The sequence below is a fragment of the Podarcis bocagei genome (assembly GCF_964188305.1).
Source record: "Podarcis bocagei genome assembly, chromosome: 6".
Lineage (NCBI taxonomy): Eukaryota > Metazoa > Chordata > Lepidosauria > Squamata > Lacertidae > Podarcis > Podarcis bocagei.
In genome coordinates, this window is record NC_138130.1 from 91596552 (window position 1) to 91668399 (window position 71848).

The 71848-nt window shown below is 46.7% G+C and overlaps 1 protein-coding gene across 5 annotated transcripts; it reads left to right on the top strand.

The window, feature by feature from the left end:
• Window positions 1-7941: 7941 nt before the first annotated feature.
• SMCO4 (single-pass membrane protein with coiled-coil domains 4) lies at window positions 7942-59338 on the top strand. Of its 5 annotated transcripts, none has more exons than XM_081197505.1 (2): window positions 7942-8050; window positions 58448-59338. In XM_081197505.1, exon 2 carries the CDS (start codon window positions 58592-58594, stop codon window positions 58769-58771), a length of 180 nt encoding a protein of 59 aa, XP_081053631.1. In that variant the 5' UTR covers window positions 7942-8050; window positions 58448-58591; the 3' UTR covers window positions 58772-59338. The 5 variants fall into 5 exon arrangements, 4 of the variants coding, with proteins under 4 accessions (XP_081053631.1, XP_081053633.1, XP_081053630.1 ...); XM_081197507.1 differs by lacking the exon at window positions 7942-8050 and adding an exon at window positions 8057-8208; XR_014008898.1 differs by lacking the exon at window positions 7942-8050 and adding an exon at window positions 35329-35979 and having other exon boundaries at window positions 58448-58584.
• Window positions 59339-71848: the final 12510 nt, after the last annotated feature.

Consider the following 71848-nt stretch of genomic DNA (forward strand, 5'->3'; position numbering starts at 1 on the left):
GTGCTGTTTGACTTCACCTCCAGAGGAGCACTCTCAAGGCAGATGGATGGCAACAACAATACTGTACAGACATACACCAACCTACAGAATACTTCCCTTTAGAAAATGTGCTGTTGAAGCCTTTTTCTCCCCGTGTCTGGTATCAGGGAGATAAAGGATGCAGTACAGTCATTTTTAAGGCTGTTGGTTTATTACAATTAATGAACGCACTCGCCCTTGATGAACTACTCATTGAAAGACAGTGAACTCAGTGGGACTTGCTTTGGAGCACACCAGTTTAGGATCAGGTGGTTCACAGTGTGTCTATTCAGAGGGAAGACCCATTGTCTCCAATGGGGATTGTTCCCAGACAATTGGGTGCAGGACTGTGGCAGCCAAGAAAGATCAATCTCTTCCATGGGGGAGAAAAGGCAACAGTCACCTTCAGTGCTGAAGACCCAAAACAGAGAAAAGAGGATGAGAGATGTCCTGTGATTTAATCCTCAGCATAAAGTGAGTCCAAACAGAGCCTCTGTGTTTTACAAATACAGGTTGGTTACCCTTCAACCCCCCCTTCTTTTTTCCATTTTTATTGACAGTACAATTATATCTGTATAGCTCATTCAAGTTTTCCATGACAACAGCCTGCACTTCTCCATATCTAGCCAGTGGTGTTCCAGAAAACAAAAAGTATAAGAATACAAAGAAACTCTCATAGCAACAGCACAACAGTAAGAATTTTAAGGAGGCAAAATTAGGTAACACACAGAGCTGTTCACGTAGGTAATTGTATTAGCATCAACCGAGCGCAACAATAATATCTCCTCCGTAAACACAAATCCCTTGCATGGCTGGTCCCCCCCCCCCCCCGGCAGGTTAAATGCCTTGAATTTTGCCGTTCCTGCTGTTGGGTTTCTGAAGAGGCAACACCTACATGAATATATGCAGAAAACATAGAGAGATGCCTTACACAGAGTCAGGCAATGGTCCATCTAGCTCCATACTGTCTGCACTGACTGGCAGAAACTCTCCAGGGTTTCAGACGGGGGGGGGGGGGAGGGATAGAATCACAGAACTGTAGAGTCAGAAGGCGCCCCCAAGATTCATTCTAGTCCAACCCCCTGCAATGCAGGAATCACAGCTAAAGGCAGCTGGCCATCCAAGCTCTGTTTAAAAAACCTCTAATGAAGGGGCATAGGGACGCGGGTGGCGCTGTGGGTTAAACCACAGAGCCTAGGGCTTGCCGATCAGAAGGTCAGTGGTTCGAATCCCTGCGACGGGGTGAGCTTCCGTTGCTCGGTCCCTGCTCCTGCCAACCTAGCAGTTCAAAAGCATGCCAGTGCATGTAGATAAATAGGTACCGCTCTGGCGGGAAGGTAAACGGCGTTTCTGTGCACTGCTCTGGTTCACCAGAAGCGGCTTAGTCATGCTGGCCACATGACCCGGAAGCTGTACGCCAGCTCCCTCAGGCAATAAAGCGAGATGAGCCCCAGAGTCAGCCATGACTGGACCTAATGGTCAGGGGTCCCTTTACCTTTAATGAAGGGGCAAGTCTCAATGGTTTTAAGTTGCATGATACTGCTTTAAATGTATATTACAGTCATACCTCATGTTATGTCCGCTTCATGTTACGTTCTTTCAGGTTGCGCCCCGCGGTGACCTGGAAGTACTGGAAAGGGTTACTTCCGGATTTCGCTGCTCGCGCAAGCGCAGAAGAGCAAAATGACATCACGCGCATGCGCGGAAGCGGCGAATTGCAAGATGCACAGACGCGCCGCTGCAGGTTGCACTCTTTTCATGTTGCGAATGGGCCTCCGGAATGGATCCTGTTCGCAACCAGAGGTACCACTGTAGTATTATTATTATTATTATTATTATTATTATTATTATTATTATTATTATTATTTGAATTTATATACCGCCCTATACCTGGAGGTCTCAGGGCAGTTCACAGAACAAAAGTGCAGATGGGACTCAAAGTGGGCATTGCAAAACAAAATGCACATTTTTAAGAGAGATGGTAGGCTTCTGATGGCAGTGCGCCTTCGGGGGTCAAGTCGAACCACTGCGCTAGCAGCACCAAAGTGACCTCCCCAGGGTGCAAGCCAGGGCAGCGTTCATGGAGGTCCTGGGCTGCCCAGACAACGAGACGCCCCTCTCGAGCTCGCTGGCGTGGTCCAAAGCAGAGCTATGCATTTGGCATGAGTAGCCGGAAGGAGGCATACAAGACGCCATCCCACTGTCTTAGGGACTCCACTGTGGATTTCTTTACCCCTTAGTCTTTTCTTTTCCCGAAGGTATCCACAAGGGAGAAAAGGTATGGCTCAGAGTTTTCCTTCTCCTAGATGGGCTACCTTCCCAGGTTGATGAACCCCATCTGCCCCTCATTTCCCTCTACAGCGTTTGCAGAAATAATCATAATAATCATAATAATAATTTATTATTTGTATCCCGCCCCTCTGGCTGGGTTTCTCACATTATGTCACACATTAAAAACTTCCCTGAACATAGTTGTTTATTTCCTTGACATCTGATGGGTGGGCGTTCCACAGGGCAGGTGCCACTACCGAGAAGGCCCTCTACCTGGTTCCCTGTAGCTTTGCTTCTCACAGTGCGGGAACCGCCAGAAGGCCCTCGGAGCTGGACCTCAGTGTCCACAGTAAACGATGGGGGTGGAGACACAGCCCTGGTTCCTCCAAAGCATTCTGGGAGTCGTAGTTTGTGAAGGGTTCTGAGAGTTGAGAGGAGGCCAGCTCTCTTCTTTGGCCAAGTAAGATTGTCTTCCATGAACATGGTCTTAACGGTGTGTCCGTAAGTGACTGTGGAGGCTAATTCTGGATCTGCATGTCCTTCCACAGTGGGGACATTGGTTTCCGGGCAGAGATCTACAAAGACCTCAGTTCCCTGAGAAGAGGGATGACTGTTAATCCACTCTGAACATTGTCTGAAACAGACAAAGCAGCAAAGTGAGGAAGGGAGTGCACAAACCCACATCTTGTTCCTGAACCTTGTTGCCAGGTTCTTCTAAGGACACCAGACTGAACTGCATTCTTGTGCTTTACCCAGGAAGGTCTTCAGTGGCGACACAGCACTCTTAGAGATGCAGCTGCAAAGAAAGTGGAGAAAATCCATCAGGCACTGTCTGGAGAAGCATTACTTGCGGACCTCGTGGGATAACTCTGTGGCCCCCTGAGGGGTCCGTGGCTCGCAGGCTGGGAGTCAATACTCCACAACACCAAATAATGCAAACAACTCAGCAGGCATCCCAGAGAAGCCAGGAGAATTAAGTCTTTAATAGTCTATTTATTGCATCTAGGCAGAGACGGGGAAAATCTAAGTTGACCCCGTGGAGAATGTTCGCTTATTAAAGGCCAGACACGGCTCTGTTTATGTTTCATAATTGAAGATTGCCCTAGTGTCGCACAGACGTGTTGACACAAAATCTATGCAATCTTCACCTGAATGTTCCATCTGCCACGATAAGAGCGAAAAGTCGTCATAACAGCCCAAGTAAGAGATCTTTTTTCTCTCTCTCTTTCCTGGGCGGCTTCAGCTGCAGTTAAAAGAACTGCCACCCATTTTAAGAACACGGGAAGCTATCTCATACAGAGTCAGAGCACTGGTCAGTCTAACTCAGTCCTGTTGCGTTGTCACATGCATAAAAACATTGGCCATTTTCTCCAGAATGACCACCCCTAATCTCACTATGAGAAGAAAGAACTAGCAGCTTTCAAAAAGAAACCAGCCTGTAAATTGTAGGCCTGCTTCCTTGAGAGAGAGGCACAATAAATGTGATAGGACTTGATTTTGAATAGAGATATATATAAGGGACGCGGGTGGCGCTGTGGGCTAAACCACAGAGCCTAGGGCTGCCGATCAGAAGGTTGGTGGTTCGAATCCCCGCGACAGGGTGAGCTCCCGTTGCTCAGTCCCTGCTCCTGCCAACCTAGCAGCTGAAAGCACGTCAAAGTGCAAGTAGATAAATAGGTACCACTCCGGCGGGAAGGTAAACGGCGTTTCCATGCGCTGCTCTGGTTCGCCAAAAGCGGCTTAGTCATGCTGGCCACATGACCCAGAAGCTGTACGCTGGCTTCCTCGGCCAGTAAAGCGAGATGAGCCCCGCAATCCCAGAGTCGGTCACGACTGGACCTAATGGTCAGGGGTCCCTTTACCTTTTATACCAGTATATAGGTCTGCCGTGTTAACCCCTAGAAACAAGGACTACCTGCTATGTTCTCTTTGGATTTTGATGTAAAAGGAAGGGTTGTGTTAGTTAGTTAGATAGATAGATAGATAGATAGATAGATAGATAGATAGATAGATAGATAGATGGATGGATGATAGAAGATAGATAGAATAAAAACCTACCTGGCCAACTAAATGATGGAGGGGGATGGTTAGGATCCTGAGATAAAGATGTTGGCTGCACAGCCTATTCTTATCACTTGGGCTGTTTTTCCCAAGCTTCTGATGGAATACAACAAGGAACTGCTATGCACCACTGTCACGCATGTGAACCTTTAAATTTTTTTTTGACATTTCATTGAAAATTTTCAGTGAGAAATAAGAAGAAAAAGAAAACAGATACATTACAAAATATGGGTATATAAAATAAAAAATTCCTTCCAGTAGCACCTTAAAGACCAACTAAGTTAGTTCTTGGTATGAGCTTTCGTGTGCATGCACACTTCTTCAGACTTCTTCACACTTCTTTCTTTCTTTCTTTCTTTCTTTCTTTCTTCACACTTCTTTCATTCATGCACACGAAAGCTCATACCAAGAACTAACTTAGTTGGTCTTTAAGGTGCTACTGGAAGGAATTTTTTATTTTGACTATGGCAGACCAACACGGCTACCTATCTGTAACTGGAACTATGGGTATATAAGTAATACTGTTATTCCAACTAATAAAAATCAGTAAAACGTTTTAAATTTTATAAATGCATTCCAAATATCATTGTATTTATCAACAAACAATCTGTGCCGAAAAGCAATCTGTCCATATGTTGCGAGAGCTGTCATATCCTATGCAGTGCTTAAAGGGGGGGGGCATAGTATTATCTTTCCAATGAATCATAGAATCATAGAGCTGGAAGGTATACCCAAGGGTCATCTAGTCCAACCCCTTCAACACATCTTTTGCCCAACGCGGGGCTCAAATCCATGACCCTGAGCCACTGTCAAACCCCATGTAGTTGGTATGGGGTTTAAGATAACATTATCAATTGAAAATTTCAATCCCCTCCCCTGGCAAGTAGTATTTTTTATTTTATTTTATTTTTTTAGAAAATCTTTATTAATTTTCACATAGACAAATATACATAACATATAATACAAAAGACTATACAAATGAATAAAAACAATAAAGTCAGAAAAGTCAGAAAAACAAACATAAACAAATACAATATATTACACTTACATAACAAATTAAAATATGTAACTTCCAATAATTCTCATTATACTACTTATGTTATCTGTATTCCTTGCATGGATTCATATTATTTTATTTTGTATATAGATATATAATCCACTATTACATTTTGAATAATTCTTGGTTATCAGTATCACTTTATTTCTGCAAGTATCTTATTGTTCATACAGTACATTTTCAAGTATTCTTTATATATTTCCCATTCCCTAAATACCTTTTGGTTTGACATTCCTCTAAGTTTTCCAGTCAATTTTGCTAGTTGCAGGTATTCTGTCATAAGAATTTGCCACTCTGTGATCGTCAGTAAGGTTTCATTTTTCCAATCTCTTGCCACTATTATCCTGGCTGCCGTAACTGTGTACATAAACAATGGTCTTATATAATTTGTTTATTTCCATTGATAGTATTCCTAATAGAAAATTTTCTGGTGTTTTTTTTTAGAAATGTAGATTTGAATATTTTTTAAAATCCACTATAAATGTTGTTCCAAGTAGTATTAATACACCCAAAACCTTCCCCCAAAATTTCGTAAGTGTCAGACATACAGCAAACTCCGGATAGCTCAGTTGGTAGAGCACAAGACTCTTGATCTCGGGGTTGTGGGTTCAAGTCCTGCATTGGGCAATAGATTCCTACATTGCAGGGAGTTGGCCCAGATTGGCCTTGTGGTCCCTTCCAACTCTATAATTCTATGATTGTGTAAACATATGCTTCAATGAGGCATTATTTGTGATAATGCCTTAAGAAGGGGCACCAGAGGCCTGCCCTTAATGGGCACTCAGTTATGTGATGTGAGCCAGTGTTGTGTGTTAGGAGTGTGTGACTAGGGCCTGAGAAACCCAGGTTCACATCTGGCCCTAACTTGGGTGACCTTAGACCACTCGCAGTCTCCCAGGGTGGCCTACCTCACAGGACTGCTGTGAGGATAAAATGGGGAGGAGTACAGTGAAAAGCAGAGACATCACCTTGCCAACAAAGGTCCGTATAGTTAAAGCTATGCTTTTCCCAGTAGTGATGTATGGAAGTGAGAGCTGGACCATAAAGAAGGTTGATCGCCGAAGAATTGATGCTTTTGAATTATGGTGCTGGAGGAGACTCTTGAGAGTCCCATGGACTGCAAGAAGATCAAACCGATCCATTCTGAAGGAAATCAGTCCTGAGTGCTCACTGGAAGGACAGATCGTGAAGCTGAGGCTCCAATACTTTGGCCACCTCATGAGAAGAGAAGACTCCCTGGAAAAGACCCTGATGTTGGGAAAGATGGAGGGCACAAGGAGAAGGGGACGACAGAGGACAAGATGGCTGGACAGTGTTCTCGAAGCTACTAGCATGAGTTTGAGCAAACTGCGGGAGGCAGTGGAATACAGGAGTGCCTGGGATGCTGTGGTCCATGGGGTCACAAAGAGTCGGACACGACTGAACGACTAAACAACAACAACAACAGTGGTACTTCGGGTTACAGACGCTTCAGGTTACAGACTCCGCTAACCCAGAAATAGTACCTCGGGATAAGAACTTTGCTTCAGGATGAGAACAGAAATCACGTGCTGGCGGCACAGATTAAGAATGGACCTCCAGAATGAATTAAGTTCTTAACCCAAGGTACCACTGTAGAAGCATGCCCATCACCTTGACTTTTGGGAAGAATGCTGGGGTGTAAATAAAATAAATGTACCAGCAAGAGAGAATACTTAAAGGTGACTTCTCTTCCCAAGAACAAGCTCCCTTTCTTCTTGATTCATGTTGCACCTACTGGACACACCGCTAAAACGGTGTTCACCAAAGAAGAAGAAGAAAGCTCGTTTTATTACAGTGAGAATTTTATAAGCAATTTCTGTGGTTTTAACAGGCTTTTTTTTTTTACTCCAGCCGTGGGTGGCTGTCTCTCCCGCCCCCCCCCAAAAAACCTCGCTATATTTTAAAATATGTTTATTACTAGTATATTTTTATTGGGATGTGCCATGCGGCTTTGATTGCTTGGGCAAAACGCGAGATATAAATAATTCGAAAGGAACAGAAGTATTTTTAGATTCCCCCGTTTGATTTCCTCTGCTCACAGGTTCCTTTTTGATGTTGGTTCTGTGTTCAAATGTGCGGGGTGGACTTCAAAAAAACAAATAAATCTATTCCTCCTCTTTAACATTTCACGCGAAATGCCTTAATAGAGACCAGTGGGTGAGAGGAGACCAGAGACGGGTCAGGAATCTAAAAAGATCAAATCAAATCCCTGCGTGTTCCTTCTTCTCCATACCTCTCTGCCTAACACACCGCGATCGATCGCCTGCAAGTTTAAATCTTGGTGGGGAGCGCAAACGCGTTTTCCGCCGGAGGCTTCCCAGTAAAGAGACTTGGCGATCGTGCGCTTGGAGCAACAAGGAAACCAGGAGGCGGCGAAGCTTGCCAGACCAGAGCAGGCGGCCGCTCAACGCTGCGACGGACTCGCTTGGGCAGGGGGCGCAGGCGGCGCTCGCTCGGCAGAGGGCGTCCCGCTTGCGGCTTCGAGCGGAGCCGGGAGGAGCCTCGTGCGTTGCGCGCCTGGGCCGGGGAGGAGCTGCGCCACCGCCGCCGCCGCTTGTGCCACGTCCATCGGGCTGAGCCGAGCCGGGAAGCGGCTGGAGCGCCCGCACGTGCGCGCCGGGGGTGAGTCCAGGCGGGGCGGCCAAGTTGCAGGAGCGCGGCGATCTCCGTTCTTCTCTCCTCCTCCAAAAATTCAAAAAGGAGCCAACGACCCGACACCCGCAGCCCCGATCGCTGCCTGCCCGGGACTTTCTTTCCCAGCTGTAGATTCCGCAGGCGGCGTAAGTCGTGGGGGGGGGGGGAGAGCGCGTGTGCATGGTGGTTACTCACGAGTAGGAGCCGCGCCGAGCCCAGCAGCGCACTTTGCGCCCTGCGTAAAAACAACCCGATTGCAAGCCTCCCCAAAGCCTTTGCGCCAAAGGAGGTCCAAGTCCGGGCCGCGGGAGGAGGGTTGGAGGAAGAAAGTGTTGCCTGGGTTTGTAGCCCGAGACTACGTGGCGCGCTTTACTCGAGAGTAGAAGGTCGTCTGAACTCGTGCATAGGGCGCGCGTGTGGGATTTCACCCCGGTGTTTACTCGGCGGAGAGTTCCGCGGTGCCGGCGAAGAAAAGCGTGCGTTAGGTAGGATTGAAGCTCCTTTTTTTTGGAGGGGGGAGACTAGGGGGCGCAGGAAAAGTGGCGCGAGGTTTCAAAACGCGTGGAAATCGGGGGGCAGAGAAAGAGTTGAGTGCGTCTGGGCGGGATGAGGCCTCTTTCGGGTTGCAAGGAAGGCGAGAGGCGGGAGTCCCGTTGGAAACTTTGCAAAGCAAAGGGAAGAGGCGTGTTTAAAGCTGGGAGGAGGGGAGGAGAGGGTTAAAAGGGGGTCGCGGATCAAGTTGCTGCCCTGATCGCGACCCGGAGACTAGTCCTTCCCTCCACCCCCCACCCCCCTTAAAGTCAGTTTCCAGACGCGCAGCTGCTCGGCTTTGTAAGCGCCCTAGTAAGCGGATCTCCAAGAGACGAGTTGCTGTGTGGATCGAAATGGGGAGTCGTGCAGGCTGCAACTTCCTGCGCAACTTGGCCAGGACTTCCCCAGCCCCGATTGGGGGAGAGAGGAGGATCCGTACACGTAACACCGCTTTGCTGCCGATCCAACAAGGAGCCGTCCCTCTCTCCTTTCGACCCCCGCCAGCGTGTTTTGGACTCTGTTGCATGTCTGGGGGGATTTTCCCGGTCCCTTTTAAAGTAGGACTTGGCTGCGTTTTGGGGGAGCGGAGATCAGGACTGCACCTTGCTTAGGCAGGGGCGTCTCATGGATGTTTTCCTCGGAAGTAAACCCAGCTATGTTCAGCGACATATGTTACGCCTAGTCGCGTTGCAATCCTAAGCACCTTTAAGATTTAGTGCAGTTTTGGGGAGTAGAACTTAAAACAAGAGAGGTGATGAATAGAGCTGCGCTGCATGAGACTATGGGAGCTGTAGTTCTTTTAAAATTAAATTTAGCCTGGCCCTGAGAAATATGAGTAAAGGGGAAGAAGTCGTAGCGTAGCAGCCCAATAAGTTGAGGTTAGTGGGACACCAAAGGCAGTTTTATCATTTTCGCTCCAGTAGCTGTGAAACTGGCGACTACTTTTGATCTTTGGACACAGTGACATTCGTCAGGCACGCATTTCTTCAGTTAATATCATGCTCAAGGTGTATGATTTTATTTATTGCATTTATATCCTGCCCTTTTTTTCCAAGGAGGTCAAGGCAATGCACATGGTTCCTACCGTTTTATCCAAACAGCAGCCCTGTGAGGTAGGCTACGCTGGGAAAGAGCGACTGGTCTGAACTCTTGCAGTGAGCTTTGTGGTTTAGGATTTGGCCCAGTATGCCTGATGGAACATCTTCACCTCCATCGTTCTGCCCGGACGCTGAGGTCCAGCTCCGAAGGCCTTCTGGCGGTTCCCTCACTGTGAGAAGTGAGGTTACAGGGAACCAGGCAGAGTGGCACCCACCCTGTGGAACTCCCTCCCATCAGATGTCATAGAGATAAACAACTATCTGACTTTTAGAATACATCTGGAGGCAGCCCTGTGTAGGGAAGTTTTTAATGTTTGATGTTTAGTTGTGTTTTTATATTATGTTGGAAGCCGCCCAGAGCGACTGGGGCAACTCAGTCAGATGTAGTAGTAGTAGTAGTACTAGTAATAATAATAATAATTTTAAGCCGGCAAAAGGGGCAGTGTCACTCAAACGCTATTTTAAAGGCTTGTTTTGCCTCTGCCAGGCTCTGCCACCCTAAAGCAACCCCGCTGCTGAACAGAGTTTGGATCTGCCAGCTTAACTTTCACTGACTTGATTTACATCAACTTATTGTGCTAAAGGTATTGTTCCCGTGCTGTGGATTTGAATCCGGGCATTGCCACCCTTTTTCAGCCCATGGGCCCATTTGCACACCAGAGAATCTGTTGTGGATGCACCCCACTTCTCTCACACACCTAGACAGGTGCTGCAACCTGTTCTATTGCTTATACAGTAATGTAATGCTTCTTTCAAAACTTTCCTGGTCAACTGGTGGAGGGGGTACCAAGAGGGCATTAGGCCTCAGTGGGCACATAGGTGCTATGTTGGTAATAATAATAATAATAATAATAATAATAATAATAATAATAATAATAATAATAATTTATTATTTGTACCCTGCCCATCTGGCTGGGTTTCTCCAGCCACTCTGGGCGGCTTCCAGTATACCTGAAGGAGCGTCTCCACCCCCATCATTCTGCCCGGACGCTGAGGTCCAGCGCCGAGGGCCTTCTGGCGGTTCCCTCATTGCGAGAAGCAAAGCTACAGGGAACCAGGCAGAGGGCCTTCTCGGTAGTGGCGCCCGCCCTGTGGAATGCCCTTCCAGCAGATGTCAAAGCGATAAACAACTACCTGACATTCAGGAGACATCTTAAGGCAGCCCTGTTCAGGGAAGTTTTTAACGTGTGATATTTTACTGTATTTTTGGTTTTTATGGAAGCCGCCCAGAGTGGCTGGGGAGGCCCACCCAGATGGGCGGGGTATAAATAATAAATTATTATTATTATTATTATTATTATACTGGGCCGAGGCCGTTTAGGGCTTTAAAGGTCAGCACCAACACTTTGAACTGTGCTCGGAAACGTACTGGGAGCCAGTGTAGAGAAGGCAACCCCTTCTCTGAGCATTGCCTCATTCTGGTTTGAAGGAGGGGAGCCTGCAGCTGGAAAAGAGAAGGGAATTTGTGCGTTCCCATTGACCTAAGAGTTATTTTTAATGTGCCGCCTGTGTTTTTGTACCAACGTTGTGTTTTTCAGTTGGGGAACCTGTATTGCATTGTGCTCAGGACTGGTTTCGTCTGGGGAGGTGGCAGCAGGCCCCCCCATCTCTCTTCGCACAGCCATGATGGAAGTTCCACCTGCCTCCTCTCCCTACAGGCCAGGTGTGAGGAACCTTTGGCCTTCCAGGTGCTGCTGAACTACCAACTCCCATCAGCCTCAGCTAAGCATGACCAAGCAAACAGTCAGGGATGAAGGGCATATCACTTCCTTTTTCAACCGTGCTTTTCATTAAAGCATCCAAGAAAACAAATGCAAGCTTCAAGGGAAAAAATTCAGCATCTGGAAGGCCGAACGTTCTCCATCCTTTGCTGAAAGTGTGGTGGGACATCGCTTCTCCAGGTCCCTGTTTCTCAGGCTGTGTGTGGGAAAGGTGTGGGAGGCAGGCAGAGAGAATGTAAACCTGGCACTGAATACTTTACAAAGCTTTTAAGTACAGGCAGGGCTCTGAGCTGGCAGCAGGAAGGAAGCTGAGGAGTGGGGGCGTTTCAGAGATCTGGGAATGATTGGCCAGGGAGCCAAGACACAGCCTCTTTTCAACATCTGAAGGGCAGAAGGCGGAGCAGACTTTTGCTTCCTGTTGTTCGAGAGGGCAATGCCAGGATCAGACGGCTAGAAAGTTGTGTTTTTCAAGGTGAATTTGGGTTCCTGAAATTCGTTCTGATTGTGCAGATAAAATACAACAGATACAGTGGTACCTCGGGTTACATACGCTTCAGGTTACACACTCTGCTAACCCAGAAATAGTGCTTCAGGTTAAGAACTTTGCTTCAAGATAAGAACAGAAATCATGCTGCGCAGCGGTAGCAGGAGGCCCCATTAGCTAAAGTGGTGCTTCAGGTTAAGAACAGTTTCAGGCATGCACCTCCAAATGGTGGAGACATCAGCCGCCATACTGGGCATCCTCACTTGGTCGCAAGTGGCCGAAAGCCAGGTGCAAAGTGTGCCTGTCACTGGGTGAATTACAATTGCTGCTCCAGGCGTTTTGCATTTGCCGTGGCTGGTGCTGATGGGAACCGTAGTCCAAAACATCTGGAGGGTGCCACATTGGCAATGTTCTAGAGCTGATGATGCGGCCGTGGTGCCTTTAAGACCAGTGTGAGTCTAAGGTTCTTGGCTCCCTTGCCCTGGTTTTATTGGATGCTGGGCAGCTTGACAACAGCACGTTAACCATGATCCAGGATTTAATCAAACCCTCTTTTCTCACTTCCTTTTTTAATTTCAGTAATTCGGCTAGCACCCCATGGGGCTCTGCATTACGGAGCGTGGAGAAAACAGTACCCTCGGATTCTTGGCTGCCGTCACTAACACAGATTAAAAACCTCACAATTTGCTAATGAGAATATGGGGGGGGGGAGTGGGCAAATCTAAGAGGCAGGCAGGTACTCCCTCCCAAAAACATTTACCTAGCTGCTGAATCCAGCACCCGTAGACATTTGGCAACCTGGGCAGCTGCACAGTTGGCCCATGTGGTTGGTTTCCCTCTTTAAATATTGCGTATAAGGGGAACTCTGTTGCTTCTATACCTTTATTGAGGCATTGTGATCCTAAGGAGCTAATTATGGCCTGGAAGCGGAAGAGAATTTCACATACAGTGGTTTCTTGGTTTGCAACACTTTTGGATGACAACCGTTTTGGATTACAACCATTTCCATCCCTGAAGTGTGTGTACCTTTTTTTGGATTACGACCCATTTTTTTTTGGATTACGACCAATTTTTTTTGGAGGCTCCGTTGGTGAAAGCGCGCCTTGGGTCACAACCAGTTTTGGTTTACAACCGGACCTCCAGAACGGATTATGGTTGGAAACTAAGGTACCACTGTAATTGCATTTTGAACCTTGCAACGGAGTCAGATCATTGGCTTATTGTGCTCAGTGCTTCAGGGGTTTCCAAACATTTAAGGTTTGTGGGCACCACCCCCTTGGTTCACTTCTCTCCCCTCTCCTCCCCAAAGACAGAGAATATGTGTACGTGCTCCCTTTCCTTTTTCAAGAGGATAAGATCCCGTAGAATTAACCTGAGCCTTGGAAAGCACATAGAGTTGTAGAAGGAAGTGGGAAAGAGGGTCACTCTTCCAACTTCCTGTTTCAGCACTATGTAATTTTCAAGGGAGAAAAAAATGTAGGCATCTCATGGCCAAGGGGGCAGTGAGTTATTCCAGCTGTTTTGGACTACATCATCAAGCCCACCCAGCCTGGGGATTATAGTCTAAAAAAGCAACCGGAGAGCCCCAGATTGGTGAAGATGTTGGAGAACTTCTAGATGTTGGAGAACGTTGGTGGCAAAGCATTTTTCTTGCAAGCGGAAGGATCCAGGCTCATTCCTTAGCCTCTTCAGCTGTGGCTGGGAATGTCCCTCTGCCTGAAACTCAGGAGAGTCACTGCCAGTCGGTGTGGACAGTACTGAGGCAGATGGACTAAAGGTCCAGCTCTGTCTAAGATCACATCCTTTGTGTCCCCGACCCGTTGCCTATGGTGAGGTTGCTAATCCAGCAAGCGTGCGTAGATCTGCTCTTTAGCTGTTTGGCGGTACAGTTGCCGTCATCCGAAAATAGTTCTTAAGTGCTTTGAAGAGATTAAGCCGGGCGTACTTGGGGAAAGAAAAAGAGAGCTCCATTGTTAGGCTTTAAGAATTAAATGTCCTAAACCGCCAGAATTGTTGTAATTGAAAAGGAAAGGGGGGGGGGAATCAGAAGGCTCATATTAACACAGCCTACTAAAGAATGTCGGGAGATTATTAAAAGGAGAACCCTAATAATTGGCAGGATAATCCGCTCTGAATATGAGCAGTGCAGCTTTGCTTGCGTTTCTAGGCACAGTTTGGCAGTTCGAAGGGGGCACAGATGTGAATTGTTTATTGAGCCAAGTTTAATTTACAACTTGCCCTCCTTTTAAAAAAGATTCCGAGTTTGACAGCTACCTGCACAAATGAAAAAAGAGCCCATCTTTTTTCTTTTTGTAAATTGCACACTTCCTTAATATTAACAGATCTTACCCACCCGCCCCAATAATACTTCAGTTGTGCCAAAAGCCCATCGCAAAACATCCGGCCTGTTGGGTGAACATGAGTCCTTGTAGCTTTTAGTGTCTGAAGGAGTGATATTGTCAGTAGCGCCAATTCCATCTGTTGTTGGATGCTTCCTTTGAACTGGAGGTTGATACTATCCGGGAGATTAAGTGTCTCTTGAACTCATAAACTTGAAAGATGTGGCTCAGTGCTTTAGATCTGAAAAGGAAATATGATTTGGTCCACTTGGGTTACATAGTGGCTTAGGATTTGACTTACACAACTTGCGGCCCATCAAGTTGAATGCAGCAGCTGTCTAGCATTGACTGCCAGGTGTATGACAACACATGCACAGCCTGTGTAATAATAATAATAATAATAATAATAATAATAATAATATACATCATTTATATGCTGCTCATCTGACTGGGTTGCCCCAGCCACTCTGGGCTGCTCCCAACAAATTATAAAACCACAGTAAAACATCAGCCATTAAAAACCTCCTGATACAGATATCTACGGAAGGTCCTAATAATCGTTTATCTCCTTGACCCAGAGGGCGTTCCACAGGGCGGGTGCCACTACTGAGAAGGCCCTGTGCCCGGTTCCCTGTAACCTCACTTCTCGCAGCGATGGAGCCGCCAGAAGGCTCCCGTAGGCTGCATTCAGTGTTGGAAATTAGCCTGGCGCCTTTTGCACCTGGCTGTAGGCAACTTGCAACAGTCAAGATCCAAGGATCTTGGCATGCATGAACCTCCAGATGATGGAGATGTTGGGCGCCAGCTTGGAACTTGTCAGGGAACTGACATCAGAGCGAGAGGCGAAGGAGAGGCTCCCGGATTCTTCAGGGGAAGGACCCAGCACCAGGGGGAGAAGCATCTCGGTAGAGGAGGAAGGAAATCGGCGTAACACCAGGGATCAAGGGGGGCAAATGGGGGAAGCGGAGGGAGAGCTCCGGGATTCTTCTCTGGACATCAGTGAGGAGAGCACAGGTCCTCCACTACCCACGCCCTCCCTGCGCAGAAGACTCCCGCGCAGTGAGAGGTGGAGACGACTGGGAGTCAGACGGCTTTTATGCTGGAAAAGGTTTAAGAAACGCCCACAGACAGATTCTGCTAGTGACTGAGGCAGCCACGCTGAGATGGGCTGTGCAGTCAGGACGGTTTAACCAAGGCAGTTAAGCCTAGAATGGCTACAGTTTACGCATGAGTAACTCAAACCCATTACAGAACTAATACCACATCCTGTGGAATTCTGCCTGCGACGTTTTATCAGAATGAATTTCAGGAACCCAAATGTGTTTTTTTCCTGTACTAAAAACGGGGAGTAGTTCTAACCAGCCCAGCCTTGTGCTTCTGTTGCCTTTGGACCTCAGTGTGTTACTGAAGCATCAGAGAGGGAAGGCATAAGTGGAATGTGCCTGATCTACCCTCCCAGTCACTTAGTCGGGCGCTGATTGTGTGTGCTTGGAACTGCAAGGACTGTTATTGTGGTGGAATGAGCAAAACAAGATGTGGGCTAAGCAATGTAATTACTTTTCCAAACACTCAAGGCCCCGGTTAGCTTGCTGGCGGGAACATACCTAGAAGTGTTTGTCATGCGTCAGGCTCTGAGACGACGAAATGGGATCTTCTTGCCCCTAGATGAAAGAGGCATGCAAATGAGGTGCTGTGCTCAGGTAGACGCAATGAAGTGCATCCTCTCCCCTTTGCTGTAGGCATCCCAGATAAGGACAATGCCTGTGCTTCTGTAGTTGCCGTATTGGAGTTGCTGAACTCATTCTTCTGGACTCTGTATCTACAATAGGGCAGCAGGCGTTGCAGCAAAGAAGTGTGTTCAGCGTTAGAAACTCAGGTATAGGCACCAAATGGCTCCTTAAACCAGGGTTACAGTCACCAAAACAGAATGTCTAGTTGCCGTTTTGGGGCCTTAAACCAGGGTTACAGTCACCAAAACAGAATGTCTAGTTGCCGTTTTGGGGCCAGACCATTTGGTAGCCAAGCTCCAAACCCAAAGTCCTGTTCCGATGCATTTTGGCTTGCCTGCTGATGATATTGCTGATGCCTTTGCTCCTTTCGTTTCATGCCTCTTCTGGTTCTGCGAGTCCAGGTGGGAGGGGAGCTTGTTACAGCAGGAAGGGGAGACACCTTGTCTTCTTCACCAGCCGGACCCATCTCTGCTTCTTGGCCTCCCTCCTCTTCTGCTTCCTTTTCTACCTCTTATTCCGCACTTCCCTCTGCCACAGCCTCTTCCTGCTCACTAAACCCCGTTACCTCTTCAGCTTCCGACACCTCTACCCCCCAGCCTTCTCCCTCTGACCGCTCATCATCACCCCACCACCACTTCCCAGGATCGCAACCTTCTCCCCTTGAAAGTTTCCCAGCTGGTTCCTCCCAACATAACTCTGCGTCCAACCAGTCTGAGACAGTCCTATCAGCAAACTCAGGTGGTGAGTGCCATTAAAACACGGGAACCATTTTCCAGGCTGAGGGCTGCATTCCCTTGTGGGCAACCTTCTAGAGGCCACTCCTTCTATCTGGGATGGTCGTCCTCTTCCACCGAGCGCGCAGCTTCGGGAGGGACACACACAGAGCGGTGAGGGAGGAAGGGGGCACCCGCCTAGCCAGCCAGATGAGCCGAATCAACCCTGGCGATCAATGGGGTGACAGATGTCGCAGCCAGATCGCCCTCACATTACCTCACATGAGATCATTACCCCACTCTTAACTTACCATCCCAGGCCGCCCATCTGAGGCCACATTGTTCTTTCTTTGATCAGATCAAAATGATCAGACAACAGCAAAGGCTGCTAGATTTATTGAGGGTGCAGTAAGATTTAGGGCCACTAAGGGTTAAACCACAGAGCCTAGGGCTTGCCGATCAGAAGGTCGGCGGTTCGAATCCCCGTGATTCGAATCCCTGTGACGGGGTGAGCTCCCGTTGCTCGGTCCCTGCTCCTCCCAACCCAGCAGTTCGAAAGCACCTCAATGTGCAAGTTCCTCTGGCGGGAAGGTAAACGGTGTTTCCGTGCGCTGCTCTGGTTCGCCAGAAGCGGCTTAGTCATGCTGGCCACATGACCCGGAAGCTGTACGCCGGCTCCCTCGGCCAATAAAGCGAGATGAGCGCCGCAACCCCAGAGTCGGTCACGACTGGACCTAATGGTCAGGGGCTCCTTTACCTTTACCTATCTTCTAGAGACTACTTGTCAGAGGCAGGCATGGCCAGAGGCCATAGTGGGCAGGGCAACAGGTGGGCCTCTTAGCTTTGTGCATCAGTTGAATCCCTGACTAAGGACAGTGGAACCCCTGCACAAGGACTTTTGCTTGTGCAATGGGGGCTCCTCCCCCTGAGCCCCCCCCGAAATTAGTTCTGGAGAGGATGCTGGAGAAAAGCAGAGATCCAAACACAAATAGCATTATCAAAGCATCAGTGACAGGGGCGAGTCTTGTGGGTCAAGGAAAGAGATGTCTCTATGAGATATCCGAAGCGGCTGGTGGATGCTGCTTCACTTTAGAACGTAAGTAGAGTTCTGTGCTGGATCAGGCCAGCGGCCTACATGCTCCAGAATCCTGTTCTCACAGCGGCCAGGCAGGATCTTGGCAAAAGCAGGGCACACACTCTCTTCAGATTTCTTGGCCTGTAGCCACTGATAGACAAATAAGCACGAGCCTCATGGCTTTCTTAAAAAACAAAACATCGAGACCAGTGACCGTCGCTACCGTAGCAAATTAGATAAGTTAATTAAGACCAACTTGGCCCAGTTCTTCAGCGAGGCTGTGTTTCAGCCATCTGCAGCTCCGTAGCCATCTGGTTAACACATTTTGTTAATCCTTAACTCCTCTCCCCTGCCTTCTGTTTAGCGTGGATTGTAAACTCTCCGAGTGGGGACTGTCCAGGATGCGGTGCCTAGCAGTTGGTTCGTACGTGGGTAAAAGCGTCTGGCAATCCCCCCTCCCATGGGTCTCCCTATTTGTTTAGATTCAATCATTCCTCTCTGCGCAAGAACATTTCCCTCGGCACGTCACGGAGCTCCTCGCGTGCTGTTCTGGGATGCCGTGCCAAAACCAATTGTGCCGAGAGCTGTTGCGGTTGCCTGCAGCGCTGAGGGCTTCCAGACTGGCTTGAGCTTATGAGTTATTTTGGAAATAAATTAGCCTCTCGATGGCTGTCATCATGCCTATAGCGAGAAGCGATCGCAGGAGAGCCATCAGAATCTACGGGCAGAGGAAGGGGGACAAATTGCAAGTTTCCAGGCATTATATACTTTGGAAAGTTGTGGCTTCTCCCCTGGGAATGCTGAGAACTCTAGTTTGTTAAGGGTGCCAAGAGTTGTCAGGGAGATCACCAACTGCATCTTGTGGCAGTGAGTGCCATAGGTCCCCTACCCATAATGTGAAAGTCATCCATTAAGTCCTGAGTCCATTGTCGACCAGCTTCAATGAGTGAACCAATTTTTTACGGTTAGAGAAGGGAGAAATAATTCCTGCGTTCAATGCCATTGTTAATCTTATAGATCTTTGCCATATCTTCTTTCGGACACATTTCCCCCCCCCCCAAACCCCCCTTAAAAGCTCACAAATGCTTTACAGTCTTTCCCTTAGGGAAGACACTCCAATCTTTCTATCATTTTAGTTGCTCTTAGAACATCAGGAAGCTGCCTTATGTATTTTCAGGCTATTGGCCCATCAAACTCCGTTCTACAATGAGCCAAAGTCTGCAGTTCCTCTCCGCTCCCCCCTTCTGCTAACAAACTTCATAGAACCAGCTGCATGGAATTATCAAATAAATCCTTAATCTGCAGGCTTAAAAAGTTTCTTTCTAAACGGATAAGATTATCAGAGACTGGCAGGGAGGAGGGATAAATTCTGTGGCAGGTTTAAGCAAAGTACACGGGGACTGTGTGTGCGGGTGTGTTTTGCAAAAAAGCCTTAAGGGAAATGCTTTAACATTTGTGGTGAGATCCCAAACAACAAGGCTTGGAAATAGCGCAGCCTGAGACCTTGAATAGCCACTACCAGTTAATGTAAGCAGCTCTGGGATCTGTGGGCCAATGGTCTAACTCAGGGGTCTGCAACCCGCGGCTCCAGAGCCGCATGTGGCTCTTTTACACCTTTGCCGTGGCTCCGGGGCGGATACTAGCGAGGGGAGGAGGCGCATTGTGCGCCCCGACACTCCCCACTGTGGCGGGCGCTGTACTGGCTGTGACGTCGCATGGGGGTGGTGCGTGCGTTAGTCACGCACCGTCCCGGCATCACCTTCCCGCCCGCCCGCTACATTGTAAGGGGCATGTATGCTGGTCACTGCATTGAAAGGGAGCATATACGCTGGTCACTGTTTTGAAGGGGAGTGAAGAACACACACACAAAAAAGGTAACTTGTTAAATTAACGTTTATTTCTATGAGGAGGAGTAATTCTGAGGGGTCAAACAAAGAAATAATAAAAAAGTGACAAAAAAGTTATTTTTATAATGACGAGTTTTGCGGCTCCCGGTTGTTGTTTTTCTTCAGAAACGGGTCCAAGTGGCTCTTTTTGTCTTAAAGGTTGCAGACCCCTGGTCTAACTTAAACTTAGGCGGAGCTGGTGCACATATTTTGTGCACGTACAGACATACATCCTCTTCTTGGTAAGCCTACTGTGGATTTTTGCATATACCGAAGATTCATGCCTTGCAGGGGGTCAGACTAGATGACTCAAGGTGTCCCTTCCAACTCTACAATTCTATGAAATCAGAAGCGCCCCTTCAGCTTTTGTGCTGCCCTGGCCACAAGGAGGAAATTGGAAGCTTCCGCTTCCTGCTGTTTAGGGTCTGGATGAAACCCTAAGTCGTGTCTAGTCTTAATTATGGTTTGTTAGAACCACCTGCCGCCTGGGGTATTGCCCCCTCTTCTGGGTGCTGCTGTTTCATAAAAATATTGACGCACTGGAACATGTCCAGGAGAGTTTGACATAGTTGGTGATGGATCGGGAGATGGGAGTTCCATGAGGAGCACTGGGTAGGTATAGTCTGGTGAAGAGGCCAGAAGATAGTGTTTCTCATATATGTGAAAGCCTGGTTCAGAAGGTGGAGCAAATCTTGTTTTCTGTCATGGGTAGAAACAGGGCCAGATTTAGGTTTGATGAGCCCCTAAGCTGCTGAAGTTAATGGGGCCCTTTATATCTCCAGTTGTCCTTTGTCAACAACAAATTGTCACTGTTTTGTGTGTGGAATATATGCTATATGGTAGTTTATGGACCTAATAGGTATCTAAAGCCATTTGCACATAACAAAATATGTATTTTATCAAAGTAATTTGTTTTTTATCTTATATTTTGGAAATGTACATCCAGGTTTTTTCCCTTTAAATTTTTTGGGGCCCCCCAAGGGATTGGGGCACTAAGCCAGTGTTTCCCAACCTTTTTTGGGCAAAGGCACACTTGTTTCATGAAAAAAATCTCGAGGCACACCACCATTACAGCCCCGTGACGTCAGCGCGCAGCGTCACGCCGGGAGGGATGCACGAAAGTGTAAGTTTCAATTTTTTCCCCTCCCCCTTGCCTTCCTTCTGTGCCAACCGCCAAAAAGCCAAGAAAAAAGCCAAGACTTTAGGGCAGCAGGTTGACACGGAAGAAGCTCCTACCTAAGGACAGGTGCGACGGCCGTGTCCTCTTCTGCCACACTTGGCAGCCCTGCCTCACGGTCGTGACTCCCACCCTGATTTCTCCCCGCAGGTCGAGCGGCACAGGCAGCCCAATGTGTCCAGCCCAGACACAAGCCCCGCTTCCCCACTCTAGATCCTGAATGCGACCAAGTGCTCTGGACTCCCGAGCAGGGTGGGAAAGAGGACTCGCATCTGGTAGCCTCCGGGCTCCTCGCCTGCTCGAGGGATGGCATTGCAGGCAAGCTGCCGGCCGTCGCCATCGCCGCCCCCTCATGCGAGTGGACCTGCCCGGAGTGGTGGGCCGGGGGAGGCTCGCTCTCTGTGGGGATGTGGCCCGCACGCACGGCCCCGCTTCCTCCTGCCCAGGGCTGAGCTCCTTACCTGCGATCTCGGTCTCGCGCACGCGGATCCCACTTATTCCGAAGCTCGCGCCACTAGCCGGGGCTCTCACACCGTGCCAGGGCGAGGCGGCGCGGCCCACTGACGTCATCGCGGCTCGCCGCCGCCCTCGACTTCCCTGTTCCCTCCCCTCCCTCGGGTCACCGTGGTTACCGAGGACTGCAAGCTGCTCGGGCGAGCGTGGGGCATTAAGTGGGAGAAGGAAAATTAAAATTAAAACTCGCCTGAAGGCCGCCTCTCCGGATATGAAGCTATCTTTCGAATTTTTTAATTTTTCCCGCGGCACACCAGGCAACGTCTCGCGGCACACTAGTGTGCCGCAGAACACCGGTTGGGAAACACTGCACTAAGCTATAGCTTGTTTAGCTTAGATGTAAATCCAGCACTGGGTAGGAACCAAACCAGCAGGTTCAAATGACAAGAACTCTGATTGCATGAGTTGCTCAATAGAGCGTACTGCCTCTGAAAGTGGCAGACTATTCTTCTTATGGGGACATGGGTGGCACTGTGGGTTAAACCACAGAGCCTAGGACTTGCCAATCAGAAGGCCGGCGGTTCAAATCCCGTGACAGGGTGAGCTCCCGTTGCTCGGTCCCTGCTCCTGCCAACCTAGCAGTTTGAAAGCACGTCAAAGTGCAAGTAGATAAATAGGTACCGCTCCGGCGGGAAGGTAAACGGCATTTCCGTGCGCTGCTCTGGTTCGCCAGAAGTGGCTTTGTCATGCTGGCCACATGACCCGGAAGCTGTACGCCGGCTCCCTCGGCCAATATAGCGAGATGAGCGCCACAACCCCAGAGTCGTCTGCGACTGGACCTAACGGTCCCTTTACCTTTATTCTTCTTTAGATTTTTTTTTAGCGGATTCTGGATGGCTGTCAGCAGGCACCAGACATATTTTGCACCTGCCTTTCAACTACAGTGGTACCTCTACTTATGAGCATCTCTGGTTACGTATCCTTCGGGATACGCATGTGGCAAACCCGGAAGTATTTTTCCAGGTTTTGCCGCATGCGCAGGAGCACTGTTCTGTGCCGCACACATGCGCAGAACAGGCACCTCTGGTTGCGAAAACCTCGGGATCCGACTGGAGCTCTGGAATGGATCCTGTCTGCAACCGGAGGTACCACTGTACTTGTGACCAAGTGAATATGCTGCCCCTGACATCACCACCATTTGGTGGCGCATGCCTAGGGATCATTGGATCCGCACTGTTTTCACATACTAACACCCCCATCCTGTAGAAATCTATCAGTTCTGTTTTATCTGCCCAGTCGGGATGAATTTCTGGAACCAAAATGCTTTTTCTGTGCATCCTCAGCAGGAGCAGTCACCATTAAGAAAAAGAGGTCGGAATAGGTCAATCTATATGTGGACTGTCTCTGGATCAAGTAAATTTTCTTCTTTAAGTTCTCAAAGCTCTTAACCTAGCTCAAGTTAGTCCTCTGAACCAGCCAGATGTTTCACTAGGAATCAATCACAGTCGGTCCATCATTTCAAGCCGTCTAGCCCCAAAATGGCAACTAGACCAGGAGTAGGCAACCTAAGGCCCATGGGCCACAAGCGGCCCACATGGGTTGTTTAACCGGCCCACGACTCGCTTCCGCGGTGCCAGAAATCGCATCTGCGCAGACGCCGGAAATCGCGGCCACACGTGCGAAATCCGGCCCACAGAGGGATCGCCGCTGGAGTGAACCGGTCCAGGCGAGGTAAACCTTGCTGACCCCTGAACTAGACATTCCGTTTTGGCAATTATAACCTTGGTTGAAAAAGCCATTTGGCACCCAGCTCCTATATCTTGAGTTTTTAATACTGGCTGTCAGACAGGGATTCTACAACATGGATTTCCTACATGATCAGGGAATCCAGCATCATAAAGCTGTGGTCAATTGAATGCAAAAGTGAAAGCCTCTGAACTCTTTGTGCACTGAGGGAACAGCCAGACACAGGCAGAGACCTCAGATGATATAGGTAGTCAGTAGCTTTCTGTTTAAGTGTTAGATATATTTAAAGAATATATTGTCTCGTGCTGTTACGGAATTGAATAAATCAGCCATTTTGAGTCACAGGTAAATAAAATGTGTAGCTTGTATTCACCCGAGATGTCTCCTAGCAAACCTAGTTGACTCTTAAATGTCTAATTTCTTCATTCGCAGTACAAATTTGATGTATTGCGTTTTTTCCTTCTGAGAAAATGGCTATAGAGAGCCTAACCCCTCACCATATCTCCCATGACTTCCTTGAGAACATTGGATACAAATTCCATAGATAATAATATTAATAACGAAAGCTTGAAATGTGGACTGTTATTTCACCATTGCAGGGTGACCAGCTGACTGGTGCGCCTGATCATAGAATTGTAGAGTTGCAAGAGACCCCAAGGGCCATCTAGTCCAAACCCCCACAATATAGGAATCTCCTGTCCAAAGTAGGACTTGAACCCACAACCCGCAAGATGAAAAGTCTCCTGCTCTCTTGACTGAGCTATCCAGCCACAGCGCAATCAGTATGCATGGGTTGCCTCTAAGGACATGACATGCAAGTTTGAAAAAAAGCTGCGTGAGCTTGAGAAAGGTCACTTCACCAGGTCCAACCTAGCTCAGTTTGAGGGCATCTTTCCATGGATATTGACAGAGGACTTCCCCACTTCTCCCATCTGAGCTCCTTTCAACTCATGGTATGAGTGATACGAACCTGAGCCTCTTGCATGCAAACCAGGTGTTTTACCACTAAGCTACATGCACCTCCTTGCCCAAGATCCTTCTGAAATATCTTGAATGCCTCTTGAGCTTTTCTTTCAGCGTGGATTAAATTGTTTCCCCGCTCAGTTTTCTTATAAAATTCCATTTTCTGCCCGCTAATTGTATTTCCACCCCCTCACTCCCCACCTTGGTTTCATGTTAAGCTGTCCCCCTTTCCCAAGTGCTGCCTATTAGCCTGCCTTCCTCAATTTTTTTTGAAACGGCTAATCTCACAGTTTCTGCGGCTCCCGCCCAGCGTAGACTCTCCCTGTCTTAATTTTGTTTAGACTTCGATTTTAGACTTCGATTTCTTGCCTTTCATCTCCTTTATATATATATATTTCGACCCTCCCTCCCACTTTCAACTTTCATCCTTCTTCCAGGGAAGGCGCTTGTACCTCTTTGCTTTTAGTGAAACTCATTTGCATTCTTGAGACTCATTGTTTATGGCAGAGGACTAGTAATTTCCGAATAAAGCGTTCCCTTTTCTCTCTCTCTCTCGACACCTCGCGCCCTCCGAAGGCTTTGCTCAAATTTTTCTCTGTTTGCACAAAGAAATCGCAAGGAATAAAGAGCGGTACTAGATTTTATTTATCTTATTTTCAAAAGGGTAAGGAGGAGGAGCGGTCTTCCGCCTCAGTCAATGTGCTGGAAGCTTTGTCACTGGGAAAGTAGGAATGCAATAACTCTCAGTCCGCCTGCTCCCCAAATGATTTGATAGGGGTGGGAGCAATGCAGGAATCCCCCCCCCCCAGTTTTGGCTTCCGTGTTTTCATCCTGAGTTTGGGTTTGGAGAGTGGTGAAAGTTTTGGTTTGGAGAGTGGTAAAATTTGGGATAATTTATTTAACCACGTCTTTCCCTATTTTGAAGTCAATACAGTGGTACCTTGGGTTACATACGCTTCAGGTTACAGACTCCGCTAACCCAGAAATAGTACCTTGGGTTAAGAACTTTGCTTCAGGATGTGAACAGAAATTGTGCTCTGGCGGCGCAGTGGCAGCAGGAGGCTCCATTAGCTAAAGTGGTGCTTCAGGTAAAGAAGAGTTTCAGGTTAAGAACAGACCTCCGGAACGAATTAAGTACTTAACCTGAGGTACCACTGTAGTTGTTGACTTTGGCCTCATATTTCGCATGTTTGCAATGTGAGTATGGAAAAAGTGGAGTTATTACTATATTGTTGTTGTCGTCCGACTCTTTGTGACCCCATGGACCAGAGCACGCCAGGCACTAATGTCTTCCACTGCCTCCCGCAGTTTGATCAGACTCATGTTAGTAGCTTCGAGAACACTGTCCAACCATCTCGTCCTCTGCTGTCCCCTTCTCCTTGTGCCCTCCATCTTTCCCAACATCAGGGTCTTTTCCAGGGAGTCTTCTCTTCTCATGAGGTGGCCAAAGTCTTGGAGCCTCAGCTTCAGGATCTGTCCTTCCAGTGAGCACTCAGGGCTGATTTCCTTCAGAATGGATAGGTTTGTTCTTCTTGCAGTCCATGGGACTCTCAAGAGTCTCCTCCAGCACCATAATTCAAAAGCATCAATTCTTTCGGCAATCAGCCTTCTTGATCGTCCAGCTCTCACTTCCATAGCTTTAACTATACAGACCTTGGTCGGCAAGGTGATGTCTCAGCCGCTCTCTGACAAAGAGATTGGGCTGGTATATAGTAATATAATACAGTGGTACCTCGGGTTACATACATTTCAGGTTACATACGCTTCAGGTTACAGACTCTGCTAACCCAGAAATATTACCTCAGGTTAAGAACTTTGCTTCAGGATGAGAACAGAAATCGTGCTCCGGCGGCGCGGCAGCAGCAGCAGGCCCCATTAGCTAAAGTGGTGCTTCAGGTTAAGAACAGTTTCAGGTTAAGTACGGACCTCTGGAACGAATTAAGTACTTAACCTGAGGTACCACTGTCTATTACTATATTCCAGCCCAATTGCTTTGTCAGAGAGTGGCTGCGTGCTTCTCGGCCCTTTCCAGTTCCTACTCACCAGGGGAATTTAGAGGAGCAGAATGCAATTACCGGTGTTGAATTGTAGGCAATCGTTGATCAATAGGTATATAATCAGTCAGATTCTCTTGTTTGCCTTCGTCTTGTGTGGCTCAGTCAGCGACAGGCTCCGGTACGGGGCAATCAAATTGCAATCTTGCTAACTCCGCTGTCTGTGCCACTCGCTGTCCATGCTGTTGCGTTATAAAGTATTTTGGAGAAAGAAGTGCTAACTTTAACATCTTCAAGTGCCTAAGGTGAGAAAATATGTGTTTTGCTGGGCTGATTCATACCCTATTTGCTTGTTTGCAAGCATGATGCAGAGGTGCATGTTTCTGAACGTGCGGCAGTTGTGCTTCTGGCATTAGTGATTTCTGGCACATGGCCACGAGGCTCCTTGAGAGACACACTTCCTCTTACAGTCATACCTCGGGTTACAGATGCTTCAGGTTGCGTTTTTTCGAGATACGGACCGCCGAAACATGGAAGTACCAGAATGGGTTACTTCTGGGTTTCAGCGGTCGCACATGCGCAGAAGCACTAAATTGCGCTTTGCGCACACGCAGAAGCACTGAATCGCAATCCGCATGTGCGCAGATGCGCCGTTGCAGGTTGCGGACGTGCATCCTGTGGGGATCACGTTCACAACCCAAGCATCCACTGTAGTTGGATATTTTCTGGTGTGGAATGTACCTGCATGAATAATGTGGACATTCCTGCTGCTCTAAAAGTACAGATTCATACGTGTGGCAGTGGCCATGTTTGCACAGCACAATAAACCAGGGTTACTGGCTAACCATGGTTTTCTGGTTATGAGCAAACATACAGGCAGAGTTAGAAGCTGGGATAGAAAAGCGAGGAGCGAAATGGCTCCTGAGACCTGGATTGTGGGCACCAAAACAGAATATCTAGTTGCCAATTTTGGGGGGAAGTTGGCAAAAGACTTTTTATTTATTATTTTGATAAGCATGAACTAATGCACAATTAACACAAGTGACAAATTGTTCATATCACATTTTAAACAGAATTTGTTAATACATGTTTAATTTGGTGTTTGCAATAGAAAAAATTGGTACCATACAGTCATACCTCATGTTACGTCCGCTTCATGTTACGTTCTTTCAGGATACGTCCCGCGGTAACCCGGAAGTACCGGAAAGGGTTACTTCCGGGTTTCGCCACTCGCACATGTGCAGAAGCGCAAAATGATGTCACGCGCATGCGCAGAGGCGGCAAATTGCAACCTGCGCGTGCGCAGATGCACCGCTGTGGGTTGCGCTCTTTTCATGTTGCAAATGGGCCTCTGGAACAGATCCCGTTCACAACCAGAGGTACCACTGTACTTCAGTTTTCAAAACACTCTTACTCTTTATTCTTAAACTCCTTAACATATTGTCTATCCTTAACATATACTTCGGGGCTTCAGAGCACATACATTTCAGTAATCCTTGAGTGTCATCTAGGCGCAAAAAAAGGGCACCCTGACTTTCGCAAATGGAGAATCTTTAGGCGCGAAATGCGCCTGGCGCCCTGCTAATTTCGAACCCTGCCTACTGATGGACCCTGCTTGGCTCTTCCTGTGGCACAAGCGGAATAAACTGGCAATGGATAGCTCAGTGAGTGGAGCATGAGACTCTTAATCTCAGAGTTGTGGGTTTGAGCCCCACATTGGGCAAAAAGATCCCTGCATTGCAGGGGGCTGGACTCGATGGCCAAGGTGGTCTTTTCCAACTCTGCAGTTCTGTGATTCTATGCAGGAAGCCACAATTAAGCTTGGCTTCCTTTGATGTCTGAGCCTAGGATAGTTGTTTGTTGCTCCCTTTAAAAAAACCAGGATCACTACCCAGCCTTATACCATGCCAGTTCACAACAAATGATGATAAACCCTAGTTTATTGTGGTCCGTGAACATGGCAGTGTCTGTCTCTCCATGAAACGGATACCAGTTGCAAATACAATATTAGACAAACTTGCTAGCCGCCGATTAAAAAAAAAAAGTGAGTAATTAATGTTTCTCAGGTGATTACCTCTTTGCTGTTGTCCCTGGATTTTTGCACCTATTTCAAGAAAAGCATGCTACAGTTAAACCACATTAACAGTGTAGGGAGGCAAAATAAAATTAACATGGGGGTACTTCTTTTGAAAGCTTCGTTTACAGATTACAAGCTGAATTAATACACCAAATTAGATCACTCATTAGGGCATCGGAACATTTTCCAATATAAATGGGAAATTATCCAATGCAAATTGCCCTAATTTGCAGAGAAGATTTTCAACTTGATTTTTAATTTTATTTGAAAACCCATATCATTTCCTGCCACCCTAGAAACTTGCACAGGTTATTCCAGGGGTCAGCAAACTTACTGCGCCTCGGGCCAGTGTCTCCAGCGCCGATCGAGCGGAGGGCATTGGAGCGCGTGCCTGTACACGTGCGCACACGCTATTTCCGGCGCACTTCCGGGTTGGAGGAGCACTGGAAATAGCTTGTGCGCATGTGCACGGGCCTCCTCCGACCCAGATGTGCACCGGAAATAATTTGCATGCGCACAACGCTTGCACATGCGCACAAGCTATTTCCGGTGCTCCTCCGACCCGGAAGTGGGCAGCCACACATCGCCAGTAAGAGCGGGCCGCGGGAGTTGCCGCGGGATGGATAAACAAGTCCCTCGGGCCTTATCCAGCCTGCGGGCCTTAGTTTGGGGACCCCTGGGTTATTCTTTTCCAAGAAATGTGGACTACGGCAGCTTTCTAGCAAAAGAATCCCAGGCAGCCAGTGATCTGCAGGAGCTGTGAAACTGATGCTTAGGAAATGGAAATATTTCTCTTTCAGCCATCATACCTAAGGTCACAGCCACCCCATATTTTTAAAACTCAGTTATGCCACTTTTAACAGTCACGGGGTGGGATTCGCCTAGCCACCCCCATCATTGTAAATCCTGTGCAAGGACTTCTCCTTGTGCAATGTGACTTCCCCCTTCTCCTTTGCATGTGGCCCTTGCACCCCTGAAATTGGCTTGGCGGGGTCGGGGGAACCCCCAGAACAGCATGTGGGGGAAGGGATTCAAGGACAAGAAGACTCCCTGCTCCTGAAGTTTGCAGCAACTTGTAACAGAACCTTAAAGTCGGCTGGGGTTGGCAACCTGTGTAGCAGCTTCAGGAAAGGTGTTACATGTGTGTGAGTGGAAAATAAAAAAAAATCCTTCCAGTAGCACCTTAGAGACCAACTAAGTTGGTTATTGGTATGAGCTTTCGTGGTATCCGAAGAAGCGTGCATGCACACGAAAGCTCATACCAATAACAAACTTACCGTATTTTTTGCACCATAACACTCACTTTTTCCCTCCTAGAAAGCAAGGGGAAATGTCTGTGCGTGTTATGGAGCGAATGCCTACGGATGGCGGGGGGGATCTGCTGCAGTCGTGAGCAGAGGATCCATGGTTCCCCTTCCTTCCCTTCTCCGTGGTTACAAAGCATGGATCCACATGGATCCTCAGCATTTTTGCATTGGGCTACTCCAAACTCACTGTCAGATCACATGTCTGTGGCCACAGCATGAACCACAAAAATCATATATCCACTATTTCGTTTAGAATATTTTTTTTCTTGTTTTCCTCCTCTAAAAACTACGTGCGTGATATGGTCTGGTGCGTGTTATAGAGCGGAAAATACGGTAGTTGGTCTCTAAGGTGCTACTGGAAGGAATTTTTTTATTTTGTTTCGACTACAGCAGACCGACACGGTTACCTACCTGTGTGTGAATGGGCCAAAGAACCATAGAATTGTAGAATTGGAAGGGGACCGGAGGGTCATCTAGTCCAACCCTCGGCAATCTTTTTGCCCAGCGTGGGGTTGGAACCCACGACCCTAAGATTAAGAGCCTTGTGCTCCGCCAACTGAGCTATTCTGCAGTAAGTAGCCCAGCTGTGGCATTCTGCCCTGGTTGCCGTTCCCAAACCAAATCGACAAGGGCAGCTTCACACAGAGATCAGTTGCGTTGAATGATCTGTGGCTTCTCTTGTAAGAACACTAGATTGAGAGAAACTCTCTGGGAGAAAAAGTGGCCTTTGGTCCTGCCGGGCACAAGCTTGAGCGGTCAAGTGATAACTTGTGCAATGGGTTTCAGATCATTTGGAGACTCCGTTCAGCTGTTATCGACCTTCCATTCAGCCCAAACTCCTGAGTTTAGTGCAGAAATAAAGGAGGGGAGATGGTGTTGTCTGTTGTATTACGATGACACAGCTGGGTGAATCGCTAGATGATGAAACTCTCAAAGTTTGACCAGCGCTTGCTACCGAGAGAACATTGTTTCTTCAGCTGCAATGAGCCTTGAAATACCAATTGCCTAGTAAAATGAAATAAAGAGGTAGAATTCGTATCGTAGACAAAATAAGAAACACTTGAACGAGGGCTCCTTTTTAAATAAGATTTGTGAAGAGGATTTGCGTCTTGATCAAACATTTATATAGAGTGTTCATTAACTGCTTCTTATTGAAAGAATGCAGGGTGGGGTACGAAAGCACGAATAAAAAGTAATCCCGACCCCCTCCGCAGCATATTAATGTAATTTAAAACCAGCAAATAACTTTTAACAAAGTGCAAGAAGACAAAGGCAAATTAAAACCCTTAAAGCAGGCATGCCCAAAGTCCGCTATGAGGGCCTAATTCGGCCCTCTGGCCGGTTTTATCCAGCCCCTGTGGCAGTTTATTTATTGGGGTTAAATCCCCAAAAAAGCTCAAGAAGTTCAATCCTAAAAAAAGCTCAGCAACCTTAGTCGGCCCTCACGTATGTTCACTTCATCAAATCTGGCCCTCTTTGGGAAAAGTTAAAGTGAAAAATCGGGCAATCAACTAAGGGCAGTATTCAACTAAATTATTGCATTAGTAGGGCGAGTACTAACACTCGTGCAAGAGGATTCCCCCCCTCCAAAGAATCATGGGAACTGTAGTTTCCCCCTCACGGAGCTACAGTTCCCAGCACCTTTTACAAACTGCAGTTCCCAGGATTCTTTGCAGGAAAGCTACACACTTTAAATGCGTGGGTGCACATGCGGCTGTGGGTTGCTAATCTGGAGCAACAGCTAGAAGACTGCTGTTTCCTTCGTTCTGGCAAGGCCAGTCCTAACAGTGGGTCGAACGAGGCGCCTCAGGTGGCGAATGCAGGAGGGGAGAAGCACAGGTGAGGGGTTGGTGTGTATGTGTCACATAGCTTGCCCCATGCCTCACAAGCAGAGGATGTTGTCTTGCCGCCAGTGTTGAAGTAAGGTCCAGCTGTCCATCCAGTTTGCTCCAGATAGTTGGGCGTTGGTATCTTTCGCCTCAGGTATCAAAATGCCTTGGACCAGCCCTGTTCTGTTTAGCTGGAGCTGCCCTTTTGGGAAGGGACCGTAGCTCTGTGGGACAAAGCACACGGTTTGCATGTGGAATGAGTTGTGGGCACCCCCCTAAAAAAAATACCCATTCTGCAGAAGGAAAAGCGGGCGGTGCTCAGAACCCTTGCCTCCAAACAGGCAACGCATCTACTATACCACACTTGAAAACAGATGAAACAGACCCAAAAAGCAAGCAGCATCCCTTAAAACAGGCAACCTTCCCAAAAAATAAAAAATGCAGTTGTCGAAAAATGAGAGGGGCAGACAGAACCGGAGGGCGCCATGGCGTTTTGTTTTGCAAGTGGGATTTATGGACCTTAACCCACCCCCCGATGCTGGTGGCTGTTTTTTTTGCTGAAAAGCACCTTAATTTAGAACGCTGGCTCCCTGCGTCGGAAAACCTCATCAGTATACACTGGGCAACTGAAATCGCCACAGGAGCCTGGGATAAGTCTGTCCTCCTTTAACTCCAGAACAGTGCCCATGATTAATATTTATACGGAATGCTTTCATGTTTCCACAGCAAAATTGTCTTTCTATCAAAGGAAGTGGTGACTTTTCCCTGTTGAATCTGGGTGGGGGGGTGTTGGGGGGGAACAGGGGGGTGGAGAAGGGATGAGATCCTTTTATATATATATATATATATAGGTTTTCTGTATCTGAGACAGACATCAAGCCAGGGAGGGGGGAAACACACACATACCAGGCTTTTCTCTAATTTGGTGTTTCATTTTGTGAAATTGCCTATGCGGAGAAAAATAAAGCATTTACATGTATATGAACCAATGTTCACCAGCTCTTGGAAGGATGCCAGCACTCCCCGGGCCCCAAGAATGCTCTACGCTGAATGAGTAATAATCTACTGTTGTCAGTCCTGATTTATGGAGGGCTAGGCGAGAGCAAGTGTTTGCCGTCTCAAGTCGTCCCGCGCTCGGCGCGTCATCTCTGCAGTGCTGGCTTTCAAAAGTACGAACTGGAAAAGACCCGGATATGCTTCTGTGGAGCCAAGAGGTAGTTACGGGAAACTGATTTCACATGTGCATGTAACGCAACAAGGTGTAGCTGTGCATGCAAATTGCCGCTTGCTTGGAACAGCCTTGCGCCTTTTATTTGTGTTATTTCGCATGCTTTGTAGGTATGGATGTTTTTTTGAGCAGGGGAGAGCGGCAGCCGTCAGGCTCGCAGGATCTTACCTGAGCCAGCTGTGGAAAAGACATGCACTCAGCATCAAAGAACCCGGAGCCCAGGAATTTCTTTTGAGGACCAGAACTGAAATCGCAATCCTTTCTACACAAAAACTTCCTCGCCAGAGCTTTCTCCATCTCGGCTGAATAATTGGAGGAAGTGCTATTGTTCTCGTTGCGAAGCACTTTGGAATCAGGTCCTTGCCAGCCTAGGAATCAGGTCCTTGCCAGCCTACTTCAAATCGCCCAGAGTTCCTAACCTACCTTCTGTTTTAAAATGTGTTCTGAAAGCCGTGAGTCATAGCCTGTGATAGTCATGATATTCAAAATCTGCCTGTAGTAGCTATTTTCACACATTCGGGATATCACTTGTGGATATTTATTGAGTAATAAGCTGACAGGTGTCATGACTCGCCCTTAGAAATAAGTTCTGTTGGAATTTTAATTGTTTCCTTTGTTTATAATATTTCCTTTTTTTTTTTTGTTCAGCCCCCAAAAGTCCCTCTGTAGTCTTTCAATTATAAACATAGATAAACACACACACACACACACACACACACACACACACACACACACACAAGGCATTATGATAGAGCCATTTAATACACACTCAGAAGGAGAACAGAAATTTGATTCAGATCAAATGCCTGGCGGAATAGTTAAAGGTAAAGGGACCCCTGACCATTAGGTCCAGTCATGGACGAATCTGGGGTTGCGGCGCTCATTTCGCTTTATTGGCCGAGGGAGCTGGCGTACAGCTTCTGGGTCATGTGGCCAGCATGACTAAGCCACTTCTGGCGAACCAGAGCAGCGCACAGAAACGCCGTTTACCATCCCGCCGGAGTGGTACCTATTTATTTACTTGCACTTTGACGTGCTTTCGAACTGCTAGGTGTGCAGGAGCAGGGACCGAGCAACAGGAGCTCACCCCATCGTGGGGATTCGAACTGCCGACCTTCTGATCGGCAAGCCCTAGGGTCTGTGGTTTAACCCACAGCGCCACCCGTGTCCTGGCAGAATAGTAAACCTGCCCAAAAACCATCAAGGCTGAAGCTAGCTGGATCTTGCGAGGAAGGGAGTTGAACCATCTTGGGTCTCACAACAGAACAGGCCCTGTTCTGAGTCCCAGCCCACTGTGCCTCTGAAGGCAACAATAAAAGTCTCAAATGCAGAATGCAGTGGGTTGTTGTTGTTGTTGTTTAGTTGTTTAGTCGTGTCTAACTCTTTGTGACCCTATGGACCAGAGCACGCCAGGCACTCCTGTCTTCCACTGCCACTTCCAGTTTGGTCAATCTCATGCTGGTCACTTCGAGAACACTGTCCAACCATCTCGTCCCCTGTCGTCCCCTTCTCCTTGTGCCCTCCATCTTTCCCAACATCAGGGTCTTTTCCAGGGAGTCTTCTCTTCTCATGAGGTAGCCAAAGTATTGGAGCCTCAGCTTCACGATCTGTCCTTCCAGTGAGCACTCAGGGCTGATTTCCTTCAGAATGGATAGGTTTGATCTTCTTGCAGTCCATGGGACTCTCAAGAGTCTCCTCCAGCACCATAATTCAAAAGCATCCATTCTTTGGCGATCAGCCTTCTTTATGGTCCAGTTCTCACTTCCATACATCCCTACTGGGAAAACTGCAGTGGGTAGGAAAGCTCATATGAAGGAGAAGTGGTCCTTTAGATATCCTGGTGCCAAGCCGTTTAGGGATTTGTGGATAGTAACCAGTTCTTGGAAATGAACTGAAAGCCAGTGGTGTGTTGAACAAAACTGGATCAATACACTTCAGCCAGTGCTGTTTTTCAAGGAAAACAGGAACCCACTGTGAAGTTGTTGTAGTAAGCCGGTGGGCGATTTGGGGCAGACCTTGAACAGATGCCGGTTTGACAACAGCCATGTTCACCGCCTAGCAGGTTTGGAAGTCGCCCCTGGTTCTTGTGAAGGCCAAATCAATGCATCCCCGACTCTCTCATTCTCTTAGATTGGTCGGATGGCAGCTCGGAATGGCCATTGCACCAGTGCGCACACATGCAACAGCAGAGGCTTGGCTAGAAAGCTTCAGGCCCACCGCCACTACACAGGAGACGGGTGGAAGAAAAGGAAATATGAATTGGCCCCGTCCTGTAGCTTGGAAAGGAGCAGCCAGGAGCGAAGTGGAGTCCTTGATCTTGAAAAAGTGTAGACTCACACACGCTGCCCGTTTTGACTGGAGTGTTCGTTTTGGGCTTCTCAGAAGTACGTAAAGGCAAGAAGCGGACGGGGGAAGCACCTGCTTGCAATGGCACCCACCAGTGAGGTGCCGCGACTGCGTTCTGGTGCGCTCTGGCTGAAAAAACAACAACTGGCTGCAGCGCCTGAACATAGCCCTGTGACTGAGCGCATGCTATAGTAATCTAATCTGGGTGTGACCTGGAAATGATGAAAGTCTTAAGTGTTAGCTGCGGGATAATTTTGATCAGGTGAAATATTGGCACACTGACTTTTGCTTGCTTTTCCACTTCAGTAGAGGAACCAGCTGTAGTCAACTAAATAACAACAACAACAACAATAATAATTTATACCCTGAACATCTGGCTGGGCTTCCCCGGCCACTCTGGGCGGCTTCCAACAAAATATTAAAATACAGTAATGCATCACACATTAATAGCTTCCCTAAACAGGGTTGCCTTCAGATGTCTTCTAAAAGTCTGGCAGTTGTTCTTCTTTTTGACATCTGGTGGGAGAGCGTCCCCCAGGGCGGGTGTCACTATCGAGAAGGCCCTCTGCCTGGTTCCCTGTAACTTGGCTTCTCGCAGTGAGGGAACCACCAGAAGGCCCTCAGAGCTGGATCTCAATGTCCGGGCAGAACGAAGGGGGTAGAGACGCTCCTTCAGATATACTGGACCGAGGCCGTGTCCAGCGTGTTGTTGGAGAGAGATCACAAATGATGGGTGGAATGCTGTTGTTGTTGTTGTTACACTCCCCACCCTTTCCAAATACATTTGCTGTGCAAGAACCTATTGATTTGGATTTTTTAATTTTATTTTTTTAGAAGGCATATTGGTACTCCCACCTGGGTGACGATTGCAGCCATTTCAGATAACTGCACTATCTAAAAGCAGCTTACTTTTTAGCACGTTGCCACAGAGAGCCAGATCAGAAACGTGCGTGTGTGATGCGGAAATCTATTGCATTTTAAAAAAGGAGGAGAAAGGCAGCCTCATTTCCATACATGAAGCCAATTGGATGGAGCTGTTCTGATGCCTCTTCCCTATCAAGCACAGGATTCCACCTGGAAATTCCAATCCTGGCAACAGATTCCCTCAGCAACCAACTATCCGTAGCTCAGTCTTTTTTGCACCAGAGAACCGCATCCGTTAAGAGTCTCTTCATTCAAATTCAGGATAAATCAGTCGCGTAGGCCTCATGTTCGCTGTAAGTCAGTCTATATATCTGCCTTTAAATATATCAATGTATTTGGCAAGGTTTGAGGTGTTCCCTGTGCCAGGTAGCTCGAGCCCTTGACACAAGCACCCGAGGAACTAAAAATATTATTTCCCTTCACCTCGATATATAATCAGTTTGCAAGGCAAGGTTGAGGGAGAGTTCTATATCTGGTGCAGCGGTTGAAGCCGCAAAGCTTTTGGAAGACACACTAGCCCAAGGAAGATGTTTCCTGTCAGCCTTGGCTTAGCCTTTGAAGCGCTGGGGATTTATAGCTCTTAATAAATGCGCCCTTGTTTTTCCTTATAACGAGGATTGTGCCGGAATAGAAACAAGAAAAATTGCTGCAGGCCGTGAAGTGAATCAAGTGTGACGCTGTGAGAAAGCAGAGCAGAAATCCTTGGGTCAGCTGTGGGAAACTTTGTCCCTCTGGATATTGCTGAACTACAACTCCCATCATGCCTGGCAAGCATAGCCAATGGCCAGGGATGATGGGAATTGTAGTTCAGCAACAAAGGTCCCCCGTGCCTTCCTTAAAGGTTAAGAGGCCTGGAGAATGTATTGTTGCATTCCAGGAATGATGTGGAACCAACGATGTGCTCCTCTGAAGTTACATTACTACAGGGTTTGCCAAACTTGTGTCTCCAGCTGCTTTTGGACTACAAGTCCCATCATCCCTAGCTAGCAGGACCAGGGATGATGGGAATTGTAGTCCAAAAAGGTTTGGAGTAGCCGACAGGGTTCCTTCCAGAGGCTCCGAGCTAGAACTCCCACACCCTCTACCAGTGGGAGTTGTAGTCCGAAACGCCTGGCGGACAGCCAGGTTGGCAAAAGCTGGCTCAATATCTGTGAGCCGAGGAGCCATTGCTGCACAGCCAGTGGGAGGTAATTTTCTTTCATTGGTACAGCGACAGGGCGGACGGAAGAATGAGCTGCGGGATTTTGTTCCAAGCCTCCTGTTGTTCTTATTAAAGGGCAATTATGTCTCTGCCTTACCTGTCTATACCAGGCAGAGTCCTGCTGCTTACTTATTTTTTCTTCTTCTGAGAAAAAGGAATGAATTTCAGCAAAGGGGATTCGGTTTCAGTTTTGGGGTTTTTTTTTTGTTTTTTTGTTCTATGCTGTCTTTATGTGTAGGATTAAGAGAGACTGGCAGGGATTTGATAGCCAACCTCCCCCCTTTTTTTTCTCCCAGTGCCCCCACCCCAATCTGTTCTGGGCTGGAGGATCCCCCAAACCTCTGGAGCAGATTTGTGGGGCAGGGGGCAAGGGGAGAAGAGAGTAAGAAAGAAAATCTTGTTGCACAGGTGGAGGTCTGTATACCTGTTGACATGGTTGGAAACACTCCAGCCAGTTTTAAAGCATTGGCATGTCTCCAGTGCTGTATGTGTGGAGTTTCACTTGCATGGCGGGGCTCCCTCTCCTCTCCCTGCAGCCCCCCAAAATCTACTTTGCAGGGTCCCCATACCCTCTGGAGATTTTGAGGGTTTTGCAGGGGGGGCTGCAAGGGAGAGAAGGGGGCAGTTCTGATGCTCAAGTGGAACGACAGCACTGGGTACCACCCACTGATGCTCATATAATAAGTAAAGGTAAAGAGACCCCTGACCATTAGGTCCAGTCGTGGCCGACTCTGGGGTTGCGGCGCTCATCTCGCTTTATTGGCCAAGGGAGCTGGCGTACAGCTTCCGGGTCATGTGGCCAGCATGACTAAGCTGCTTCTGGCGAACCAGAGCAGTGCACGGAAATGCCGTTTACCTTCCCACCGGAGCGGTACCTATTTATCTGCTTGCACTTTGACGTGCTTTTGAACTGCTAGGATGGCAGGAGCCAGGGACCAAGCAATGGGAGTTCACCCCGTTGCGCGGATTCGAACCGCCGACCTTTGGATCGGCAAGCCCTAGGCTCTGGTTTAACCCACAGCGCCACCCACGTCCCTCGCTCATATAATAATAGTGACAATAACAATAACAGTAGTATTTATACCCCACCCATCTGGCTGGGTTTCCCCAGCCACTCTGGGCGGCTTTGAGCCTGTATAATAAAATGTCAAACCCAGAGACCCAGCTCTCTTTCCCGGGTCAGTGATGCTTAGAGCCAAGCTACACATGATGTATCTGAAGCAGGCATAGGCAAACTCCAGCCCTCCAGATGTTTGGGACTACACTTCCCATCATCCCTAGCTAACAGGACCAGTGGTCAGGGATGATGGGAATTGTGGTCCCAAACATCTGGAGGGCCGGGGTTTGCCAATGCCTCATCTAAAGCTGTGCTTCCCAAACTTTTATCTCCAGCTGCTTTTGGACTACAACTCCCATCATCCCTAGCTAGCAAGGCCAGGGATGATGGGACTTGTAGTCCAAAAACAGCTGGAGACCCAAGTTTGGGAAATCCTGATCTAAGGTAATAATAATAATAATAATAATAATAATAATAATAATAATAATAATAATTCATACCCTGTCCTCCCCAGCCAAGGCCGGGCTCAGGGCAGCTAACAAGCAATAATAAAAACAAGTTGAATGAATACAACTTAAAAACAAGATTAAAATACAACATTAAAATATTGAAACATTAAAATATTAAAATGCAGCCTCATCACAGGAGGAGAAAGAAAAAAGAAAGAGGGGGAGGGAATCAAATTGGCTCCAAGCCAAAGGCCAGGCAGAACAACTCTGTCTTACATGCCCTGCGGAAAGAAATCAGATCCTGCAGGGCCCTGGTCTCATGAGGCAGAGGGTTCCACCAGGCCGGAGCCAGTGTTGAGAAGGCCCTGGCTCTGGTTGAAGCTAATCTAACATCCTTAGGGCCTGGGACCACTAGGGTGTTGCTATTTATGGACCTTGAGGCTCTCCGTGGGGCATACCAGGAGAGGTGGTCCTGTAGGTACGAGGGTCCTAGGCCGTGTGATATATATGCAACCTAAGGTGTGATATATATGCAGCCTGCTTTGTCTGTCTGTCTAATAATGTGTGGAACTGGTAATTAACAGAATCCAACAGGTGTGGAAGGGGAAATTTAAGCCCCTGGCCTCCACACCTGCTCTGATCCCATTTATTATCAGCATCCTTACCAGCCGATACAATAATAGGCATTTATAAAAACGAAACAAAAAACACCTATTTGCAGCCTTTGAAGTTGCATTACTTTCCTGCTGATAAATTGGCTGCTTAATTTGCCTTAAACCAAAGAAACACTTTTATTAGGTCCTTTCCACACAGGCTCGGGGCAGGGGAGAAAGATGAGCTTCACCTCTTCCTCCTTAATAAAGCTAAACCCCAACATCTCCCCTGCCAATCTGACAAGCTGGAAGAGACTAATCAAACAAGCTTTCCTTCCAGTCAGGAAGCTCCCTGCAGGCAGCTGCATCGCTTGGTAATTAGGGCTGAATTCCTCCGTCTGCTCACAGAGGAAACTCCTATCCAGGTGAATCTAACCGTTCTTCTTGTTCAGTTCTGCTCTCGCCAGCCTGTTACGTGTGGAGCAGGAATCGGGTGGCCTGCATTTCTGCGCCAGTCTCCAAAAGTCCTTATCCATAGATGGTGCTGAGCTGTCCTTGGCGTGAGTGCATGGTAAATAAAACTTGAATTAATAAGGATGAGATTCTCCTCCATCGTGTACAGTGTTCGAAATTAGACAGGCGTGTTTTGCAACCGGCGCAGGACCAGTTGCGACTGTGGAGATCTCTGGATGTTATGTATTTCCACCTGGCTGGTGCCCCCAGCTTTCTTAAACAGGTAAGCAGGAGAGCTTATTCATTGCATTTACCGTATTTTTTGCTCTATAAGACTCACTTTTTCCCTCCTAAAAAGTAAGGGGAAATGTGTGTGCGTCTTATGGAGCAAATGCAGGCTGCACAGCTATCCCAGAGCCAGAACAGCAAGAGGGATCCCTGCTTTCGCTGCGCAGGGATCCCTCTTGCTGTTCTGGCTTCAGAATATTTTTTCTTCTTGTTTTCCTCCTCCAAAAACTAGGTGCGTCTTGTGGTCTGGTGCGTCTTATAGAGCAAAAAATACGGCATCTCCCACCTTTTTCTCCAGGGAATCCATGGTTCACCCCCCCCCCCAGTTAATCCTTACAACAGCCCTGTGAGGTACGTTAAGAGCAGGCATAGGCAACCTCGGCCCTCCAGATGTTTTGGGACTACAACTCCCATGATCCCTAGCTAACAGGACCAGTGGTCAGGGAGGATGGGAATTGTAGTCTCAAAACATCTGGAGGGCCGAGGTTGCCTATGCCTGGTTAGGAGGCTGCGACTGGCTCCAAGGTCAGCCAGGGAGCTTCCTGACTGAGTGGGGATTCGAACCCTGATCTCCCAGGTCTATACTGTAAATTAAGTAGGTAAATAAATACGGGGAAAGCAAAATGTCATAGAGAAGGAGCCGAAATATTTTCCTTGAAGCTTGGAATTGGTTTTATTCTGGATCGTTTTATTTGATGTTTGAATGTGTTGTAGACCACCTTGAAACTTTTTCTTTAAAATACAAAGAGGCATAGAAATGAAACGAATAATAAAAATAGAATTAATAAACCTCACTGATTTATTTATTTTTATTTTAAAAAGGTGCGTAGACATTCTGTTTTGGCGACCGCAACCTAGGTTTAAGGTGCCATTTGGTGACTAACTTATATATCTGAGTTTCTAACACTGCGCAGTGTACCCTTTTCCCTTGGCATGTGAGCAAAGAGAGCGATTTCAGAAACCAATATCATCAAGGAGGTTGGGAACATCTTCCCCATAAGGCAGGGACGGGGAGCCTGTGACCTTCCAGATGTTTTGGACAATTTGATTTGCCAGTTAGGTACCAGGCTAAGTTCAAGGTGCTGGTTTTGGTACACAATTTGGGACTAGGATACCTAAAAGGTTGTCTCACCCCTTTTATACCTAATCGGACATTGTGCTCTTGTTGTTGTTGTTGTTTAGTTGTTTAGTTGTGTCTGACTCTTCGTGACCCCATGGACCAGAGCACGCCAGGCACTCCTGTCTTCCACTGCCTCCCGCAGTTTGGTCAAACTCATGCTGGTAGCTTCGAGAAGACTGTGCAACCATCTCGTCCTCTGTCGTCCCCTTCTCCTTGTGCCCTCCATCTTTCCCAACATCAGGGTCTTTTCCAGGGAGTCTCCTCTTCTCATGAGGTGGCCAAAGTATTGGAGCCTCAGCTTCAGGATCTGTCCTTCCAGTGAGCACTCAGGGCTGATTTCCTTCAGAATGGAGAGGTTTGATCTTCTTGCAGTCCATGGGACTCTCAAGAGTCTCCTCCAGCACCAGAATTCAAAAGCATCAATTCTTCGGCAATCAGTCTTCTTTATGGTCCAGCTCTCACTTCCATACATCACTACTGGGGAAACCATAGCTTTAACTATACGGATCTTTGTTGGGAAGGTGATGTCTCTGCTTTTTAACAGGTGCCCTTATACCTGGAATTGGGCCTCTAGCATTGTGGTATCCACCTACCCTTTGCAATTCCCTCTCCTCGAAAATCAGGCAGACATAGTCTTGGTTGTGTTTTCACCATTGACTGCAGAGCTCTCTCTTCCAACCAGCTTTTATGAGTTGACCTCTTTCCCAGACCGCAACTGTATTGGAATTGCTTTGAAGAGGTTTTTACAGTTGTTTTATCACTTGTTGCCTGTACCCTGGGCTCCTTTGGGAGGGAGGGCGGCACATGATGCAATAAATACATGACTCAATTCCCCATCATTCATGACCTGGCTGGGGCTGGCGGGTGGTGGACTCAAACTTCATCCAGAGAGCAACAGGTTAGTTCCTTTTGGCTGTAAGGAAAGGCTTTTCTAGTGCATTTTTCACGGGGAAGCCTTCAAGCTTGCAAACTCTGTGCCCTGCAGTTGGCAGTGGTGCAATCCAGGAGCGGTTTCACCAACCTGTGCAATTGGTTTGGATAAAATAATTAGCTTGGGGCAGTCACGCAACCCACCCCACAAAAAATAGATGGTCGTCTTAAGTTGGTTCTCTGAGTCCCAACTCTTTTCATGCTGCCTGGATTAAATTGGCAATGGGCAGTTTCTTAAAATGTGCATCTGTTGACCGGGATTTATGTAGAATAGGATTTTGGGAGTTTGGGGTGGTGTGCAGGAAGAGAAAGGCAGGGCAGGGGAGAATGTGGACAGCCCAAGAGCTCTTTTGCTGGCTCTCTTGGCCTCAAGTCCTGGGGCTTGCTTTCGTACTGCTTTTCTTCCATGCCAGAATCCCCTTTGGTTTTGTGGTTTTAGAATTAACAGCCCGTTTCTGCTGTGGGCCTGGTCCTGCCAAGTCCGGAGCCTGAAAGGGAATAGCTGTGCCAGGATTTTAATGACCAACTGAGATCAGAATCAAAAGCGCCGATGGTTCTTTATCTGTGCTTTCCCCCTTTTTTGCAAAACCATGAAGGCAAATGAGGCCAACAAATTCCTTGCACAGATGCTGCGTTGCATAGGATGAAAGAACTGGTATAGCTGTGAAAGAGTGTGTGTGCATTTTTGCAGATATGTGGAACCAGATGGGCATTTTTGTCTAGGCTGTTTGTTCCCTTATCTCCAATGCCCATTTCCATCAAGTGTGCTATCCAGATCTCCAGCTATGTGCTACAGTTTGCATGCATGCCTTGCCCACTTCTATAAATGCTGTTGGGACAACAGTTGTCTTTGTTTGGGTGAGGCGGAAGCTGCTGGGCCAGCAGCTTGCTCACGAGTAGCCCAACCAATAATCAGCTCAGCCCAGCTGGTCTGCAGGTGGACAAGGATGGAGCGAATGAGAGGCTGCAGGCTTTCAGATTCCTCCTAGTGGCTTATAAACCCTCAGAGGGAATCAGGAACATAGGGAGCTGCCCTATAGGGAGGGAGTCAGACCACTGGTACATTGTGTAGTATCTATGGGACCACCTCTCCTGGTATGCCCCGCGGAGGACCTTAAGGTCCAGAAATGACAACATTTTGGATGTCCCAAGTTGCAAGGTGGTTAGATTGGTCTCAACTAGGGCCAGGGCCTTTTCAGTACTGGCCCCGACTTGGTGGAATGCTCTCTCACAAGAGACTAGGGCCCTGCGGGACTTGACATCTTTCCGCAGGGCCTGCAAGACAGAGCTGTTCTGCCTGGCCTTTGGTTTGGACTCAGTCTGACCCTTATGTTTCCCTCCCCTTATGGTTTTGATCTATGGGCTACTTTTAAAATGAGGCTGCATTTTAACCTGTATTTTAAATTGGGGTCCCCCCCCCCTATTATGTTTTTACTGTAATTTTACTGGTTTTAGCCACCCTGAGCCCGGCTCTGGCCGCGGAGGGCGGGGTATAAATAAAATTTATTATTATTATTTATTATTAGTATTAGCTCAGTTGGTAGAGCATGGGACTCTTAATCTCGGGGTTGTCGGTTTGAGTCCCATGTTGGGCAAAAGATTCCTGAGCTCTGACCTTCCTAGCAGATATTGGTCAAGTACAGACAATTGTGTAATTATTTGGCAAGTCACACTATTCTCCTCACTTTATGTAGACAAATACTTTTAAATGATGACGTGTCTCTTCCACACACACCCCTTTGTTGCTGTCAGTCATAAGTGGTTTAAGTGCAGTGGTTTGGTGGTATTTTGGTGGCTGGTCATCGTCGTCGTCCCCCTTACTTTTGAGACGCTGAGTTAATTTGAGCAAATAACTGCACCATCAAGACAAATTGCTCTGTTTTCAAAAGAATTCTTCACAGTTGTTGTAGATTTTAAACTGGGAAGCACTGGACAAACACACAATCCCCGAGTTGTGTTTGCATCGTGTAGTGGGTGTCAACGTGACCCCTTGCGATTTAGACTTAATCATCACAGGTCGATAGCAAAGTGCAAATGGTTTTCCTTTCCTTTGCAGCCCCCCGTTTAAAGCACACCTCCCCCCTTAAATGCATAGGGTTTTGTGGGGTATATAGGAAAGGAAAATGTTTAAAAGCCAAGCTAAACCTGCCCTCAACGGTATCTGCATCCCCCTGCCTGCTGCCCATGAAGCCGTGCGGTTTTAATTTGGCGCAAAATTGCACCGAAGCCTAAAAAAGTATAGATTGTCAGGCTTTCGCATTCTAACGACTTCCGAGCATCACATTTAGGAATTTCCAGTAGAAGTGGCTCAGTCTCCAAGGGAACAAACAATATCCATTCTCATTTAGAGGTCCCTCGTGGCTTCTCTGCACCTGTTTTTCTACATAGAAGTGGCATTTGTGTAGAAACTGCACACATCATTAGCGCATGACTTACGCATCATTCCCCCTTTAGAAGAGCAGAGTGGCTTGTTGCGAAGTAACATGCTTTTAGGATCGTTGCCCTGATTTTTGAACAGGTGTCTTGCGTGTGAATGTGCAGAGTGGGAGAACTGGGATGGGGAAAGATAGGCCAAAGAGGGTTTTTTTGAACACATAGGGGGATGCTTTTTGAAAAAATTGCTCCCCCCCAATTTATTAAAGGGTCCCCCAAAACCCACAGGGGTCGAGGACTGTACAGGTCGTGACTGTAGAGATCTATGCGTGTACCAGGTGTGCTGGGATTTGGGTGAAACGGTGAGCAATTGCTTGCATCCTAGCCTGGGTCCAGAACAGAGGGAAGGCATGTTATTATTTTTCTGTATAGGCCCATCGGTCTGCCGGTTCCTGCCCCAAGGAGCTTACAATTTAAAAGTCGTCGTAGGGCAACAACAGTAGTGGTAGACTCCCCTCCCTTTTAGGATTTTAAGCAGAGGTTGGATGATGCGCCTGTCCTGTACGATTTCTGCATTGGACTTGGGTAAAGATTTGATGGTGAATGTGTTTCACACACTTAGGCTTGTGCAAGGTTATTTCAGTGCGTTCATCAGAATGCATAGGAACACCAGGAAGCTGCACTATACGCAGTCAATCTAGCTAAATATTGTTTGCACTGACTGGTAGCAGCAGTCCTGAAATTCCAGACAAAGGTGTCTTTTCCAACCATACCTGGGGACACCAGGGATTGGAACCTACATATTTTGCGAGTAAGCCATGTCATAACCTTTCGCACAAGTGCTGTATCACAGAGACGATATCTGTGTTGAATTACAGTCAGGCATCCCTAAGATTTGGGGGGGGGTTAATTAAAAAAAACAAACTGCAATATGACAACAGTGCTTTGAACCAATGCACACACTATGCATTTCAAATAAAACATATTTGCAGATTGCATTGCATTGCAGAGCAGAAAAGGAATGATGGTGAAAGAAAGCTTCGCAGAAGTAGCTTGACGCTCCACAAATAAATTCCCAGTTGGAACGGAGAGTTCCTTTTTTCTCTGAAAGGTATCACAGAGCTGCAAGCTCGCAAGGTAAATCTATTTCACAAATTCAACGGTGCAGCTCAATTTTAGCCATCTCCTTAGATCTTTTAAGGCGTCTGAAAGGTCTTTTTAATGTTCTACTTGCCAATTCTAGTCTGGCAGTCTCGAAGCCCATGCCAATGTCCTCTTTCCGACAAGCGTTTCAGATCTCGTAGCAGCATCACCACGGAATTCAGAATGAGCCACGAGGGCTATGCTCCCCCTCAGCTGTTGAAGTCAGTACAGTGGTACCTTGGGTTACAGACGCTTCACGTTACAGACTCTGCTAACCCAGAAATAGTACCTCGGGTTAAGAACTTTGCTTCAGGATGAGAACAGAAATTGTGCTCTGGTGGTGCGGCAGCAGCAGCGGGAGGCCCCATTAGCTGAAGTGGTGCTTCATGTTAAGAACAGTTTCAGGTTAAGAACGGACCTCCGGAACGAATTAAGTTCTTAACCCGAGGTACCACTGTATGCATCTGAATGCCAGTGGCTTGGAACTGCAAATTTTAGCTGAGATCCTTGCATTGCACGGGGTTGGGCTGGAAATAATAATAATAATAATAATAATAATAATAATAATAATAATAATAATAATAATAATAATAATAATAATTTATTATTTATACCCCGCCCATCTGGCTGGGCTTCCCCAGCCACTCTGGGCGGCTTCCAAAAGAATATTAAAATACTATAATACATCAAACATTAAAAGCTTCCCGAAACAGGGCTGCCTTCAGATGTCTTCTAAAAGCCTGGTAGTTGTTGTTCTCTTTGACATCTGGTGGGAGGGCGTTCCACAGGGCGGGTGCCACTACCGAGAAGGCCCTCTGCCTGGTTCCCTGTAACTTGGCTTCTCGCAGTGAGGGAACCGCCAGAAGGCCCTCGGAGCTGGACCTCAGTGTCCGGGTAGAACGATGGGGGTGGATGACCCTTGGAGTCCCTTTCAACTCTACAATTCTATGGTTTTATGAAAGTCCTGGTTTTGGGCTTCCCGGTGGCATCTTTCTGGCCACTGTGAGCGCAGGATCCTGGACCAGATAGGCCACTGGGCTCAGCTTGGGGAGGTGGGGGCTCCTTGATCCAATTTGGTGACTAGAGGCCCAAATGACCTCTGTGTCAAGAAGTGCCTTCTCCCAACTTCCGCCGGCCTGCCAGCTGCAACCATTCCTTGTCCAGGCTTGCCTGATCTCCGTGGTCCATGCATTGGTTGCTTCAAGACTTGATTACTGTAACACACACTGTGTAGGGCTGCCCTTGGAAGCTGTAACTGATGAACAGCTTACTGGCGACACGTCACTCCGTTGCTGAGAGACCTGTGCCGGCCCCCAATAGGCTTCTGGACCAGGTTCCATTTCCTTGTGTATAATTCACAAATCTCAAGGTCGTGGGTTCAAGCCCCACACCGGGGCAAAAGGTTTCTGCATTGAACCCCGTGGTCCCTTCCAATTCTATAATTAATTCTGCAACGTGGACCCAAAGTATCTCAAGAGTTACCTGATTCTTTAGGGCTCCACCTCAGTCGCTGAGATCTTCTGATGGGGCACTTTTGGTGATCCTGTTTTTGTGGCAGGTGGAACTCCTTGCCAGTGGAAGTATTGCCAGAGTTAATCCCTGCCTTCTTTTATATATCTTTTGAAAACTGTATTATTTAGACAGGGTTTTGAAGCATGACTCCCCCCCTTTGAACCAACTAACGTTTATTGATGTTTTTATTTATGTTACTGAAATGTTATGTTTTATGTTACAGGCTGCCTTGTTATATTTTTTATGAAACTGCTGTACACATATTTGAATAGTTAGAAGGTTCCCTGTTATTTCTATAATATTCTTCTCCTCAACTCCCCCAATATGGGTTTTTTTTAAAAAAATGTGACCACAAGCAGTTACCGTATTCTGCATTCCTCAAGGCACACTTCTTACATTATTGATCTGCCCTGATTTTGCAGGCGTTAAATAACGTCTAACCCCAAATTTTATGGAAATTTCCTTTTTATAATTGTGGCAGTTGGGGATTGCAAATTCATCCCCTATAAATCCCTACTTGGAGACTTATTTTGATGCCCTGCCTGTGAGCCCATAAATCTCTGTGTTTGATTAGCGGATTATTGGCTGTTCTTTGGATTTGTAAACGATATACGTTGCTCAAGAGACCTTCGGACCCTCAATAATACATGCAAAGGTTTTATCAGATAATGCCGGCTTTCTGGCAAGTTCCGTTTGTCTGCAAGCTTTTTTTTTTTAAAAAAAAAAGGAAGAGAGCCTAATTTGCAGGAGTTGATAAAGGGTGGCCTTGAGATTAATCGTGAGACATACATAGTTATAAGTTATTAAATTATTCCTTAGAAAGAAATCACAGCATGCCTTCAATACATGCATCCAGTCAACCAGTGGGAATTCAATGGGGGTTAGAAATGTAGGTCAGGGTGGAGAGATTTGGTTCTGTTTCATGTGGCTGACCATACCTGAAGCATTCAGAAGCCCTTTCCCGCATTTCACAGGCAGTTTCAGATTTATAAGCCAATAACCACATTTCAGATTTATAAGGGAATAACCAAATGGCACCTTAAACCTAGGTTACCGTCGCTACAACGGAATGCCTAGGTGCTGTAATAAATGAAATTTATCACAGTGTTGTAATTGTTCAGTTCATTTCTATACCGCTTTATATTTTAAAGAACATAATATCAAAGTGGTTTGCAATGCATTAAAACAGAGCTTTCCCAACCTTGTGTTGCTAGTAGGGGCTAGTTTAATCTCCGTTTTGCTGGTAAAACTGAAATTACCGCACCACGAAATGATGCGTGTCTACAAAGTGCGTCACCAACATGAAAAGTTTGGAGAGCTTTGCTTTAAAACCTCAAATAAAACAGTCCAGAATAAAACAAAGTCAGATTTCAAGGAAAATATTTCAGATCCTTCTCTGAGGGACGTTTTGCTTTCCCCATATTTGTTTTATCTATAGCTGCCCCTGAGCAGAAGTACTCTAGGCTAGGGAACCCGGGTGCTGTAATGGTTAGAGTATCAGACCAGGACCTGGGTTCAAATCCCCACTCAGTCAGGAAGCTCCCTGGGTGACCTTGGAGCCAGTCGTAGCTTGTTAACCTCACAAGGCCATTGTAGGGATTAACTGAGGAGGGGGTGAACCATGGACTCCTTGGAGAAAAGGATGGGAGATAAATGCCATGAAAATAAGCTCTTCTGCTTACCTCAGGCACCCCCAAACTCGGCCCTCCAGATGTTTTGGGAATACAACTCCCATCATCCCTAGCTAACCGGACCAGTGGTCAGGGGTGATGGGAATTGTAGTCCCAAAATAGCTGGAGGGCTTACCTGCTTAAGAAAGCTGGAGCGGCCAGCCAGGCGGAGATGTCAGTCGCCTACTTGGCATTCAGAGATCTCCACGTGGTTGCAATTGGACACCCTGCCAGATCCAAAACGTGCCTGGCACCTGGCTAATTTCTAACACTGTTCTGCTGGATCCATGGAGAGAGTAGGGTGGGGATAGGAGCAGTCCTGTGCTTTTTTTCCTGAAAAAATTTGCTTACCATAAACCTAACTCTGCTTGTTCAAACTGGGAAGGAAAGAGCGGGAAAGTTCTATTGCTTTTCACTTTTCATAATACAGTGGTACCTCAGGTTACAGACGCTTCAGGTTACAGACTCCGCTAACCCAGAAATACCTCGGGTTACGAACTTTACTTCAGGATGAGAACAGAAATCGTGCTCCAGCGGCGTGGCAGCAGCAGGAGGCCCCATTAGCTAAAGTGGTGCTTCAGGTTAAGAACAGTTTCAGGTTAAGAACGGACCTCCAGAACGAATTAAGTTCTTAATCCGAGGTACCACTGTACTAGGTTCTGCCATACGTCCGGAATTTCCCGGATAGAGCTGGGATCCATCTGTCAAAAATGGCGTCCAGGCGGAATTTTCGAAAGGCGGCTAAAATATTTGGGGAAACCCAGGTGGATGGCAGCCCATATCGGCAGTGTTTGATTCTTGGGTGATTTTCCTAAGTAACAGGTAAAAAGATCTTCGGGGGGGGGGGGGAGAGATTTTGCCATACTCAACAGAAAAAAGGTTTTCTTAGAGTGGCTCCTTCCCTGTGCCATTCTCAAACTGTTCCCTGTAAACAGACAGTTTCAACAGCAGAGAGGAACCACATACTCCATGGAGTATTTCCTTGGAGGAAAAAGATTCCTGGATTGCAGGGGGTGGGGTTGGACTAGATGACCCCTGTGGACTTTTAAAAGAGTACAGTGGTGCCTCGCAAGACGAAATTAATTCGTTCCGCAAGTTTTTTCTTCTTGCGAGTTTTTCGTCTTGCGAAGCACGGTTTCCCATAGGAATGCATTGAAAATCAATCAATGCGTTCCTATGGAGACCGTCTGGGGACAGAGGGGAAGCGCCGCGCGCCTTCCCCTCTGTCCCCAGACCTGTTTAAAGCAAGGGGCGGCGGGGAGAAGATTGCTTCCCCCCGTTGCCTGCCCCGCAATCTCCGGGGACAGAGGGGAAGGCGCGTGCGCCTTCCCCTCTGTCCCCAGACCTGTTTTAAAGCAATGGAAGGGGCGGCGGGGAGAAGATTGCTTCTCCCCGTTGCCTGCCCCGCAATCTCCGGGGACAGAGGGGAAGGCGCGTGCGCCTTCCCCTCTGTCCCCAGACCTGTTTTAAAGCAATGGAAGGGGCGGCGGGGAGAAGATTGCTTCTCCCCATTGCCTGCCCCGCAATCTCCGGCGACAGAGGGGAAGGCGCGTGCGCCTTCCCCTCTGTCCCCAGACCTGTTTTAAAGCAATGGAAGGGGCGGCGGGGAGAAGATTGCTTCTCCCCGTTGCCTGCCCCGCAATCTCCGGGGACAGAGGGGAAGGCGCGTGCGCCTTCCCCTCTGTCCCCAGACCTGTTTTAAAGCAAGAGAAGGGGCAGCGGGGAGAATCGCTTCTCCCTGTTGCCGCCCCTTGGTTCAAACGGGGTCTGGGGACAGTGGGGAAGACGGCTGCGAAGCTAAGAAAACGAAAAACTCCTTCGTCTAGCGAGTTTTTCGTCTTCCGAGGCGTTCATCTTGCGGGTCACCACTGTATTGGGAAATAATGTATAATGAATTGGAAAAAATGTTTAAATGTACTTTTCCAACCCCCCCCCCCCAAAAAAAACCCCAGATCCTTTTCGTTGGGGATAATTCAGATAGAAATTCCCAGGTGTCAAAAAAGGCTATTTATGAATGCCACCACTGCAGCCCGTGTTTTGTTAGCCCAAAAATGGAAAACGAGCGAGGTCCCAACTAAAAAAGAATGGTGACTCATGGATATTACAAGCTACCGTATTTTTGCTCCATAAGACACACTTTTTTCCTCCTAAAAAGTATGGGGAAATGTGTGTACGTCTTGTGGAACGAATGGTACTGCGCAGAGATGGAGAGATTTTTTTTACTTGTTTTCCTCCTCTAAAAACTAGGTGCATCTTATGGGTGGGTGGGTGTGTCTTATAGAGAGAAAAATACGGTAACTGCTTCGCAGCCTCTTTCTCCCCCGCCTGTAATATGCAGACCATAATAATAGCGGCTTACCTGGCTTACCTTACAGGGGCGTTGTAAGGGCAATTGAGATAATATATGTGAAAGTGCTTTGAACACTCAGAAAGCTGTAATGCGAATGCTAAGTAGGGTTACTGCATATGTGATAGCCGCAGGCAGTGATCAGGGCAAGAAAAAATATTCTGCCTTCATCCCCTGCTATAGAAGAGATGTCACCTACAAGGCAGTCCCGAGACACTTGGAATTATTAAAACCTCATTGAAATAGCTTTTTCCTCCCTTTTTCTTTCTTTCTTTCTTTTTTACTTCCTGTCATTCTGGCAGAATGTGGAGATTATTTTCATTTCTTCCAAATGCAATCGGAAAGCCCGGAAACTTTCCGAGCCACACTTAACTGTAAAAAGCGATGTTTTTGTTAATGGCAGGTCAATTTTGATTTAGGCCTGTAATTTGGCGGGGGCGGTGGGGGGGGGGATACCTATCTCCCGTCTGAAGGATGGCAATTTCATGTGCTCTCCTAATACTCCTAGAATTGCCGTGCATATAACTAAAAGCTTTTTACCCTTGAAAATAACGGAACCGGGGAGGGTGGAGGTGGGGGGGACGAACAGATCGTAATACTTCAGTGGTATGTAATGGGCTGCCGGAAATTTCTGTGATATGCTAGAAAATTTATCTTCATGCTCTAGAGGAAAGTTTCTGCTCTGTGTTACAGTGCAGACAGAATACTAACAACCACTCAGCCATTTTTAGGAATTGGGGAGTGTGTTATGGGGTCCTCCGCTCCCTCCTACTCCCTTTGTGGTTCCCTCACTGCAAGAAGTGAAGTGACAGGGAATCAGGGAGAGGGCCTTCTCGGTGGTGGCACCCTCCCTGTGAAACGCCCTCCCGCCAGATATCAAGGAGATAAACAATTATAGGACTTTCCGTAGACATCTGTATCGTGCCAACTTTTTTTTTTAATTTGCATTTTATTTATTTGTTAACATTCTTATATTACATCGGTAAACGTTGTCATATTACATTACAGGACTTACTATAATATAATATCCAACATGTATACAAAAATTATATACAAATTTTATATACCTAGAAAGAAAATGAAACAAAAAAATAGAAAGAACAAAGAGAAAAAACAAAAACAATTCCCCCGCCAAAATCATATACATACCAACACACTAGACTTCCTGTCTTTCCTGTTGTATATTCCTTTTTTTTTACAAATGAATGTACTCTTATTATTGTATATTTCTTTGCATTTTATTTAATACATTCCTATATCAATATGTGCTCATAGTCTTATTTCTCAACTTAGTGTCACTCCAACGTCAATCAAATGCTAGCATAGATAGCAAACCTTTCCTGTATTTTTGAACATATGTTTTATATCTATCCCACTTTTCCATAATTTTTTGTTTTGAATTGCCTCTCAGGGTATTTCTTAATTGCGCCATTTCAGCAAATTATTGTAGCTTGTAATGCCAGTCCATTATTGTCTGGGCTTCTTGTTCCTTCCCCCCCTTTGCCACCAAAGTCCGCGTCATGTGTCAACTTTTAATGGTTGTTGTTTTACAGTTGTTTTATAATTTGTTGGTCCACAGTGGCTGGGGGCAACCCGGTCAGATGAGCGGCATGTAAAGCATAAAACTATTATTCTTAAAAATTCCCTTTGTTAAGTGTGGTGCATTATTATTACACCTGAACCAAATGTGAAAGGCCACAACATAAATGGCTTCTGAGAATAGGTTTGCCCTCCCCACACCTCTTGTAGGTATAATTCTTCAATACATTACTTTTAAATGATGCTTCAGGTATATTTTATTTTTAAAATCCAAACCCTGCTGACCTTGATAAATAAGAATGTTTAAGTATTTTTTTTTTTAAGAAAGAAAGAAAAAGTTCAGTAGCTTTCAATGCTGTGACTTGAAAATTACAAGTATCTGGTCTTTTAAAAATGCTTAGTGGAACTACTCAAGGACAGTTCTTTATTTTCCTGGTCATTTATTTCCTTTCAGCATTTGCTTGTAGACTGAGCCAGCTTTGGGGATAAAATGGAGCCGCTGGCATCAAAAGCTCCTTTCTGGGTTGTGAGCACTTAATAAAGCGAAGGAACATCTAGCTTAGAAGTAGGTTTCATCACCACCAACCTTATAAGAGACAAGACACACACAAAAAGCTGCCATTCTGACAATTCCAGGGCTTATTGGCACTTTGCAATACGTTCGAAAGTGGTGAATTTCATCCATTGTGGGACTTAAAAGGTAAAGGGACCCCTGACCATTAGGTCCAGGACTCTGGGGTTGCGGCGCTCATCTTGTTTTATTGGCCAAGGGAGCCGGTGTACAGCTTCGGTCATGTGGCCAGCATGACTAAGCCGCTTCTGGTAAACCAGTGTAGCACACGGAAATGCCATTTACCTTCCCGCCAGAGCAGTACCTATTTATCTACTTGCACTTTGACGTGCTTTCAAACTGCTAGGTTGGCAGGAGCGGGGACCGAGCAACGGGAGCTCACCCTGTCGCAGGGATTCGAACCGCGACCTTCTGATCGGCAAGTCCTAGGTTCTGTGGTTTAACCCACAGCGCCACCTGCATCCCTATTGTGGGGCTTATAGCCCTCTTTCTAAAGCCTTCCAAGTTGGTGACCACCACTAGGTCTTATGATGGCAAATTCTATGCATGGTCTTGGGTGCTCCAGTAGTTCTGGAGGGAAAGACCTCAAGTTATGGACCTCAAGTTAGAGAGACATTGGTGTAGACAGTACTGAGCTGCATAAGGCAGGTTTCCCCCCAGTGTACATAGGAAGGTCCATAGCTTAGTGCTAGAACATCTGGCTTGCATGTAGAAGACCCCAGGTTCAGTCTTTGATATCTCCAAGGTAGGAATGGGAAATGTTCCCAGTCTGAGACTCTAAGCTTGATGGAGCAGTCTAAGTTGTCATCTTCTGTTCCTATGTTTTGACTGCTTCATTTTCTTCTCCAATCTGATTTCCACTATGTGTGTTGGAATCATAGAGTCTTAGAGTTGGAAGGGACTCCCAAGAGTCATCTAGTCCAATGCAGGAATCTCAGCTCAAGCATCCATGACAGATGACCATCCAACCTCAGCTTAGAAACCTCCAAAGAAGGAGAATCCACAACCTCACGAGGGAGTCCGTGCCACTGCAAAACAGCTCTTACTGTCAAAGTTTTTCCGAATGTTTAGTCGGAATCTCCTTTCTTGCAACTTGAAGCCATTGGTTCAAGTCCTACCCTCCAGAGCAGGAGAAAACAAGCATGCTCCCTCCTCCATTTGACAGCCCTTAAGATATTTGAAGAAGGCTATCTCCTCTCAGTCGCCTCTTTTCCAATCTAAACATATGCAGCTCCTTCAAGCGTTTCTCATAAGGACTGGTTTCCAGACCCTTGATCATCTTGGCCGCCTTTCTGTAAACACATTCCAGCTTGTGAATATATATCCTTCTTAAATTATGGTGCCCAGAACTGGACACAGTATTCCAAGTGTGGCCTGACCAAGGCAGAATAGAGTGGGACTATTTCTTCCCTTGATCTGGACACTAGACTTCTGTTGATGCAGCCTAGAATAACATTAGCTTTTTTTTTTTTTTGCTGCTGCATCACACTGTGGACTCACATTAAGCTTGTGTTGTGTTTCCATACATTGCAAAATAAGTATAGCAACACCGCAGCTGACTTGGAACAACCATATTGCAAGTCTTGGCGCACACATGTGCAAACTCCACAGAAACTGGCTTTGCTCTACTTACGAAGCAAATCCTTTCATGGTCTCTTTTCCTCACGCAGATCCGTCCTTTTCCATCTCTTGGTTTGCTTTCTGCTGTCTAGATAATAGCCATGTGCCGACTGAGATTTGTTTTTTGCTTTAAAGAAGCTTCCTCTAAAACAATGATTTTTTGAAAAGAAAAGTAATTCAGCCATATTCTCTCACCCGGTGTAGATTTCTGCGCAACCATCAGGCATCCGCTGGTGGTAAGAGTGACACTGTCTCCCATAATATGCTGCCAGGGGTGGGGAAAAGATAGAGGAATTTTGACAGTACGCACAGTTCCCTCCAAAACCCTTGGTTGAACTGAGGACAAACCCCTTCTCCATTCCAAGACTGAGAGGAAGGGAGAATGCATACCTGTTTGATACAGGAATGAGCATAGACACCTGTACGTGCTGCACTGTAAACATTCCAAGTTTGGTATGCCAAGAGGCTCTGAAGGGATCGGCTCCCTGGTGGTGGTGGACCCGACACAGACAACTGGGAAACACTTGCCTGCGAGCGCCCCAGTTTGAGAACAGCCTTAACCAAAGTTGTCATGGGCTTTGAAGGTGCTTGAACTCAGGACGAAAGGGAGAATGGTGCGAAGAGGAAGGCACGCTTGGCAAACCCTCACTGTGATCAACTCCTGTCTGGAAACCTATGTCCCCACTGTGGAAAGACGTGTGGATCCAGAATTGGCCTACATAGTCACTTATGGACTCACTGTTAAGACTTTGTTCATGGAAGACAATCTTACTCGGCTACGAGTGATCGCCAAAGAAGAAGAAGAAGAAGGTGGTGGACCCAGCCCAGAAGATGTGGAGAGCTTGCCAACACTGACAGGAGGAGCTTGCTTTGTAATCTTTCAGGAGCCTTTATGTGCATTCTTTCCTGCTACGTTCTTTCCCCATATGAGTCCAGAACATTTGCTTACTCCATGGGTAAGCAAACTAAGGCCCGGGGGCCGGATCCGGCCCAATCGCCTTCTCAATCTGGCCCACATACGGTCTGGGAATCAGTGTGTTTTTACATGAGTAGAATGTGTCCTTTTATTTAAAAAGCCTCTGTGGGTTATTTGTGGGGCCTGCCTGGTGTTTTTTACATGAGTAGAATGTGTGCTTTTATTTAAAATACATCTCTGGCTTATTTGTGGGGCATAGGAATTCGTTCATTTCCCCCCCTCCAAAATATAGTCCGGCTCCCCACAAGGTCTGAGGGACAGTGGACCGGCCCCCTGCTGAAAATGTTTGCTGACCCCTGGCTTACTCCTTTACAACATTTCCGTTTGGCCTCCCTCGCTGTTTTGATGCGGCTACATAATTTTGAAAACAACGCACTGCAAAACCCAGCACTTTGGGGAGAAGAGGGGGGGGGAGCAAGCTCTCACAGCCAACCGCAAGCTGCAGATCCAGACCACAACACTGTTCAACACCGCAATTTGGACTGCCAGGGGTCCCCATTCTGCAATGGGGTCCCGAGAACCCATTCTGTGCGTGAACAGCTCGCGATATATCTGTTTGGCCACACACTTCTGAAAATCATGGGGCGTACAATGGTGCATTCTGCAGATACACAATTATGGATGCCGTGTGAACCTGTGGGCCAATGAATACCCGATCCCCTGTCTACATCTGTGAAATTTTCCTGACAAAGCCTGTTCTCTTGAAACTCCAGGCGTGACCATTCTTTCGCAGTGAGCTTTAATTCTCCTGCCCTTGCCAGGGGGGGATGAGGTAGGGTTTTGAGCCGTCCACAGAAAGCCCTTTGATTCCTGCTCCTGCTGCCTTGCAGAGATGATGAATGCACCTTGGGTCTGAATGCAGTGAGAAAAGATCCACGTTTCCTCCTCGCACTGTCTGCCTTGCATATAAGCAGAAGGCTGTGGACCTCTGGCTGGGACCTGTTGTTCAAGATGGCAGCCGAGGGCCCCGTTATCGACAGGACACTTAATTCTCCTTATTGCCATCAAGCCCTTAGCTGGTGTTATCTTGTTTGTCCGGCTGCCTGGAATGAATGGGGTCCTGCCTTGTAGCTGAATTAAACTCGGCCACAACTTTGGTGGCCTTGGAGAAGTGTCTGCCGCATGATGAAGTGCTGTAATTTTTCCACAAGGAGAGCATTGTTAAGGCTGTCTGGGCCTTGGTTTCCCAGAGAGACGGCCTGGCTTTTTAGGAATGCTTTGGGTAGAAGCTCCTGAGCTATTCTAGGTATTCACAACAATGTCGGGGGGGGGGAGGATTCGGGTGCAAGGAGCACAGGGCTCCTATGATTTCCTTAAAAAGAAAAGTCATGTACAGTGGTACCTCAGGTTACATACGCTTCAGGTGGCATATGCTTCAGGTTACAGACTCTGCTAACCCAGAAATAGTGCTTCAGGTTAAGAACTTTGCTTCAGGATGTGAACAGAAATCGTGCTCCGGCGGCACAGCGGCAGCAGGAGGCCCCATTAGCTAAAGTGGTGCTTCAGGTTAAGAACAGTTTCAGGTTAAGTACGGACCTCCGGAACGAATTAAGTACTTAACCTGAGGTACCACTGTATCGGGAAGTTTTTTATTGTGACGTTTTATTATGTTTTTATATTTTACTGGAAGCTGCCCAGAGTGGCTGGGGAAACCCAGCCAGATGGGCGGGGTAGAATAATAATAATAATCGGGGAAGACAGGTTTTATTTACTTTTACTTATTTTACAAAGCCAGTGTTATTTTACAAAATAAAGTAAGTTGTTTGTTTTGCATATTGTACAAAGCCTGCCTTTGCCAGCCTGATGTTGTATACTTCAACTCCCATAATTCTGCTGGCTGGGACTGATGGGAGTTGTAGTCCCAGGAGTGCACCTAGGGGGAGAAGGTGGCTCGTAAGCGATGTATAGGCAAAGGACATTTAGAATCTGAACGCAAGCAATGCAGACGGTTAATGAATGAAAACGTTCCAAAGTTGCAAGGCTTTCTTTTGTCTCCCTGTTTTTCAACAGGAGCACCAAAAAGTCTACCCTCTTTCCTCCCCGAGAGTTATGCTGCTAAAACCAAGAAATATTTTGGGGGGCATGAGGATGGGACCTGGAGTAGATTTTTCTGTGTGTTAAACGATTATGAGCTTGGTTTGGGTGCAGAAAACAAATTCTCGTGATGAACATGTGCTCAGTTTCTGAATTCTGGTTCTCTGCCCTTACTTCCCAAGCCACTAGTTTTCACGTGACTCAGGGTTCATGTTGATCTCCACAACCCTCACGTCTGCCCAACCTTCCTGTAAGGAAAAAAAAAATCAGTCTAGTTGTGATTGTAATGCTGTGTTTTATATGGTTGCGACCTCCCCTGGGACACTTGTGGAATGTGCAGGGCCTTTGTGGGATGTGAACTGGGGGGGTAGTTCCAAGGGCCAGACGGAGCAGCTTTGAGGGCCGCATTCAGCATCTGGGCCTGAGGTTCACCTCTCTCCCCTATAAAAGCATTTACTCCTTGTCCAACACAATGGATGGAAGAACCTACTATTATCCAATATGGAGGAATGGTGCTGGGAACTAACAGAAACTAATTAATAACAAGAAAAATTTGGGATTCCCTCTTGGGAAGAAGAAATGAATGGCACTTTGACTATAGTTAAACAGAAAGTAGAAAAGATGGATGGACTGAATATCTTAAATAATCATTTTCTAATGTAACCGGCAGATGGAAAAGCAGAAGTCCCCCCTTTTATCTTTAATGTTTCTTATCTCTCCGTTCTTCTTTTCCTCTGTTTTCTTTCTTTCCCCTCTTTCTTGTCTTTTGATTCTATCTGTTCCAGATACTGTATTGTGAAAACCGTAATGAAATTTTTAAAAATCTTCGTTCAGCAGCTACTCCCGTCCTTGCCTAAGAATCATTTTTTCTCTTCTGTTTCTTTTCCAGGTTTTAAATACAATAATTCCTCAAAATTGGGAGGGAAAGAACTTTTGGCTCGAAGAGGCGCTTCTTCGTTCGCATCCCGGCACAACCTTGATTCCCGTTTGTTCGTTTTGGCTGATTGACGGCAAGTCCCGGAGGAGGAGGAGAATGAGACAGCTGAAAGGCAAGCCCAAAAAAGAGACGTCGAGAGACAAAAAGGAGCGAAAACAAGCCATGCAAGAAGCGCGACAGCAGGTCACAACCGTGGTGCTCCCTACGCTGGCCGTGGTCGTGCTTTTGATCGTGGTCTTTGTGTACGTGGCGACCCGCCCAAACACAACGGAATGATGCGGCTGTCGAACTCCGCTGCAACTTTTGCCTCCTCTTCTGCCCAATGCCAAAACCAAACCAAAATGAAAAGTCCCCGAAAGGAGGAAGAGAAAGAGAGCCTTTTCTCTATCTCCGAGTTCATAATAATAATAATAATAATCCTTTTGCAGAAAAAGGAATCTTCTTTCTTTGACTTGAACCAAACTCCACAGTAAACACAGAACGTATTTGCCACCATGGCACAAAATAATTTTTCTCGCCCAGCTCATGTGCCTTTTTGACTTTGAGGGGGGAGCACAGGGACCCCTCCCCAATTTTGAACCCTTTCGTCATAAGGGGGGGCGGGGGGTCACTGTTGCTTTTGAAAATTTCTATAAATCGTTTGAGCCTATCAATTTGTTGGCAACATTGCTAGTGTTGTTACCGTGAGTCGTTGTACGTTGGCTTCGCAACTTTCCAAAGAAACAAAACTGCCCCCCCAGCCCCCTTTCAGAATGTTATAATGGCATTTGGAAAACTTTGACTAATATATATATATATACATATATTTATTTTTGGAATAAAGAAGATGAGTCTTGCATAAAAGCTTCCTTTTCTACCTGACCCTCAAAAAACACAAAACCCAGCTCCGTTATGTAACGTTTTCCATCAAACGCACGTCAGAAGGCAAACAGAAGGCTTCCCCGTGAGGCTAAACTGGTGTTAAGATAGTTTTAAGACTTTGAGGGTGTCCCTGCAAAACTGCTTGTAATCAGTGATAACCGTAGCTTTAAGTGGTGGCTGGAATGGTTTGAGAAGCAATAAGAAATAGCATTTTGGAAAGTGGTCTACATGCAGATGATTTAATTTTTTCCTAAATAAAAATAAAGTGACCTTACTTCTAACATTTACTGAGGGTCTGCTCAAAACACGGCATAAAAACCACATGCAGTGGTACCTTGGGTTACATATGCTTCAGGTTACATACGCTTCAGGTTACAGACTCTGCTAACCCAGAAATAGTACCTCAGGTTAAGAACTTTGCTTCAGGGTGAGAACAGAAATCGTGCTCCGGCGGCGCGGCAGCAGCAGGAGGCAGCATTAGCTAAAGTGGTGCTTCAGGTTAAGAACAGTTTCAGGTTAAGAACAGACCTCTGGAACGAATTAAGTACTTAACCTGAGGTACCACTGTACATTAAAACTGATTTAGCAAGCTGCTTTACACTGGATCCAATTATTTGTCTATCTGGTTAAGTATTGTCTTGATTGGCAGCTGTTCTCCAGGGTCTCAGCCTAGTAACTTTCTCCACCATCTCCTACCCAACCCTTTTAAATGGAGATGCTGAGGATTGAACCTGAAACCTTCTGCATGCAAAGCAGATGTCCTACCCACTGATCTCTCTGAGCCTCCTGAGACTTTGGTGCCCAATACAAAATGGCGTAAAGGAAGGAAAGGAGAATGGGTGATGCAAAACTTTTCAGGGGCTTAGGAGGGCGCCTTCCCAGCCCTATCGGGATTGAACCTGGAACCTTCTGCATGCAAAGCAGGCTCTCTGCCACAGAACTATGAGCCTTCCCCAACCATCAGTGGTCAATCTTCAGGTCCATTAGGCTGTAGGAACATACGTAGGAATCTGCTCTCTAATGACCTCTAGCTCCCATCTTTCCCAAACTTGGGTCTCCAGCTATTTTGGAACAATTCCCACTGGTGGGAATGGTTGGTGCATGAAACAATTTTTAAAAACACCGTATTTTTTGCTCTATAAGACTCACTTTTTCCCTCCTAAAAAGTAAGGGGAAATGTTTGTGCGTCTTATGGAGCGAATGCAGGCTGCGCAGCTATCCCAGAAGCCAAAACAGCGAGAGGGATTGCTGCTTTCACTGTGCAGCGATCCCTCTTGCTGTTTTGGCTTCTGAGATTCAGAATATTTTTTTTCTTGTTTTCCTCCTCCAAAAACTAGGTGTGTCTTGTGGTCTGGTGCGTCTTATAGTGCGAAAAATACAGTATCTTCTGAGCCCACACAGATGAGATAGCAGCAAGTGCAGTGTGCCTGCCTGAGCATGCATTCTAGGAAGCGATTCTACAAGGGGATCACTAAACTCTCCAAACATAATAAAAATAAAAAATATAAAAAAATTCCTTCCTGTAGCACCTTAAAGACCAACTAAGTTAGTTCTTGGTATAAGCTTTCGTGTGCATGCACACTTCTTCAGATACACTGAAACAGAAGTTGCCAGATACTTCTATATATAGAGAAGGTGGGGAGGGGTATTACTCAGAAGGGTGGTGGGAATCGGAGATTGGCAGATAGCTGAGATGAGCCTGATGAGCCTGTTGACGACTCTTAACGACTGTAATAGGTCTTACAGGAAAAGGCAAGGGGTGGGAAGGTGAGAAATGGTTTAGTCATGTATAATGAGATAAGAATCCAATGTCTCTGTTCAGACCAGGTCTCTCCATTGTTTTAAGTTTGGTAATGAGTTGCAATTCAGCAGCTTCTCTTTCCAGTCTATTTCTGAAATTCCTTTGTAGTAAAACAGCTACTTTGAGATCTTGTATAGAATGTCCTGGGAGATTGAAGTGTTCTCCTACTGGTTTCTCTGTTTTGTGATTCTTGATGTCAGATTTATGTCCGTTTATTCTTTGGCGTAAGGTTTGGCCTGTTTGTCCAATATAGAGAGCTGAAGGACACTGTTGGCATTTGATGGCATACACAATGTTAGACGATGAGCAATTAAATAGTCCCGAGATGGTATGTGTGATGTTGTTGGGGCCAGTAATGGTGTTGTCCGGGTGTATGTGGCAGCAAAGTTGGCATCTGGGTTTATTGCAGGCTCTGGTGCCAGTGTCCGTGTTAAGTCTGGTTGTAGTATTATTGTGGGTTAGGAGTTGTTTAAGATTGGGTGGCTGTCTGTAGGCAATGAAAGGTCTTCCTCCCAGAGCTTGAGAAAGAGAACTGTCATTGTCCAGGAGAGGTTGTAGATCTCTGATGATGCGTTGAACTGTTTTAACTTGGGAGCTGTATGTGATGACTAGTGGTGTTCTGTTATTTTCTTTTTTGGGTCTGTCTTGCAGCAAGTTCTCTCTGGGTATCAGTCTGGCTCTGTTGATCTGTTGTCTAACTTCATCTGCTGGGTATTTTAGTTCTGAAAAGGTTTGCTGTAGATCTCTTAGGTGAGAGTCTCTGTCTGTAGAATTGGAACAGATGCGGCTGTAACGTAGTGCCTGGCTATATACAATGGACTGTTTGGTATGTTTGGGATGGTAGCTAGAGGCATGTAGATATGTTTGTCGGTCAGTTGGTTTGTATAACCCAAACATTATAATTAAAGAAGCAGACAAAGGGGGAGCTGTCGTCATCATGAACAAAACTGACTACATTCAGGAGGCTCACAGACAACTTTCCAATACCGCCTTTTACACAAAATTGGACTCAGACCCCACACAAGAATACAAGAAAGAACTGAACAAGATTGTTAAGGAGCTACCCCCACACATCCAAGAACAGATCCTCACCAACACACCAACAGAACCTCGACCAGGAACTTTCTATCTTCTACCTAAAATACACAAACCAGGAAATCCAGGACGCCCCATCATTTCAGGTATTGGCACTATTACAGTGGGTGTCTCCGGTTATATGGACTCTGTTCTGAAACCATATGCCATCAGTGCTCCCAGCTATGTACGTGACACCACAGATTTTCTGAGGAAAATACAATCTTTAAATAACCTTCCCAACAATACTATACTAGCTACTATGGACGTGGAATCCCTGTATACCAACATCCCACACAACGATGGTTTACAAGCTATAAGGAACACCATTTCAGATAAAACCACAGCGGACCTTGCCACCAAACTCTGCCAATTTGTCCTTACCCACAACAACTTCAAATTCGGTGATGACCTGTTCCTTCAGATCAGCGGCACAGCAATGGGCACCCGCATGGCCCCACAGTATGCCAACATCTTCATGGCAGATTTAGAACAACGTTTCCTAAACTCCTACCCACTCAAACCTCTCTTGTACCTGCGATACATTGACGATATTTTTATCATCTGGACACATGGTCAACAGACCCTGGACACCTTTCACCAGAAATTCAATGATTTTCACCCCACAATCAACCTTACAATGAATAATTCTATGCAAGAAATACATTTTTTGGACACTACTATAAAAATACAGGATGGACGCATAGACACCACCTTATACCGTAAACCAACTGACCGACAAACATATCTACATGCCTCTAGCTACCATCCCAAACATACCAAACAGTCCATTGTATATAGCCAGGCACTACGTTACAGCCGCATCTGTTCCAATTCTACAGACAGAGACTCTCACCTAAGAGATCTACAGCAAACCTTTTCAGAACTAAAATACCCAGCAGATGAAGTTAGACAACAGATCAACAGAGCCAGACTGATACCCAGAGAGAACTTGCTGCAAGACAGACCCAAAAAAGAAAATAACAGAACACCACTAGTCATCACATACAGCTCCCAAGTTAAAACAGTTCAACGCATCATCAGAGATCTACAACCTCTCCTGGACAATGACAGTTCTCTTTCTCAAGCTCTGGGAGGAAGACCTTTCATTGCCTACAGACAGCCACCCAATCTTAAACAACTCCTAACCCACAATAATACTACAACCAGACTTAACACGGACACTGGCACCAGAGCCTGCAATAAACCCAGATGCCAACTTTGCTGCCACATACACCCGGACAACACCATTACTGGCCCCAACAACATCACACATACCATCTCGGGACTATTTAATTGCTCATCGTCTAACATTGTGTATGCCATCAAATGCCAACAGTGTCCTTCAGCTCTCTATATTGGACAAACAGGCCAAACCTTACGCCAAAGAATAAACGGACATAAATCTGACATCAAGAATCACAAAACAGAGAAACCAGTAGGAGAACACTTCAATCTCCCAGGACATTCTATACAAGATCTCAAAGTAGCTGTTTTACTACAAAGGAATTTCAGAAATAGACTGGAAAGAGAAGCTGCTGAATTGCAACTCATTACCAAACTTAAAACAATGGAGAGACCTGGTCTGAACAGAGACATTGGATTCTTATCTCATTATACATGACTAAACCATTTCTCACCTTCCCACCCCTTGCCTTTTCCTGTAAGACCTATTACAGTCGTTAAGAGTCGTCAACAGGCTCATCAGGCTCATCTCAGCTATCTGCCAATCTCCGATTCCCACCACCCTTCTGAGTAATACCCCTCCCCACCTTCTCTATATATAGAAGGATCTGGCAACTTCTGTTTCAGTGTATCTGAAGAAGTGTGCATGCACACGAAAGCTTATACCAAGAACTAACTTAGTTGGTCTTTAAGGTGCTACAGGAAGGAATTTTTTTATTTATAAAAAATATATTTATTTTGAAGATTTGCCTCCCATCATGCACCTCCAGGTGGTATACATGGGGTACCCTGGCATCTCCCACCCAACCACTGTCTAGACCAGCATCCCCAAACTCGGCCCTCCAGATGTTTTGGGACTACAATTCCCACCATCCCTGACCATTGGCCCTGCTAGCTAGGGATGATGGGAGTTGTAGTCCCCAAACAGCTGGGAGACCCAAGTTTGGGAAATCCTGCTCTAGCTCAGTCTCGTCTACACTGACTGGCGGCTGCTCTTCACGGTGCCCCAAAGGAAACATTTCTAAGAGAGGGGGCCAAATGGTAGCTCAAGTATCTTCTGTATTGCAGTCTAGGCTGCACATCGCTTGCCCTTTTAACAGGGTTTTCTCCTATGGTAGAGAATCAAACTTAAAGCTATATGGCAGGTGTGAATGTGGGGGAAGCTTTTGCTCTTCAGACGTTGAACTATAGTTCCCATAAATGCTGGGTCTGATGGAAGTTGTAGTTTGGCAACATCTGGAGGGCCAAAAGTTGGCTCTGCTGTATAGAAAAATAGTAACAGCAAGTGGTTTACAAATTTGCTGGTCGTAGGTCTGTCTCTCTTAATACTCCTTTTTTAAAAAACAAATTAAAATTGTATACATTATTCTGGTCAAAAACTTTTCTAAGTGTTTCAGCAATAGGATTTCAAACTGTTTCTGGGCGTGAAGAGGCGGCAACAGAATGGAATGATTTATTAGAATCCTTTTAGCAGCAAAAAAAAAAAAATTACACTGTGCTATTTCTTCAAGCCCCATCATGTGATAAGCCACCAAAGGTGCTCATTACCTGATAAAACCATTTTGCATATATTCTGTCAGCCCTCCCTTCCCCACAAATCCATTTATAGCCGTGGTTTTATTAGCAGCAAAATTTTCTTAGCGTGAATCCCATCTCGGTGCAAGATGTTTATAAAGGGCCAAGACTTTAATGGAGCTCTTGCAAATAAGTTTTTCTTTCCTTTTTCTTTTTAACTATTATTGTTTTGAGTCGGAAGAAAATAAAGGGGAATAGGAAGGACTGGGCATTCCCTCGTTACAATGGTGAAAATACCTAGCTCTTTCAAATGAGAGGTGCTTTAAAAAAACACAGCCGTAGCAATTTGAAACTGCCAGAGGACTCGAGGGATTCCTGTTCGTTTGTTTAAAGTTGGACGCATTACTAAGGTAGCAGAATATTTGACCTCCGAGGTGGATCATGCTGAATGACTTGCGTCCCCCAAGAGAACCTTGCTATTTCAAGCTCTCCCTCCCACAAAAGAAAAGCACTGTTGAGAACCATATGCTAGGAAGAAATGGCTCAAGGGTGACTGGAGAAGAAGTGAAGTTGAGAAATCTAGGTCAGTGGTGGAGATCTTGTGGTTTCTCCAATTCCCCTCACCCCCAACCCGCATGGCCAACAGTCAGGAATTATGGGAGACAGCGGGGGATATGTCAAAGGATTCTTTACCCCTGCTCTAGATAACACTGGTAAAAGGTAAAGGGACCCCTGACCATGAGGTCCAGTCACAAACGACTCAGGTTGCAGCGCTCATCTCGCTTTATTGGCCGAGGGAGCCGGCATACGGCTTCCGGGTCATGTAGATAACACTGGTACTCAGTTGTTAATGCTGTTTTACTTGCACTTAAACCAGGGGACGCGGGTGGCGCTGTGGGTTAAACCACTACCTTGCAGGACACCTTCGGGAGAAGTAAAGGCTAAGGAGCTTTTGGGGAGGATATTTTTTGGGACAGATTTATTGGGGAGATAGCTGGAAAGGACACTGTCTCTGGTGCCCTCTTGCCCCCGTGCCGCCTAGTGCGCCTTGCCGCCCTGCCCCTGCCTTCCTACCCTACTGGCTGGTGCCAAACGTATTGCTCTGCTTTCCTTTGGACCACATAAGTGAGGCCAAGAGAGAGGTTTTGTTGTCTGGGCAGCCCATGGACCTCTATCCACACTGCCCAGGCTTGTGCCCCAAGGCGGTCACTTGGGCACTGCTAATGCATTGGACAGTACATTGGACAGTGTTCTTGAAGCTACAAACATGAGTCTGACCAAACTGCAGGAGACAGTGGAAGACAGGAGTGCCTGGCGTGCTCTGGTCCATGGGGTCACGACGAGTCGGACACGACTGAATGACTAAACCACAACAACAATGCAGTACAGTCATACCTCTAGTTACGTTTGCTTCAGGTTGAATCTTTTCAGGTTGCGTCCCGCGGTGACCTGGAAGTAATGGAACGGGTTACTTCCGGGTTTTGTCGCATGCGCAGACGTTCAGAATGACGTCATGCGCATGTGCAGACGCGGCGAATTGTGATGCGCAGACGCGGATTGCGTTCTGCTCATTATGCTCCGGAACGGATCCCATTTGCATCCAGAGGTACCACTGTACAGGTACCTCGGGTTACATACGCTTCAGGTTACAGACTCCACTAACCCAGAAATAGTACCTCAGGTTAAGAACTTTGCTTCGGGATGAGAACAGAAATTGTGTGGTGGCAGTGGCAGCGGGAGGCCCCATTAGCTAAAGTGGTGCTTCAGGTTAAGAACAGTTTCAGGTTAAGAACGGACCTCCGGAATGAATTAAGTACTGGTACTTAACCCGAGGTACCACTGTAGTTTGACTTTACCTCTGGAGGCGCACTCCATTTTCTCTCGAGACGGACGGATGCCAGCCACAACAATTCTACCTGTAGCAGATTGTGGAAGCGGGATTCTTCATAGAATCATGGAATCATGATTGGAAGGGACCCCAAGGGTCATAATGTCCAAACCCCTGTGATGCAGGAATCTTAACTAAAGCATCCATGGCAGATGACCATCCAACCTCTGCTTAAAAACCTCCAAGGAAGGGGAGTCCACCACCTTCTGAGGGAGTCTGTTCGGCTGTCAGAACAGCTCCTACTGTCAGAAAGTTTCCTCCGATGTTTAGTTGGAATCTCCTTCCTTGTAAATTGAAGCCATCGATTTGAGTCCTACCCACCGGAGCAGGAGTAAACAAGCTTGCTGCCTCTTCCACGGGACAGCCCTTGATATTTGAAGATGGCCATCATTATCTCCTCTCTCGCTGCTGTTCTTGGGCGGGAGGAGATATGCATGCGAATGACATGAAACATAGCCCTGAGCTTTGGTACCTAACTTAAGCAATCTGCTTTCAACCTGATTCAGTTGTGTTAAATTTATTTATGCTCCTCCAGGCTGCGTATTAATGACCATGCTTGGAGAATAGCACTTGCGGTTCTGGGGCATTCTGTCTGGTGTTGCTAACTCAAGACTTGCCCTGGCAAGCAGGGCAGCCATCAGATCCGCTAGTTGTTATTGCTGCGGAAACCTCTTCCTTCAGGAAAGGAACCTCTTTGATAATTGCTACACATGCAGAGGAATGGGAAGGTTCCTGCCAGAATTCTAATGCGACGGAGGTCCATGGAACCGGTTCTCCGCTGGAAGAAAAGCACAAGGGGAAATTAACTCTCTATATCTTTCCGACAGCTAGAGGCTGTTTGAGTTTTGACAGCTCTATCCTGGGCTTCCGTAAAAGATGCTGCCCATTCTCTCTTGCAGCCCCCTGACCTGGAAAGCTCTCCTGGATAACCTACGGCAGTCCTTTGGAGGTCTCCTTAGCCCCGGTCAGCATGTACAATGGTCAGGGATGGGAAGTGCTAAAGCTTAACAATGTGTGATGGACCAGTTTCTGCATCCCTGGCTAATGCTATTCTTTGCTCCATCTTTGGAGTTCTTTCTTCCTTAAAGCCCTTCTCTGTAGCCCTCAAACCAAGCTTTTTCTTCTTTTTTTGCACTGATAGGAGTGTCAGGAGTTCAGCCTACACTCGAGTAGGACCCTGGTAGGGACACATGCCCAACTGGCATGTTCCCTCCTTCCTGGTCAATTGTTTGGGAGCTTCATAAGCTTTCTTCAGCCCAAACATCACAGCGACCGATACCAAACGACACCGGCACACTTAGGGATCCGCAGAGTTTGCGCAGATGTGTAACAGACCTCAGCAGCTCAGCATTTTGGCTAATCGACTTTATTTACATATAAACACACATGGAGCACTGCAACATGGCTCCTTCTCTCTCTAGCATCAGACAGCAAAGAGAAAAAGAACAAAAGACAATAGTCTCACTTCACGGAACACAGTAACACAAACATCCTGTCTTCGTCACTTCCCACTCTGTGGAGTCAAAACATACACCGTCATGTGATAGACAACAATCCTATGACTGCAATCATGGCTCAGGAATTCTAACGAGAACCATTTTGTTTTAAAGGGGTGTGTGGACAAGCTTCGGTAGGAGACACTGCAGGCCTGACTGAATATAATTTACCCCACATATATTTTTCCCAATAGTCCCCTTCTAGTAATAATAAATAATGATTGTTTGGGGTAAAAGTTGTAGAGTCAGCTTATGGTGCTAATGGATACACGTGGGAAGGGTAACAATTTTGTTTTTTGTCTTTTTAATCCCTTGTGGATGTCTAAAGACCGTTTAGTAATTATTGCAATAATGTCAAGACTTCATCATAATGTACAGGGCAATTCACTTTCTGCACCATATACTTCTCATAGTGTGTTTTGCATCTTAAAAAAAGCAGTTTAGGCAACTAGCAGCATTTTACTGGCTTTCAGGAATTTGGCAAAGGAGAATTCCTGAAGGCCAAGATTCAAGTATAGGACAATTTTCTTTGTTGAGAGTACCCCAGCAGAGACTTAAAGGCACAAAATATGCATGGAAATATCAGCTGTTAGGCCTTTAAAATGTGCCCTTCTAAGTGAGTTCCAAAATGCCCTCTTAAAAAGTTTCCTTCTTCTCCCAGCATAGGAAAAAGACCACACATTTGGTAAGTTAAAAATGGGCTTACTTACCAACTCTTCAAAGGTCAGATTCACGTGCTTCAGATGCACAGGCAGAAAAACTTAGCTTAGTTTCATTGCTTTATAAAGTTCCTAAATTTTTGGTATAGGAGAATGGCTGATGAGAGCCATGCGGTTGAGCTGGAGCAACCAGCTCAATCTGCTTTACATGCTGGGCATCTCAGACAGAGGATGGGGAAAGCAATAGGCTTGATTGCCTATTTCTTCCAAAGGTAAGGGGAAGTGACCTGGCAGGTCACCTTACTCTGTGGTATTAACCCCTTCACGCATTAATTAGACCAGGCTTCCTCAAACTTGGCCCTCCAGATGTTTTTTTGGCCTACAACTCCCATGATCCCTAGCTAGCAGGACCAGTGGTCAGAGATGATGGGAACTGTAGTCTCAAAACATCTGGAGGGCTGAGTCTGAGGAAGCCTGAATTAGATTTAAGCATGCTGGTTATATGAGGCTGATTATCCCAAAAAAATCAGTCACGGCCTTAGTACATGAACAGAACTGCAAAGGTGTAGGTCTTGGGGTAAGTGTCCAAAATCCTTTAAACATGGGTTTTCATTTATGACTGCTCAGGGTAAATAAATATTTATCTGAAGAACAATGAAAATAAAATTAACCGTAAACCAAAGGCTAGAATGAATGCAAATTGAATTAGTTATCTGCTAAATCTGCTTCCACCCAGCTAATTCCTTCTCCCCTCCACCCTCTTCTGATAGTCAACGGATACCAGTGAGCCAGTAGAGGACCCATCAGTATTGGCATTCTGCCGGCAGTTGAAGTCACACCTCTTTAGACGAGACAGAGAGAGGGAGAGGGAGAGAGAGAGAGATTGCACATACTTTTGTAAATCAAGAAAATCTTTAATAAAAATACATTTAAAAAAAGATCCCTGCTCTCCTGACCTGAACCTCCTGTTCTGAATGGTTTCAATTGCTGTTTTAACTACCGTATTTTAAGTGCTGTTCTGCTTTAGTGGGATTGTTTTATTGTGCCTTTTAATTGAGGGTGTTCATTTTAAGGCTCTGATGGAATTGTTTGTGTTAATTATGTGTGGACCAAGCTGCGGGAGACAGTGGAAGACAGGAATGCCTGGCGCGCTCTGGTCCATGGGGTCACGAAGAGTCGGACACGACTAAACGACTAAACAACAACAACATATTTTTTAAAATTGTTATTATAGTTTTGAAGCTACTTTGGCAATTAAGCAGCCTATAGTATTATTCTCACCGCCACCACTGCAACTGTCTGGCCCTGCTCCCTCTAACATCTCTTTCCTGCTCCCCTTAACTTTCCTTCCCTCAAGCAATTTCTTCTCCCATTCCCTATAAAACACAAATCCCCCAAACGTGGTTCATTGCAAGTCTATTCCTGCAAGTTTCCCAGATGTTGGCTATATGGGGCACTAGTGATTCCCCCCTTTCTTTTCCTGGTTTTTTTTTTTTTTAAGAAAAGGTTATTTTAAAGATTTTTTTCCAACTCATTATAATATCATTTCCCAGAAATGACGTGCCATCAGTATGCATGGTGCTCTTACGATTTGATCCCATAGTTCGCTTTATGGGTCCACAAAGGGGGAAATAGGGTAGAAATAATCCAATCAAAACAGGAATTGCCTGGCCTTTAAGGAGTCCACCCACTGAATTGTTACGAGTCGTTTATCAAGGGATGCCTCTTGGTCTAGACCAGTGTTTCCCAACCTTTTTTGGGCAAAGGCACACTTGTTTGATGAAAAAAATCTCGAGGCACACCACCATTACAGCCCCGTGACGTCAGCGCGCAGCGTCACGCCGGGAGGGACGCACGAAAGTGTAAGTTTCAATTTTTTCCCCTCCCCCTTGCCGGGGAACCTCCAAGCTTTGGGGGTGGGGGGGGAGGAGGCAGCAAAGCGAGGCAGGAAGGAGAGCGCGGCTTGGCTGGGTGAGCTTTGGCAGGGGCAGGGAATGAGAGCCGCAAGGCGGGCGCTGCGGACGGAGGCGCTGCCCGCCGAGCTCGCAGGCAGCCAGGCAGGCAGAAGGCGAGAGCCCCGCGCTGGGCGGCCTCTCCTCGCCGCCGCCGCCCCGCCTCTCGCCGCCCGACTCGCCCGCCTCCCTCCAGGCAACATCTCGCAGCACACCAGGCAACATCTCGCGGCACACTAGTGTGCCGCGGAACAGTGGTTGGGAAACACTGGTCTAGACACAGGCCTAGAGAAAGGGGTTTTACAGAGAGAATGAGAGAGCCTTTGTACGGGTGGGTGTTTTGATGCTTTGCAAGAACCTTCCTCTGAATCTGTTTCTAACGGCGCACAGTTTAGAAATCACAGTTGTGAACCTGCATGGTATAGTGCAGCAATTCTCAACCTAGGGTCTCCAGCTGTCGTTGGGACTACAACTCCCATCAGCCCTAGCTAATAGGAACAGTGGTCAGGGATGATGGGAGTTGTAGTCCAACACAGCTGGAGACCCAAGGTTGAGAAACACTGGTGTACTAGATAGAATGCTGGAGCATAGCTGGAGAGACCTGGTTTCTAATCCCTGCTTGACCGCGAAGCCAAATGGGTGACCTTCGGTAAGTCGTGATCTGTCGGCCTAACTCCTACCCCCTCACAGGGCTGTTGTTGTTCGTGCTTTGTAATTTCTTTGTCTTGTAAGGCACCTTGAGTGTAGCCGCGTACACAAATTTAAAAGGAAATGAAAAGGAGGTTCCTTGAAGGAAGTATGTAATTAGGAACGTAATTAATAACCATTACTCGTCTATTATTTTTGCCCTTTCTCCTGCGCAAGTCTCCTTCACGCTCCGAGTCAGCATCCGCTCCAGGTTATTGCTCTTTGCCTGCCAACC